Below are 72,089 nucleotides of genomic sequence, written 5' to 3'. Positions count from 1 at the left end.
TGCAGGGAATCGGAACATGCTGCCCGCTCCCCTGCTTAATAACATCTGATCGGATCGGGTCTCAGAAGTGAGACCCGGTGCGATCAATCCCTCAGCCCCTCTACTACCCCCAACATGGAACAGACCCTGTTCCATGCTGGGGGTAGCAGGATTAACTCCGTTTTGAGGAATTTACCGACAGCTCTGAGCTGTCGGCTTTCTGTGAAGCAAAACTCACAGGTTTCCCTGTGAGTTTTCTTCACACTCGGAGTGTTTTTTCTGTTTTTGTGGTGTTCACGCCCCTTTTCAAGTAAAACACGCCCATTTTGTAGGTAAAAAAAAAATCTCGGAGTGTTTAAGAAAATGTAAGTTGTGCGCCTAAATTTAAGTCGCAGATTTGGTCACAAGTGGGATGCGACCAAATTTTAGGCGCAATAACCGAGAAAAAGCGTCAATTATCCTTTAGTAAATGAGGGCCAATATGTCTACTTTATGTTAGCATCATAAAGTTGACATTTTTTTGCTTTTTGAAGACATTAAAGGGTGTCAAAATTTAGCAGCAATTTTCCAGTTTTTCATGAAAATTTCTAAATCAGTATTTTTCAGCAACCAGTTCAGTTTGAAGTGGATTTGAGAGACCTTTCTGTGAGAAATACCCCATAAATTACCACATTATATAAACTACACCCCTCAAAGTATTCTAAATGATATTCAGAAAGTTTGTTAACCCTTTAGGTGTTTCACAGGAATAGCAGCAAAGTGAGGGAGAAAATTCAAAATCTTCAATTTTACACTAACATGTTCTTGTAGACCCATTTTGTTTACATTTTTACAAGGGGTAAAAGGAGAAAAAGCCCCCCCCCCCCCAAAAAAAAAGTGTAACCCAATTTCTCTCGAATAAGGAACTACCTCATATGTGGATGTGAAGTGCTCTGTGGGTGCACTAGAGGACTCAGAAAGGAAGGAGCAACAATGGGATTGTGGAGAGCAAATTTTTATGAAATGGTTTTGGGGGAAGGGGGGGTGTATGTTGCATTTAGGAAGCCCCCATTTTGCCAGAACAGCAAAAAACAAAACAAAAAAAAACACATGGCATACTGTTTAAGAAACTACACCCCTCAAGGAATGTAACAAGGGGTACAGCGAGCCTTAACACCCCACAGGTGTTTGACGACTTTTCGTTAAAGTGGGAGGCTAGTGAAACATTGTATGTGATACATCATGGAATAAACTACTCACGTTAATTCTACCTTTGTGGTGTGCTGCACCTATGTTGAGAATATATATATATATATATATATATATATATATATATATATATATATATATATATATATATAATCACCCCCTTTTTTTCCATTTCTAAAATAAAAAAAACAATTAAATAATCACAAACTATTATAAACTATTAAATTATCACATTCCTGATCCTGCACGGTCAATGGTGTGAACACAAAAATTCCAAATACCAAAACTGCTGGATCCCGTTTTCCATAAAAATTTTAATAAAGTAGTAAAAAAGTCAAAATTTTGCAAAAGTGGTAATAATAAAAACTACAGTTTGCAGGGTCTGTGTATGAATATATATATATATATATATATATATATGGGTCACCTTTCTTAAAGGGGTACTTCGCCCTAGTCATCTTATCCCCTATCCAAAGGATAGGGGATAAGTTGCCTGATCGCAGGGGTCCCGCTGCTAGGGACTCCCGCCATGCCCCCTCCCATAGACTTGCATTGAGGGGGACGGAGCCGTGACATCACAGTACTCCGGCCCCTGTATTGTGAGTCATCACACACGGGCAAAATTAGCTCCATGTAGTGATGACTCGGGGTGCTGCAGGAGAGATTGCGTGGGTCGCCAGCAGCAGAATCCCAATGATCAGACATCTTATTCACAGTTGCAGCACTTCACAGCCTCCCTGTGCGCACAGCGCATGAACCGGACTACAAGACACGCCAACAGGGCCGGATCAACATTGGCGCACCTGCTCCATGCCCCGTGCCCGCAGGGGGCCGGTCACATTCGGGACATCCCTGCGGGCTTCTCAGTAGCGGATCGGGGGTGGGGTGGACTGTTTTAAAGTGGCTGCAGCGCCGGCTGCTTGTTAAAGATCAGTAGCCCGGCCATGGCCTCTTTAAAACAGTGACCAGTGGCGGCTCCTGTGGGCCCGGACTCCCCCTGCTTTTTCTTTTTTTCATATTTCCTTACCTGGCCGCGCTCGGCAGGCTCAGGTAATGCGTCTGGCCTTGAGGGTTGTGACGAGTGACGTCTCCTGCGGCTCCTCTGCTCGGCGTCAGGGCCGTCATTCATCATTTCCTGCAGCCGTGGCCGCTCAGGGCACAGTTTTCTTCATTACACCCCAGCGCTGCAGGAAATGAGGAGTGACGTCCCTGACGCCGCGCAGAGGAGCCGCAGGAGACATCACTCATCACAGCCCACAAGATCAGACTCATTGCCTGAGCCTGCCGAGCGCGGCCAGGTAAGGAAATATGAAAAATAGAAAAAGCAGGAGGAGGGGGGAGCAATGAGAAGGGCAGGATTATGAGTGGGGGGTAATGATGAGCAGTGGGGGTGGAATGATGAGCATGGGGGAATGATGAGCAGAGGGGATAATGAGCAGGGGGGAATGATGAGCAGGGGAAAACACGGGAAAGGAGGTGGGGGGGGGGTAAATATGGCACAGGGGCTGATGAAAGGGGGAGGAAGGATGGGGGGCAAACTGAGGATCAAGGGGAATCAAAGTTGGGGGGATGAGGCATATAATTCAGAGCTTCCAAATCATTTATTTAACATTTATTTTTTTCCTCTCAAATTTTCCTGTGAAAATGAGGGTACGTGTTATATGCCAGTGCATGTTATACGCAGATAAATACTGTCATTCCCCCTCCCCCCCCCCCCCCCCCTCACATTCAGCAGGACAACCCTGTGTCCTGAAAGATCTTTTCTGGACACAAGGATGTCCCGGTTACCTTTCTGTGGCCCCGCGTTAACTTTAAAAACGCAGGGGCCGCCAGGAGGTAGCACATGCAGGGACATCACTGACGTCCCGTGCATGCGTCAGTAGGAGCGGAGCAGCGAGGATGCACACATGGTAAGTTACCTACACGTCATCTTCAGTGCTCCCACCACCGCTACTCCGAACCCGGGACCTACTGCTATGGCCCCTAGGCCATAGCAGTAGATCATGACCCCGGACCAGAGGAGCGGTGGTCGGAGCACTGAAGTGGGGCAGTACACAGACATACAGCCTCCAGCCATAGACAGTGTATGTTTCCAGAGAAGGCAAAAGCACAAGAAAAAAATGCCAAAAAATTACCATAACACAGGAAAAAGCAGTAGCAGTTTTTCTGTGCTTTTGCAGGTAAAAAAAAAAGGGGGAAACCTAGCCTTAGGGGTCTCTGGGAGCAGGAGTCTGGGGGAGGACTTAGGGGTCTGGGGGGCAGAGAGGTTTGGGGGAATTAGGGCTCGTCCACACTATGAACTTCCACCAGGAGAATTTTGCTTGTTTTCAATGGGATGCTGCTGCTCTGTGCACACTACAGAACACAGTGTGTGGTAGTCTTATTTCTAGAGGGCATGATGTTTGGCAGTACAATATTCAGGGTACACAGGGTTTGGCAGTATTATATTTAGGAAGCACAGTCTCCTGAAGGCAGGGGCGGATCCAGAGTCGAGTCTCGGAAGGGGCACTATTAGAGTATTTTGTGTTGGTGGACAGAAGATGTTACTTACGGAACTTACAATATTATTAAATGTATCATACAGTCCTAACCTTGTGTAAGACTCTTAGGTCATGCTCACACGTCATAATAATAATCAAATATACCAATTGCCTCAGAATGGGAAAGTGCTAAAGAAGTTTTTATCATTTAAAACTACAGCTCCCAGTATGACCTAAGCAGTGGTAAGGGGATGCTGGGAGTTGTTGTTTCACTCATCATAACTGTAGAACTTACAAGTGACTACAGCTCTGATGGGACATAGTGAGGAGAATACACAATGATATCAGGGACTACAGGTGACGTCTTCTCTATAGTCTTTCCTTATCTAATTCAGATGGAACATACTGCCAGGACTTGTTCCAGCTAAATGTTCACTCAGCAGAACTTGATGCCCAGACGTCTCCTCACTATGTCAGCGCATTCTGATCCTGTATATGAAAACAATAATTATTATAATACTGCCAAACACTGTATTCTTTGAATATAATAGCACACACCCTCTGAATATAATTCTGACACACTGTACCCTCTGAATATACAACACACTGTACCCTCTGAATATAATACCGCCACACACTGTACCCTCTGAATATACAACACACTGTACCCTCTGAATATACAACACACTGTACCCTCTGAATATAATACTGCCACACACTGTACCCTCTGAATATAATACTATCACACACTGAACTCTCTGAATATAATACTATCACACACTGTACCCTCTAAATTTAATACTACCACACACTGCACTCTCTGAATATAACTTGCTGTGCAGTGCACCCTCTGAATAAAACACCGTAATGTATTGTGGCCCATAAAAAACATACCACCCCAGAAATTCCTCATAATATACACTTCTGAAATAAAAAACACTCTCTGCCTTCACATATAGTAATAATGCCCCATCTTGTGCCCCTACATATAATAATTATGACCAGTCCTGTTCCCCCTACATAATAATAATGCCCCCTGTGCTGTGCCCCTCACATATAATGCCCCCTGTGCTGTGCCTTTCACATATAATGCCCCCGTTCTTTGCTGCTCACATATAATGCCCCCATCATGCGCCCCTCATATATAATGCTCCTGTCATACGCCCCTCAAATATAATGCCCCTTGTACTGTGCCCTTCACATATAATGCCCCCGTTCTTTGTCCCTCACATATAATGCCCCCATCATGCGCCCCTCATATATAATGCTCCTGTCCTACGCCCCTCAAATATAATGCCCCTTGTACTGTGCCCTTCACATATAATGCCCCCGTTCTTTGTCCCTCACATATAATGCCCCCATCATGCGCCCCTCATATATAATGCCCCCATAATGCGCCCCTCACATATAATGCTCCTGTCATGTGCCCCACATATATAATGCCCCCTGTGCTGTGCCCTTCACATATAATTCCCCGTTCTTTGCCCCTCACATATAATGTCCCCATCATGCGCCCCTCACATATAATGCCCCCAGTGCTGTGCCCCTCACATATAATGCCCCCTGTCCTGTCCCCTCAGGGGGCATTATATGTAAGGGGCACAGAACAGGGGGCATTATATGTTTGGGACACATGACAGGAGCATTATATGTGAGGGGCACAGCACAGGGGCAATGAACGGGGGAATTATATGTGAGGGGCGCATGATGGGGGCATTATATATGAGGGGCACATGATGGGGGCATTATATATGAGGGGTGCATGATGGGGCATTATATGTGAGGGGTACAGCACAGGGAGCATTATATGTGAGGGGCAATGAACAGGGGCATGATATGTGAGGGCACCACACAGGGGGCCTTATATGTGTGGGGAACAGCACAGGGGGCATTATATGTGTGGGGCACAGCACAGGGGGCATTATATGATATAATGCCCCCTGTGCTGTGCCCCTCACATATAATGCCCCCTGTGCTGTGCCCCTCACATATAATCCCCCCCCTGTGCTGTGGGGCCCACTGTGCTGTGCCCCTCACATATAATGCCCCCTATGCTGTGCCTCTCACATATAATGTATATGTGTGGGGCACACATATAAATTATATGTGAGGGGCACAGAGGGCATTATATGTAAGGGGCACAGCACAGGGGGGCCCCCCTGTCATGTGCTCTTCACATATAATGCCCACTGTGCTTTGCCCTGCAGCCCCTCACATTAAAAATTCCCCTTTCTCTGCCCCCCAAGTTTTTTAATCCCCCTTCCCCCCTCACGATATAGTGCCCCTAACAGTGGCACATATTCCGTCCCCCTAATCCCCTGCATCCTACTTCTTTACCCAACTGTACATAAGCACATAAAAGACCAGATTCGAGGAAAGTGCTTCCCCCGTTTCATTCACACAATTGTTTTCCAGGATGCAACCTTACACATTAGTACTCATCTGGGACAATAAAGGTTTCAACCTGCTTTTGTGGTTAAAGCTACCTCCCCTTTTGTAGTGCTTTACATAGTTGAATGTGCTGACAACAAAATCACACAAAAACTGATCAATGGAAATCAAATTTATCAACCCATGGAGATCTGGATATGGAGTCACACTCAAAATCAAAATGGAAAACTACACTACAGCCTGATCCAACTTTGATGTAATGTTCTTAAAACAAGTCAAAATGAGGCTTAGTGTGTGTGTGGCCTCCACGTGCCCGTATGACCTCCCTACAATGCCTGGGCATGCTCCTGATGAGGTGGCTGGATGGTCTCCTGAGGGATATCCTCCCAGACCTGAACTAAAGCATCCGCCAACTCCTGGACAGTCTGTGGTGCAATGATGGGAGACATGATGTCCCAGATGTGCTCAATCGGATTCAGGTCTGGGGAACGGGTGGGCCAGTCCATAAGATCAATGCTTTCCTCTTGCAGGAACTGCTGACACACTCCAGCCACATGAGGTCTAGCATTGTCTTGCATTAGGAGGAACCCAGGGCCAACTGCACCAGCATATGGTCTCACAAGGGGTCTGAGGATCTCATCTCGGTACCTAATGGCAGTCAGGCTACCTCTGGCAAGCACATGGAGGGCTGTGCAGCCCCCCAAAGAAATGCCACCCCACACCATTACTGACCCACCGCAAAACTGGTCATGCTGGAGGATGTAACAGCAGCAGAATGTTCTCCACGGTGTCTCCAGACTCCGTCACGTCTGTCACATGTGCTCAGTGTGAACCTTCTTTCATCTGTGAAGAGCACAGGGTGCCAGTGGCGAATTTGCCAATATTGGTGTTCTCTGGCAAATGCCAAATGTCCTGCACGGTGTTGGGCTGTAAGCCCAACCTCCACCTGTGGATGTCGGGCCCCCATACCACCCACATGGAGTCTGTTTCTGACCGTTTGAATGGACGCATGCACATTTGTGGCCTGCTGGAGGTCATTTTGCAGGGCTCTGGCAGTGCTTCTCCTGCTCCTCCTTGCACAAAGGTGAAGGTAGCGGTCCTGCTGCTGGGCTGTTACCCTCCTACGGCCTCCTCCACATCTTCTGATGTACTTGCCTGTCTCCTGGTAGTGCCTCCATGCTCTGGACACTACGCTGACAGACACGGCAAACCTTCTTGCCACAGCCTGCATTGATGTGCCATCCTGGATGAACTACACTACCTGAGGCACTTGTGTGGGTTGTAGTCTCTGATGCCACCACTAGAGTGAAAGCACCGCCAGCATTCAAAAGTGACCAAAACATCAGCTAGGAAGCATAGGAACTGAGAAGTGGTCTGTGGTCACCACCTGCAGAACCACTCCTTTATTGGGGGTGTCTTGCTAATTGCTTATAGTTTCCACCTGTTGTCTCTTCCATTTGCACAACAGCATGTGAAATTGATTGTTAATCAGTGTTGCTTCCTGAGTGGACAGTGTGATTGACTTGGAGTTACATTGTGTTGTTTAAGTGTTCCCTTTATGTTTTTTGAGCAGTGTATTTGCTGGCTGTTGGTAAGTCTGTAGGGTGTAATACATGGGTCATGGCTTGGAGCTGTTCCTCACCACACAGAACAGGTTCTCTGTCTGAGGACTGCTTGTCCCCATCCCCAGAGCCCTGGAGAGAAAGAAAGGTGCCACTGGCACTTTGAGAGGTAGAAACATATCTTGTAATTTTTAGGTCCCAATGCAACATATACCATCTGCCATTTATAATGCAACTGTCTTATTATGTGCCAGAGGTGCCTTGGGGCCCCTTCCTGTACCAGGGCCAAGGTGAAGCTGCTACCTCTGCACCAATATAGTATAGCGACCAATGGACTTTAGCCCAGCCCCCTAGTATATAAGGGGCTGTAGTCTCTCAGTTAAAGGAGTACTCTAGTGCAGAGTATTCCTGCTCCGTCCTGCCCGGGCTGCAAAATAAATGAAAATGAACCATCTCTCACCTCCCTGGGTTCCCGCGGAGCGCCACTACAGCTGATCGGTCCTCCGGTCCATCTCCTTCATACTTCCAGGTGTAACAAAGCGTCACATGGAGCTCAGCCTATTGCCGGCCGAGGCAGAATATCGCGGTGGCCGGCGATAGGCTGAGCGCCATGTGAAGCTTTGTTACACCCGGAAGTATGAAGGAGATCGACCGGAGGACCGATCAGCTGTAGTGGCGCTCTGCGGGAACCCAGGGAGGTGAGTGATGGTTCATTTTCATTTATTTTGCTGCCCAGGCAGGACGGAGCAAGAATACTCTGCACTAGAGTACTCCTTTAACTCTCTTAGTTCCTGCTCTTGTTCCAGCACTCTCTTAGTTCCTGCTTCTCATCCTGTACACTAAAGCAGCATAAATTCCTGCACAATTGCATCTAGGACAAAGCCTAAGGAACAGCAGCCACTTCTAAAACGTGAGTGTGGTGTCCCGGTACCGTATCCTATCCGATACCTTCGTGTGTGGGTCCCCTTAGCCAGAGTCCCTAGGACGTCGGGGTCCCCATTGTCTAGTTCTCCCATGGTCACCTCTCATCTAGATAGTTATTGAGCTAATGGTTTATTTAGGATGCATGTAAATATGATTGTATAAATGTCTATAAATTGTTAATTACCTGTATACGGCGTAGCAGGACCTGCGGGTCACGTGATCAGGAAAACTCTATGGTTTTTGCTTTAGGACCTTTGGAGGTCCCTGTGACGTATTCTACCAATGACTCCTTGTAACGGTGAGTGACTGTTACTGGGACCAATCCAAAACAGCCCTGCCCATATAAGGGAGTGGCGGCCATTGCTCTCTCTCTTTGCTCCCATGCTCCTGACGAGGAAGGACCTGTACAGCTATCTCCCGCAGTGAGTTAGGCCCGAGCCTTGCGGCAACGGCTGATCGATTCTAAATTGAGAGTGTATCAATCCCTAAACACTCTGCATGATCACCGGACCTTATCTATCCCCTAAATCCGGACGGATCTGCAAATATTACCCTAAATTCAGAGACTGTATCTAAAAGTCAAGGTCCGCAACAACTGTTAGTCATTGCACTACATAGAGACTGTATTCCTGAGACTATTATTGTGCATTGGATGTACCGCAAGCCTTTCAGTAAAGTTTGTTCAAGTTCAAGTACCGTATATACTCGAGTATAAGCCGACCCGAGTATAAGCCGAGACCCCTAATTTCAACCCAAAATCCCAGGAAAAGTTATTGACTCGAGTATAAGCCTAGGGTGGGAAATACCTCATCCCCCCCTGTCATCATCCAGACCCGTCATTAACATCCTCATCATCATCCCCTTGTCATCATCCCACACATCCCCCCTTCATCATCCCCTTATCATCCCACACATCCCCCTTCATCATCCCCTTATCATCCCACACATCCCCCCTTCATCATCCCCTTATCATCCCACACATCCCCCCTTCATCATCCCCTTGTCATCCCACACATCCCCCCTTCATCATCCCCTTGTCATCCCACACATCCCCCCTTCATCATCCCCTTATCATCCCACACATCCCCCCTTCATCATCCCACACATCCCCCCTTCATCATCCCCTTATCATCCCACACATCCCCCCTTCATCATCCCCTTATCATCCCACACATCCCCCCTTCATCATCCCCTTATCATCCCACACATCCCCCCTTCATCATCCCCTTATCATCCCGCACATCCCCCCCTTCATCATCCCCTTATCATCCCGCACATCCCCCCTTCATCATCCCCTTATCATCCCGCACATCCCCCCTTCATCATCCCCTTATCATCCCACACCCCCCCCTTCATCATCCCCACCCCCCTTCATCATCCCCACACCCCCCCCTTCATCATCCTCTTCTCATCAGGTCTTCAACCTGCGGACCTCCAGAGGTTTCAAAACCACAACTCCCAGCAAGCCCGGGCAGCCATCGGCTGTCCGGGCTTGCTGGGAGTTGTAGTTTTGAAATCTCCGGAGGTCCGCAGGTTGAAGACCACTGCGGCCTTCAACATCATCCAGCCCCCCTCTCACCCCCTTTAGTTCTGAGTACTCACCTCCGCTCGGCGCTGGTCCGGTCCTGCAGGGCTGTCCGGAGAGGAGGTGGTCCGGTGGGGAGGTGGTCCGGGCTGCTATCTTCACCGGGGGCGCCTCTTCTCCGCGCTTCCGGCCCGGAATAGAGGCGTTGCCTTAACAATGACGCAGAAGTACGTTGGCAATGAACGCACCTCTGCGTCGTTGTCACGGCAACGTGACTATTCTGAGGCCGGGCCCGAAGCGCTTAGAAGAGGCCTCCCCGGTGAAGATAGCAGCCCGGAACCAGTATCCCACCGGACCACCTCCTCACCGGACAGTCCTGCAGGACCGGACCAGCGCCGAGCGGAGGTGAGTACTCAGAACTAAAGGGGGTGAGAGGGGGCTGGATGATGTTGAAGGCCGCAGTGGTCTTCAACCTGCGGACCTCCGGAGGTTTCAAAACTACAACTCCCAGCAAGCCCGGACAGCCGATGGCTGCCCGGGCTTGCTGGGAGTTGTAGTTTTGAAACCTCTGGAGGTCCGCAGGTTGAAGACCACTGCGGGTGGGGGAGTTCACTCGAGTATAAGCCGAGGGGGGGGTGTTTTCAGCACGAAAAATCGTGCTGAAAAACTCGGCCTATACTCGAGTATATACGGTACCTTCAGTCATTTTGTATATGCACCTATCGTTACTGGGAAGGGCGGCGATAGGCTGGAGAATTACCTCAGCATACTAGCCCTCAGCCTGGCATCACGAACTATAGGGTTAACATTAACCCCTCATTTACCGAAACAACACCCCAACTACCATACACCCCCCAAGGGCTACCACATGAGTTATAAATTTTCTCTGCAAATCCATTGACTACTACTCAGCTAAAGAATATATTAGTAGCACAGTGGCCTGCTTCAATATCTTCATAACTACAAGTCCCAGCAAGCCTGCGAGGTATCCTGTGTCCCAGTTGCCCTGAATGGATTGTCAATCTAAATCGTATCCAATGGCCAATTTGATCAGGCATCTTATCCTATCCTTTGGATAGGGGATAAGATGTCTTAGCGCCAGAGTACCCCTTTAAGCATGCATGGGATAAGCATAAGGGTTTCCTTTATATACAATAGGACCAGGGACTATTCATATTATTTAGAATATTGGGCAGACTAGATGGGCGGAATTGTTCTTATCTGCCGACACATTCTATGTTTCCATCTTTGTACTGATAAGGAAGCATACATTAGACACATCAGTGCTGCACTACATGCTGCATGAATGTCTTTAAAATGTATTTTAGTCAGTGGGCACAAATGTCCAAGAGGCAGGACTGAACCCCTCAAGTGCCACAGCATTGTTCTACTCCTATGAGCTGACAGACTCCTGTTAACCATTAGTGTTGAGCGGCATAGGCCATATTCGAATTCGCGAATATTCGCGAATATATGGACGAATATTCGTCATATATTCGCGAATATTCGCATATCCGTTATATCCTCGTTTTATTTTCGCATACGTGAAAATTCGCGTATACGAAAATTAACACATGCGAAAATTCGCATATACAAAATCAACATACGTGAAAATTCGCATATGCGAATATTAGCATATGCTAATTTTCGCATATGCGATTTTTCGCACGCCAGTCTCACACAGTAGTATTACAGCCTTCTTTACACCACACAAGCTGGAAGCAGAGAGGGGTGATCACTGTCATGTGTACTGTGAAGAAAAAAAAAAAGAATATTCGTAATTACGAATATATAGCGCTATATTCGCGAAATTCGCGAATTCGCGAATATGCGATATTCGCGAATAATATTCGAATTGCGAATATTCGCGAGCAACACTATTAACCATGAAGCATGTGCAGATAAACAGTTGCACATTGTATTAAATACAAGTATACGCGTGGCTCCTTTAAGCAGTTTCATAGAAGTCTAGTCATAAACACCATTGCTATGTCACACTTTATCCCATATACAAGATGTATTTATTGCTGAGCAGCTTTGCTGTTTTTCCCCTGTAACACCATCAAGATGCTGCAAATTGATTTTATCCACTGGGGAATCTATCATAGAAGCAACGAGTAAACACAATGTGCCAGGGTGAATGGTGTTATTTAGAGACCGCTGCTTAAACTTGCAGTAAAAAGCTAATTATGCCTTGCGAGGAGGCAGACAGGGAGTTCAGCCTGCACAAACTGTTGGCATCCTATAGGTCAATGATTACATAGGGATGACGCACACAACTGAACTGAAGCTACAGAGCTCACAGCTAGTCTGCTTTAATCAGAATGGCATTGCCTGTCCAGCAACCAAGGGGCACTGGGATCTAAAGCCTGCCCCCCAGTCCTCGCTTATACCTATTTTATTACTGCAGACTAAGGGAAATATGTGCAAATGAACAAAAAGAAGTACACAAGAGTAAATTAAGTCAGTTTAGAAAGCCTCTGGCTTACTTGTCATTTTTTTTCTTTTCTGGCATGATCCTTTTAATAATACATCCATCACTCCATGCCATAGCTGTCTTAACCTTCCCCAGCAGCTATGCTTCTCTTCTCAAAGTTTCATCTAAATTTATCCAGTAAGTCTTCTCTTAAATCTCTGATCAAGCCTCGCTCTTCACATATAAATTCTCCTTATTTTCAACATCAGCTATGACTAACGCACTGAAGCATGCCTGTAACCCACCATTATCTTGATAGATGCTAGTATATTTGTATCCAAAGGGTACATCTTCCAATCTCCAACCTTGTCATTTATCTGGATGTCTAAGACGGTTTGTGGGTTAAATTCCTACTATATTTCGAATAATCTGCTAACAAATTAGAGGCATCTGAACGTAATTACATGTATGGACCAAGCCACATTTCTGATTTTATTCTTAAAATAGTAGATAATAAAAGCAATAAATAACAGCAATAAATGGTGTTAGTAGGTGGCGATAGATGACATGAAGTAGTAAATGCTCTGAAGACCATCAATGTTCTGTATGGCTACAATTATATAAATACAGATGATGTACTTAGGGTTTTAATATAGGTATAAAAACAAGAACAAAACATCCACTTGCTCACACTGAAGGGTTTTATTACAATTACAAACTCAACGTCAATATATAATAAGGATCAGTCTTGAGTGTTATGTATTGTTACAATACATTCCTGGGGACCAGGGTGTTAATAATGCAGAGTGTTTATTAAAGCTGTGGAAAACACAAAGAAGTTCTAAGCGTTTAGTAGTCTTAGGGTCATTTTACATATTGCATTTTTCTGGAAAAATTACCAAAAAAAAAAAAAGCTATAGAGAAGGCAACGCTAATTTGTTTACTGAAAAATTGCTGAGCACAAATGCTAGCTGGGAGTCAACAAGGAAATATAAACCACTTTGCCTAAAAGCCTCTAAAGTGCTGAGGGCTGGAACACCTCCTCACTCCCCCTCCCATCCCTGTCCCTGCTGGATTGACAGTCAGCTGAAAGCCAAGCCCTGTTTTAGCACACGATTGTACATAAAAATAATTTTCTATGTTATAGAAGCATATACAGATGTAGATATCTAACAGTATCAGCAGTTTGGAACATGAATTATAGCTGATAGACTCACTTTTATCCACTGACTACTTTTAACCACTTATTTCCACCTCTCCTTCTTACTTTAGTGCTGCTCCCTGGTCACTCACACTTCCTAGTTCCCTTCCTCCTGCTGGTGGGTGGGCTTCTCCTGTTTGATTGATGTTTTAGGCCAGCAGCGCTCTAGATACTTCACAGCTGCTGGTCCGTGCATGTGTGCCCCTCTTGGTGCAATGGTAACTTCTCATAGCAGCATCAGGATATTTAGAATCTAGCAGCCTATACATATTGGGGGAGATTTATCAAAACCTATCCAGAGGACAAGTTGCTGAGTTGCCCATAGCAACCAATTAGATAGCTTCTTTCATTTTTCACAGGCCTCTTTAAAAATTAAAGTATTCTGATTGGTTGCTATGGGAAACTCAGCAACTTTTACTCTGGACAGGTTTTTATAAATATCCTTCATAGTACTTATTACTGAAATGATATCTCTATTCAAAGATGTTGCGGTATTGGTCTCCCAGCAATAACACTACTTCAAAATGAACCTTTCCCTGAAAGGTCCCAAAAGGTTCATTTAGAAGTAGTATACATATAGTACTGTATGCCCTGGAGCCTAGCTGATGCACGCTCTCGCAATCCCAGCCAGCCGGCCCTATGCTTCACACAGGGAGCGACATCAGTGATCCGGTCACTACTCCTAAAGAGGATCGGTGGTAGGAAACCTTGGAAACAAACCAACATGAGGGAAAATATATCAGTGATGCCCAGGAGATAGATGTCATCTTCCCTGTAATGTTTTTTTTATTGCATTCATTTTATTATTATTTTTGCATCACTTTTTTTTTATAATACTTTGGTATACTGAATATACCAAAGTATTATTATTGCCTATATAATGCAATGTACCATTTTGGGCAATGCCTCTGGGAAAGCCTAACAATACACATTATAGCAATTGCAGTCCTGGGAGTGTTTTTCAAGCTAACAATTGCAATTGCTGCATGCCAATGGTGACAGAGTAAGCTCCCCCCATTAGCCCTCTCAAACTTTTCTGTGCCAGCAGCAAGAGACAGAAACGTTGCCTGCACTGACAGCCCTTACATTCTCTGTTCAATGGCTTAGTCTTTTCAACTGGGACTGCGTCTTTATAACCCGTTTCCCCGATCCTTGCGTGGGCCCCCTTACTATTTTTGCTGCTGTCTGCTAAACCACAGTTATGCCCTAGCACACAGCTTGGAGCCACACACCAATGGTGCGTGAGCTATATACAGTTTGAAGAAGGTTCGGGGTCTCCATTTTAAGGTATTTAGTTGTTTAATCAAATAATATTCACATCGCAGTAGCAGTTTCTTCACTTCTTCTTTCCTGTAGACCAGAGAGGTCTACAGCAACATTGATGATGCCTTTGGACACAACTGATCATAACAAATGTGAAAATACCTAACAGAGTAAGAAAAACATGTGGTTAATGGTGATTTTCTTGTTTACTATACAAATTTTGGTTTGTTACCCCTAGGGAAATTGTGTAAAATAGGGTGTGTTTATAAATAATTTTAAGTTTTAAGTAATAGTGACTTAAGATTTATACCGATGCAAATTGCAATATAGGGCCACTTGTGTCCAGTATTTCACATTAATATTTGTAAGCCAAAACTAAAAGTGAAACAGACATAGAAACAGACTATGTAGAAAAGGTAATGCCCAGCACAGCGTCTCGTTTTGAACGTAGTCACTTTATTATAAAATCACACGACACATAGGTCTTTGGTAAATGTAGAGACAAACTACGTTGAAAGGTTAAATACATTTTTTTATATTTTGGACCCCTTGCTAGTTTGGGCTTACAAATGCTGACACAATTTCATATGTTAAATATATTAAAATCTTCAAATTCACCAATATCAATACCCACATACTGTAGTATTATATGGCTCATTAAAAACATTTCCGTATATGTATTAGGTACTACACAGTCCACTTTGGGTATTATATCTCATTCCATCTCTGACTTTTTTTTGCAACTTTCTACATATAACTCTCCAATGGCTGTGTCACAATATGGTTTTTAGGTAACTAAAACATGGAGAATTGCTGTTATCTTGGCACACTGTGATAATGACAATATAAAGAGTCATTTCCATTGTTTCACTTTGTGATCATGTGCTTATCTCATCATGTGCAATGGAAACATAAGATTCCCAAAATTATCATAAAAAGAAAAGAAGTCCCCATGTGTTGCGAATTACATGGACTTTAAGCTAAATACGTCAGTGTCATTGTCCACCCAACAGCATTGCAGCATTCACACTGGAATACATTTATAAGTGGAAAGGGGGCGGAATCGCTACTTATGCATCATCAGCTGTGAAAATATCTTTTTTCTTTTTTTTTACTAATTGTTACTAAAGGGGTGAAATGTGTTTTTACTTATTTTAAATAGCAGATGAGTCAGAATTTAATGAAAAGGTAATTGTAGCTTATATTGCTAATTTCACATTTCAGAAACGCTATAAAGGGCTGACATTAATTTATTCCTTATTCTATCCCCAAATGGTTTTGCATAGGTTTATTTAGATGTTTAGTGATGTTTACAACAATATTTGAATATATTCTTTTTATTTTTTATTTTTTCATTTTTTATATTGCCTATAATACCCGTTATATCAACAGGAATAATATTTAGTTCAATTACTTTGTTGTCACAAACTAAATCCAACCCTTTGCCTTGCTGACTGTCAATGCATCCATGTGTAGCATGTATTATACTATTGAATACTTGCAACTAATTTGTCTATCAATTTCTGCTTCCAAAGGAAATATGGTGATCAGAGTGCTCGGGATGCAACATTAATTGCGCATTAGATGATAGTACTCTAAATCACAGGTATCAGATCGGGCCAATATTGGAGGAACAGAGGAAACTCTAAGGTGCAGGGTGCGGAATATGAATAATAGGCTTATATATCTTATACCAAGGTAAATGTTTGGGTTCCATGGTGAGTAAATGGAATACTAGCTTTGTAAACCTTTGAAATATTGTGATAACGCACTAGGCGCCTTGTGTGGTTTTCTTTTTGTCTTCATTCTGCAGTAGATGACTAGAAAAACTGCCCATTCGTGAAACCTAAACTGTGCTCCACTGTGCCCCTCCCCCTCCAGTTTAGCCCCCACAGGGCTCATGTGGCTGTGAGATGTAGGTGCCACATCTCCAGTGCCCTAATCAGCCATCGTTTCCAACACGTGTTGTAGTAGATGAAGCAGTGGAATGATGTTGTTCTTGCCATAATCCTGGCACCTGACTAATAATGTAGCTTCCTCAAAGGGCTTGAGCAAACTGGTGAGAAAAAGGCCCCCATTTTGTGCCACTAGCGAGGGGAGTTCCCTTATCCGCTTGGATCATCCGTTCTGACACTGCAGCTCAAGGAGGGTGTGCTTTACAGTGTACCACTGGTACACTGCAAAGCACACCCTCCTTGAGCTGCAGTGTATGCAGTGTAGCTGAAGTGCATGCAAACTTTCCTTCCCATTGTTAGGATGTCTTGCAAATGGGGGGAACACTTCAGGAACTGCTTGACAACCAGATTGAACACTCGTGCCATGCAGGACGCATGGCTCAGCCTCACTTGTTGCAGCACAGACAAGATATTCTTCTCGCTGTCAGTCACCATGGTTCCCATTTCCAGTTTTAGTGGAGTAAGCCATGCTCCAATTTCTTTATTAATTACTTTTAGCAGTTCCTCCCCTGTGTGACTCTGTTCGACATATGAAGAACAGCATGACACTGCAGTGCCCTGCACACATGGTATGCTGAAAGGGCACTGAGACTTGTCCATGCAGTGGAGGCTGAGGACACGGTGGAGGATGAGGAGGTGGAGTCGCACGCTGACACAGAACCAACAGCCTGAGAGCGTGGAGGAGGAAGCGGCGTGACCTGTCCATGTTGCTGCTGTGGCGGTGCAGGAACCCCATTCACCCAGTGGGCCATAAAGGACATGTATTGTCCCTGACCATAGTTACAGCTCCAGACGTCGGCGCTGCCGTGCACTTTGGTACACACTGACAAGCTCAAGGACTGGCCGACCTTCTATTCCACAAAATTGTGCAGGGCTGTTACTGCCTTGTTTGCAAAAAAATGACGGCTTGGGACTTTCCTCCTCGGCTTGGCACAAGCCATTAGTCCTCTGAAAGGGGAAAGTAGTCCACCACTTGAAAAGGGAGGGACTGCAGCACCAGCAACTTGGACAGGAGCATATTCAGCTTCTGCGCCGTTGGATGAGTGGGCTCATACAGTTGTCTCTTGGACATGGCTTTGCCGATGGATTGCTGGTGGAATGACTGACTCAAAGTAGGAGTAGCAGGAGCATCTGGAGCGACAGAAGATGGGTATGACACACAGCTCCCATCAGCTGAGGTGGTGGAGCCTTGGCTGGCGGAAACAGGGAGTGGCATGCCACTGGGTGATGCAGCAGGCTGGACAATAACATCGGAGCCACGATTCTCCCAGGCCACTTTATGGTGACGCTGCATATGTTGACGCAGGGCCGTGGTGCCAACATTGGGACCCTGGCCACACTTCACCTTCTGCCGACACATCTTGGATGTGGCTATGTTAACCTCCTCCAGATGCTTGATGAAAAACTGCCACACCGCCGAGTAGCTGACTTTCCCACCAACAGTCAGCACTGAATGACTGCTAATGCCGCCGTCTCCAGGAACCCCTGTTCCTCTACCTCCCAGGAAAGTAGGCTGCCACGAAGCAGGTGGTCTCCCCCAGGCACGTTTGGCTCCAGAATTTCCACTTCTGCCACCATGCTGACTGCCAACCATGCTAGCACCTTGCTGGCTCAGCTGCTGCCTCACGGGCAACCTACAACCTTCTTCTCCTGATGATGATGAAGCCCCTTCTGCACCCGGCTCCCAATTGTGATCAGTTTCATCATCATCAACAAGTGTCTGCATGTCACTGATGTCCTCCTCGGGTTCCTCAAAAGTGTCTGCTTCCGGACCCTAAACGCTGGCAAAATCACCTTCCACATCACTCTCCTCATCACTACTTGCCCGCCTAGGAGAAGAAGTGGCGGATGTCTCCTCCACTTCTTGGCTGGGCAGTAGCCGCTGACTGTCCTCTATTAGATCATCCTCACTGAATAGTGGAGCTGAACCCACAGCATAAGATACTTCTGTAGGGGAGGGAACAGCATAGGACAGAGGCAATGGGAGGACAGGGACTGCTCCCGGGCCATGCCAACTGAGGGTTGTGTCTGAGGAACCCACCGACTTTTGACTGAGGGTATCAGATGTCACTTGTGATGAAGTGGATGACCGCGTTAACCAATCGATGACGGCAGATGGTTTGCTGGTCGAGTCATAACCGCTAGCTGATACCAGGAGATCAGGCCTCTCACTGCGACTCCTGCTGCCACTCGCCCCTAGTCTGCTGCAACATCTGCCTGCGCCTGATGAATTTAGGCCTCTGCCACTCCTTTGTGCACATCCTGGCACTTCCCTGCCTGACATACTTAGTGCGTATATGAGGGGAGTACAATACCCTTCTCTACGCTTAAAACAGTATTTGTCTAGAACAGCAGCAGGTGTGTACTTTTGGCTGGCCTTATACAGTAACTAGGCCCTTAAAACTTTATCAGGAACAAAATGGTACAACACTTAGATGTACGTATGTGCTATGCACTTATGAGGGCAGAAAAATGCGCTACAGTATGCTTAACCCCTTAACGACGTAGGACGTATATTTACGCCCTGCACCGACTCCCGCGATAAGAAGCGGGATCACACCGCGATCCCGCATCATATCGCGTCGGTCCCGGCGCTCAGCAACGGCCGGGACCCACGGCTAATACCACACATCGCCAATCGTGGTGATGTGCGGTATTAACCCTTTAGAAGCGGAGGTCAAAGCTGACCGCCGCTTCTAAAGTGAAAGTGACCCGGCTGCTCAGTCGGGCTGTTCGGGACCGCCGCGGTGAAATTGCGGCGTCCCGAACAGCTTACAGGACACCGGGAGGGCCCTTACCTGCCTCCTCGGTGTCCTATCGGAGAATGACTGCTCCGTGCCTGAGATCCAGGCAGGAGCAGTCAAGCGCCGATAACACTGATCACAGGCGTGTTAATACACGCCTGTGATCTGTGTAAAAGATCAGTGTGTGCAGTGTTATAGTTAAAAAAAAGTGTTAATAAAGGTCATTTAACCCCTTCCCTAATAAAAGTTTGAATCACCCCCCTTTTCCCATAAAAAAAATAAAACAGTGTAAAAAAATAAATAAATAAATAAACATATGTGGTATCGTTGCGTGCGTAAATGTCCGAACTATAAAAATATATCATTAATTAAACAGCACGGTCAATGTCGTACGCGCAAAAAAATTCCAAATTCAAAAAAAGCGCATTTATAAAAAATGAATAAAAAGGGATCAAAAAGTCCGATCAAAACAAAAATCATATCGATAAAAACTTCAGATCACGGCGCAAAAAATTTGTCCTCATACCGCCCTGTAAGTGGAAAAATAAAAAAGTTATAGGGGTCAGAAGATGACATTTTTAAACGTAAAAATTTTCCTGCATGCAGTTATGATTTTTTCCAGAAGTGCGACAAAATCAAACCTATATAAGTAGGGTATCATTTTAACCTTATGGACCTACAGAATAATGATAAGGTGTAATTTTTACCGAAATATGCACTGCGTAGAAACGGAAGCCCCCAAAAGTTACACAATGGCGTTTTTTCTTCGATTTTGTCGCACAATGATTTTTTTTCCATTTTGCCGTGCATTTTTGGGTAAAATGACTAATGTCGCTGCAAAGTAGAATTGGCAATGCAAAAAATAAGCCATAATATGGATTTTTAGGTGGAAAATTGAAAGGGTTATGATTTTTAAAAGGTAAGGAGGAAAAAACGAAAGTGCAAAAACTGAAAAACCCTGAGTCCTTAAGGGGTTAAAAAAGTATTTGTGTACAACACCAGCCATTGAGTACTTTTGCCTGGCCTTTCACAGTATCTGTGCCCTAGAGACTTTAACAGGAACAAAATAGTACACCACTTAGATGTATGTATGTGATATGCACTTACAAGGGCAGAAAAATGAGCTCAGTACGCTTAACCCCTTAACGACGCAGGACGTATATTTACTTCCTGCACCGGCTCCCGAGATATGAAGTGGGATCGCGCCGCGATGCCGCATCATATCGCGTCAGTCCAGGTGCTCATCAACGGCCGGGACCCGCGGCTAATACCACACATCGCCGATCGCGGCGATGTGCGGTATTAACCCTTTAGAAGCGGCGGTCAAAGCTGACTGCCGCTTCTAAAGTGAAAGTGAAAGTGACCCGGCTGCTCAGTCGGGCTGTTCGGGACCGCCGCGGTGAAATCGCGGCGTCCCGAACAGCTGACAGGACACCAGGAGGGCCCTTACCTGCCTCCTCGGTGTCTAATCTGCGAATGACTGCTACGTGCCTTAGATCCAGGCTGGAGCAGTCAAGCGCCGATAACACTGATCACAGGCGTGTTAATACACGCCTGTGATCTGTGTAAAAGATCAGTGTGTGCAGTGTTATAGGCCCCTATGGGACCTATAACACTGCAAAAAAAATGTTAAAAAAAAGTGTTAATAAAGGTCATTTAACCCCTTCCCTAATAAAAGTTTAAATCACCCCCCTTTTCCCATAAAAAAAATAAAACAGTGTAAAAAAATTAAATAAATAAACATATGTGGTATCGCCGCGTGCATAAATGTCCGAACTATAAAAATATATCCTTAAGTAAACCGCACGGTCAATGGGGTACGCGCAAAAAAATTCCAAAGTAAAAAAAAGCGCATTTTTGATCACTTTTTTTATACCATTGAAAAATGAATAAAAAGTGATCAAAAAGTCCGATCAAAACAAAAATCATACCGATTAAAACTTCAGATCACGGCGCAAAAAATGAGTCCTCATACCACCCTGTATGTGGAAAAATAAAAAAGTTATAGGGGTCAGAAGATGACATTTTTAAACGTATACATTTTCCTGCATGTAGTTATGATTTTTTCCAGAAGTGCGACAAAATCAAACCTATATAAGTAGGGTATCATTTTAACCGTATGGACCTACAGAATAATGATAAGGTGTAATTTTTACCGAAAAATTTACTGCGTAGAAACGGAAGCCCCCAAAAGTTACAAAATGGCGTTTTTTCTTCGATTTTGTCGCACAATGATTTTTTTTTCCATTTCGCCGTGCATTTTTGGGTAAAATGACTAATGTCACTGCAAAGTAGAATTGGCGACGCAAAAAATAAGCCATAATATGGATTTTTAGGTGGAAAATTGAAAGGGTTATGATTTTTAAAAGGTAAGGATGAAAAAACGAAAGTGCAAAAACGGAAAAACTGAGTCCTTAAGGGGTTAAAAAAGTATTTGTGCACAACACCAGCAGTACACACCAGTGCTGCAGAACACAGTCGCTATGTACTACACCCAAAATTGCACTCTCTCTCAATCTCACTCTCTTCCCTATCGGTGCTTCTAGGCAGGATTTGTTCTTGAGATGAATTGCTGCTGTTCTTCTGTGTAGCACACTGACATCACAGAAGTGACTGGCTGCTGATAGGCTGCATCCTGCATGTGATTCAGGGTCATCCCACCTACCCTTATTCCCGCCTTCCCAGAATTCCCTGCCCCATGTCCTCACATGTGGATCTGCCATTTAAGATGCCCTGCAGCCTGGACCGCACTAAATGGAGTTTAATGAAAGGATACGCACTATAGAATTGTGGCGATATTCGCATTTGTTGCGAATCAAACTTTCACTGAAATTCGTAACAAATTTGGATTTGTCACATTCGATTCGCTCATTCCTAGTCAGTTACAAGAGCTAGCCCGGTAAATCGGACAGATACGTAAGCAGCGATGCATACAATAATATATGTATCATTACTCACCTCATAGCTGTAAGCCCACCAAACTCTAACAAAGCCTGGCCCTGATTACTCGGGTAAAAAAAAATTAACTCCAGCATAATTTCTTTAGAAGAAATTCCTATATTTTTATCTAAAAAAAGTAGATGATAAAAAACATGGCTACTATTACCTGGATGTGAGACACAGAGAGGAAGAACTGTTTGTCCTGAATTTGAGGGAGAATATTGGACCCTGACAAAGACAAAAAGAAAAGATTAAAGAGGATGGCAAAGAAACATAGAGTATTGTATCTGCAGAAAAAACATTGCGGAAAGAGGAGGAAAGGAAAAATGTAATAGTTACTTTGTCTTCTTACATCTTAAAATATTGTGTTGGCTTATGGCCTTAGCTTTGCCCCACCTCATCACTTTGATGCATATACTAGAATATTAGACGTCAAATGTTTTGCAAGACATTTTCAGCATTATGGAGAGGAACGGAATTCTGATAAAAATGTGATGCTTACCAATCAAAGTTTTTGTTCAAGAGAGAATGTTTTTATTCTCTGCAAGGTCATGTGATCTGGAAACTTCAGTCTGTGTAATAAGGGCTTAGTGATGGTTATACAGTTACATTTAGGGAGAGTTATCAAAACCTGTACAGAGGAAAAGTGGCGCAGTAACCAGTCAGATTGCTTCTTTTAATTTTTAGAAAGGCCTCTGAAATACGTTACAGGAGGAGTCTTGTAGCTGTCCTTACCAACAAAGGCTTTTGTGCAGAGTATAAAATAAATATGTGTGTGTTCAATGAGGGACATTTATCAATGTTTGCTTATGTATTCTTCTTTTTAGTAATTTTTTCCTTACTTTTTTTTTTTTGCTTATGTGTGACTTTTTATCAATTGGTTTCAGCCTGTTGATAATTTTCTTTCACGTAAGCAATTTTTCCTTTTTTACTTTGGTAGTAGCTTTTTCTGCTCCATGTTTGAGCTGGAGTAAATTTAGTAAATTTTGAACCCTGTTGCGACTTTTTTGCGCAGTTGCGACTGTCGCAGTTAATAAATACCTGACTACCCGTAGTCCATTTTAAAATTATTACTACGTAGTTAATTTTTGGAAAACTTGCTTTTCTCGCTTTTCAGTCAAAATGTTGCACGAAAAATCGCGTAGTCGCAGTTGCGACAATTTTGCGACAATTATGGTAAAGAAAACCTGACTAAACCCGTTGATAAATGTCCATAAATGATTTTTCGCTGTGCCATTTTACATTATTGCACATTATTTAATTTCTAAGCTTATTTGTTTTAGTTTCTTTGTCTGTATGGATTGCTTGGGTTGTTATCAACATCTTGTGAAAAATTCATGTTAATAGCACTTTTGGGAATATATTTAGTGAAAAAAATTATGACATGTTCAATACTTATTTAACTCACTGTAAGTACTTGATCAGACCAAAACTCGTAGGGGGTCTTGCATTATCTGATATGCATCACTGCTACCGGAGTGGCAAAAGTGATGTATATCCTGCACTGTTTCTACCACAGGGACCAGTCATTAAGTGATGATAAAGAAAAGTTTTCTTGGCTTCCCTCCATTGCATATGCTCTGGCTTTCCCCTTTCTCATTGATCATAGTCATTACCTTCACTATTCATTACATCCATTACATTTTTGTAAGGTAAAATAAAAAAAATAAAAAAGTATCGCTCACCTCTCCTCTGCTCGTGGAAGAAATTATCCTCTCCAACCGTAGATAGCAAAGTCCAAATGCAAGGTCCAGAGCACCAGTCCTTTAAAAGTTTCCTTTATTAATTTCCATTAAAATCAGCATACAAAAGGTAAAGTGAAATGTGCAACAGATATGACCATAGTGAGTCTGTCTTCCTGTGTTCTGACGTCGTAGATACCAGGGGTATCACAGTTAGGGTATACATAGATTGAATGATGACTGCACCTGATTAACAGGTGAAGACATGCATCTTGTGACTAAAAAGTGAAAAAAAAAAATTGTATTTAAAATACTAGTACACTAGTGGGACATGACTAAGTCCAGTCTATGGTTTAATCCTTTGGGATAGGAGGTATTTAACATCAGAATCCAAAAAGATTCTCTGTTTAGTAACTTTGCTTGTCTGTCCCCTCCTCTCATAGGGTTAAAGAATCTTTCCATGTTGGTAAATATAAGACTTTTAGTATCTCCAGCATGGATCTGAGTGAAATATTTAGATACATTGGAGGGATTTTTGGCATCAGGAATGGATGCACCATAGAGATGTTCTCCCATTCTATTTTTAAGATGTCTTGATGTGCATCCAACATAACCTAATTTACACTCCTTACAGGAAACATAATAGATAACCCAAGTAGTATTACAGTATATAAACAATTTTATTTTATAACTAATAGAATCTAGAGTCTATTTATTTATTTTGTTTGATTAATGAACTTGCAACAACCGCATCGGTTTCCTCCGCATCTAAAACACCCCTGTGTACTAAGCCAGGTGGATTTTGATGCTTCTTGTTGTACATGGAACAGGAATAATATGGATAGTAAATTGGGAGCCTATTTAGTGGTAAATCTAATACCTGTATCTATAATGTCTCTGAGGATATTATCTTGCTTTAAGATGGGAATATATTTTAGGACAATATTTTTAATTTGATTCCATTGTTTGCTTAAGGTGCTGACAAATGTGACAGGGGTGGATCTAACAGTATTAGCTGTATCATCATTAGTTCTAGAAATAATACAGGGTTTATCACATATCAGGATATTTCCCCCAAATTTTTTTGGCTCTATTGGCTGCATCTGAAAAATTTTTCCTGGATATTTAAGTTTTTTAAATGGTTAGATAGTTATTTACGCTCTTGTTCATATAGTTTGTTAGTAGAACAATTTCGTTTAGTTCTAACAAATTCACCATATGGCAAGTTAGGAATAATGGCCTCATTTACTATTGCAAACCCCACATGTTTTGCCGGGTTGTGCGCCAGAAATTCTGTCTGCGCCAGATTTTGCGCCAGAATTGAAAAAAACTACTCTCCATTTTGCTAAGAAAACCTGAAAAAGGGGCATGACCGCCGGGAAAAGGTGCCATGGTCTCCTAAAAGGGGCGTGTTCCCGATATTTTCACAAAAACCCAACATATTTGTTACGCCGAGCGCTCCGGGTCCCCGCTCCTCCCCGGAGCGCTCGCTACACTCTCTCCGCTGCAGCGCTCCGGGGCGCTGCGATTCTGCTGCCAGCCGGGATGCGATTCGCGATGCGGGTAGCACCCGCTCGCGATGCGCACCCCGGCTCCCGTACCTGACTCGCTCTCCCTCGGTCCTGTCCCGGCGCGCGCGGCCCCGCTCCCTAGGGCGCGCGCGCGCCGGGTCTTTGCGATTTAAAGGGCCACTGCGCCGCTGATTGGCGCAGTGATTCCAATTAGTGTCTTCACCTGTGCACTTCCCTATATCACCTCACTTCCCCTGCACTTCCCTGCCGGATCTTGTTGCCATTGTGCCAGTGAAAGCGTTCCTTGTATGTTCCTAGCCTGTGTTCCAGACCTCCTGCCGTTGCCCCTGACTACGATCCTTGCTGCCTGCCCCGACCTTCTGCTACGTCCGACCTTGCTTCTGTCTACTCCCTTGTACCGCGCCTATCTTCAGCAGCCAGAGAGGTTGAGCCGTTGCTAGTGGATACGACCTGGTCACTACCGCCGCAGCAAGACCATCCCGCTTTGCGGCGGGCTCTGGTGAAAACCAGTAGTGACTTAGAACCGATCCACTAGCACGGTCCACGCCAATCCCTCTCTGGCACAGAGGATCCACTACCTGCCAGCCGGCATCGTGACAGTAGATCCGGCCATGGATCCCGCTGAAGTTCCTCTGCCAGTTGTCGCTGACCTCACCACGGTGGTCGCCCAGCAGTCACAACAGATAGCGCAACAAGGCCAACAGCTGTCTCAACTGACCGTTATGCTACAACAGTTACTACCACAGCTTCAGCAGTCATCTCCTCCGCCAGCTCCTGCACCTCCTCCGCAGCGAGTGGCCGCTCCTGGGCTACGCCTATCCTTGCCGGATAAATTTGATGGGGACTCTAAGTTTTGCCGTGGCTTTCTTTCCCAATGTTTCCTGCATCTGGAGATGATGTCGGACCTGTTTCCCACTGAAAGGTCTAAGGTGGCTTTCGTAGTCAGCCTTCTGTCCGGAAAAGCCCTGTCATGGGCCACACCGCTCTGGGACCGCAATGACCCTGTCACTGCCTCTGTACACTCCTTCTTCTCGGAAGTCCGAAGTGTCTTTGAGGAACCTGCCCGAGCCTCTTCTGCTGAGACTGCCCTGTTGAACCTGGTCCAGGGTAATTCTTCCGTTGGCGAGTATGCCGTACAATTCCGTACTCTTGCTTCAGAATTGTCCTGGAATAATGAGGCCCTCTGCGCGACCTTTAAAAAAGGCCTATCCAGCAACATTAAAGATGTTCTGGCCGCACGAGAAATTCCTGCTAATCTACATGAACTTATTCACCTAGCCACTCGCATTGACATGCGTTTTTCCGAAAGGCGTCAGGAGCTCCGCCAAGATATGGACTCTGTTCGCACGAGGCGTTTCTTCTCCTCGGCTCCTCTCTCCTCTGGTCCCCTGCAATCTGTTCCTGTGCCTCCCGCCGTGGAGGCTATGCAGGTCGACCGGTCTCGCCTGACACCTCAAGAGAGGACACGACGCCGCATGGAGAACCTCTGCCTGTACTGTGCTAGTACCGAACACTTCCTGAGGGATTGTCCTATCCGTCCTCCCCGCCTGGAAAGACGTCCGCTGACTCCACACAAAGGAGAGACAGTCCTTGATGTCTACTCTGCTTCTCCACGTCTTACTGTGCCTGTGCGGATGTCTGCCTCTGCCTTCTCCTTCTCTACCGTGGCCTTCTTGGACTCTGGATCTGCAGGAAATTTTATTTTGGCCTCTCTCGTCAACAGGTTCAACATCCCAGTGACCAGTCTCGCCAGACCCCTTTACATCAATTGTGTAAACAATGAAAGATTGGACTGTACCATACGCTTCCGCACGGAGCCCCTTCTAATGAGCATCGGATCTCATCACGAGTGGATTGAACTTTTGGTCCTCCCCAATTGCACCTCGGAAATTCTCCTTGGACTTCCCTGGCTTCAACTTCATTCCCCAACCCTGGATTGGTCCACTGGGGAGATCAAGAGTTGGGGGCCCTCTTGTTCCAAGGACTGTCTAAGACCGGTTCCCAGTAACCCTTGCCGTGACTCTGTGGTTCCCTCAGTAACCGGTCTCCCTAAGGCCTATATGGACTTCGCGGATGTTTTCTGCAAAAAACAAGCTGAGACTCTACCTCCTCACAGGCCTTATGATTGCCCTATCGACCTCCTCCCGGGTACTACTCCACCCCGGGGCAGAATTTATCCTCTCTCTGCCCCAGAGACTCTTGCCATGTCTGAGTATGTCCAGGAAAATTTAAAAAAGGGCTTTATCCGTAAATCCTCCTCTCCTGCCGGAGCTGGATTTTTCTTTGTGTCCAAAAAAGATGGCTCCCTACGTCCTTGCATTGACTACCGCGGTCTTAATAAAATCACGGTTAAGAACCGCTACCCCCTACCCCTCATCTCTGAACTCTTTGATCGCCTCCAAGGTGCCCACATCTTTACTAAATTGGACTTAAGAGGCGCCTATAACCTCATCCGCATCAGAGAGGGGGATGAGTGGAAAACGGCGTTTAACACCAGAGATGGACACTTTGAGTATCTGGTCATGCCCTTTGGCCTGTGCAACGCCCCTGCTGTCTTCCAAGACTTTGTCAATGAAATTTTTCGTGATCTGTTATACTCCTGTGTTGTTGTATATCTGGACGATATCCTAATTTTTTCTGCCAATCTAGAAGAACACCGCCAGCATGTCCGTATGGTTCTTCAGAGACTTCGTGACAATCAACTCTATGCCAAAATTGAGAAATGTCTGTTTGAATGCCAATCTCTTCCTTTTCTAGGATATTTGGTCTCTGGCCAGGGACTACAAATGGATCCAGACAAACTCTCTGCCGTCTTAGATTGGCCACGCCCCTCCGGACTCCGTGCTATCCAACGCTTTTTGGGGTTCGCCAATTATTACAGGCAATTTATTCCACATTTTTCTACCGTTGTGGCCCCTATCGTGGCTTTAACCAAAAAAAATGCCGATCCCAAGTCGTGGCCTCCTCAAGCGGAAGACGCCTTTAAACGACTCAAGTCTGCCTTTTCTTCGGCTCCCGTGCTCTCCAGACCTGACCCTTCCAAACCCTTCCTATTGGAGGTTGATGCCTCCTCAGTGGGAGCTGGAGCTGTTCTTTTACAAAAAAATTCTTCCGGGCATGCTGTCACTTGTGGTTTTTTTTCTAGGACCTTCTCTCCGGCGGAGAGGAACTACTCCATCGGGGATCGAGAGCTTCTAGCCATTAAATTAGCACTTGAGGAATGGAGGCATCTGCTGGAGGGATCAAGATGTCCAGTTATTATTTACACCGACCACAAGAACCTCTCCTACCTCCAGTCTGCCCAACGGCTGAATCCTCGCCAGGCCCGGTGGTCTCTGTTCTTTGCCCGATTTAATTTTGAGATTCACTTTCGTCCTGCCGATAAGAACATTAGGGCCGATGCTCTCTCTCGTTCCTCGGATGCCTCAGAAGTTGAACTCTCTCCGCAACACATCATTCCACCTGACTGCCTGATCTCCACTTCTCCAGCCTCCATCAGGCAAACTCCTCCAGGAAAGACCTTTGTTTCTCCACGCCAACGCCTCGGAATCCTCAAATGGGGTCACTCCTCCCATCTCGCTGGTCATGGGGGCATCAAGAAATCTGTGCAACTCATCTCCCGCTTCTATTGGTGGCCGACTCTGGAGACGGATGTTGTGGACTTTGTGCGAGCCTGCACTATCTGTGCCCGGGATAAGACTCCTCGCCAGAAGCCCCCTGGTTTTCTTCATCCCCTGCCTGTCCCCGAACAGCCTTGGTCTCTGATTGGTATGGATTTTATTACTGATTTACCCCCTTCCCGTGGCAACACTGTTATTTGGGTGGTCGTTGATCGATTCTCCAAAATGGCACATTTCATCCCTCTTCCTGGTCTTCCTTCAGCGCCTCAGCTGGCTAAACAATTTTTTGTACACATTTTTCGTCTTCACGGGTTGCCTACGCAGATCGTCTCGGATAGAGGCGTCCAATTCGTGTCTAAATTCTGGAGGGCTCTCTGTAAACAACTCAAGATTAAATTAAATTTTTCTTCTGCATATCATCCCCAGTCCAATGGACAAGTAGAAAGAATTAACCAAGTCTTGGGTGATTATTTGCGACATTTTGTTTCCTCCCGCCAGGATGACTGGGCAGATCTCCTTCCATGGGCCGAATTCTCGTATAACTTCAGAGTCTCTGAATCTTCCTCCAAATCCCCATTTTTCGTGGTGTACGGCCGTCACCCTCTTCCCCCCCTCCCTACCCCCTTGCCCTCTGGTCTGCCCGCTGTGGATGAAATTTCTCGTGACCTTTCCATTATATGGAGAGAGACCCAAAATTCTCTCTTACAGGCTTTTTCACGCATGAAGAGGTTCGCGGATAAGAAAAGAAGAGCTCCTCCCGTTTTTTCCCCTGGAGACAAGGTATGGCTCTCCGCTAAATATGTCCGCTTCCGTGTCCCTAGCTACAAGTTGGGACCACGCTATCTTGGTCCTTTCAAAATTTTGTGTCAAATTAATCCTGTCTCTTACAAACTTCTTCTTCCTCCTTCTCTTCGTATCCCTAATGCCTTTCACGTCTCTCTTCTTAAACCACTCATCCTCAACCGTTTTTCTCCCAAATCTGTTCCTCCCACTCCTGTTTCCGGCTCCTCGGACATCTTCTCTGTCAAAGAGATCTTAGCCTCTAAAAAGGTCAGAGGGAAAACTTTTTTTTTAGTGGACTGGGAGGGTTGTGGTCCTGAAGAGAGATCCTGGGAACCTGAGGACAACATCCTAGATAAAAGTCTGCTCCTCAGGTTCTCAGGCCCTAAAAAGAGGGGGAGACCCAAGGGGGGGGGTACTGTTACGCCGAGCGCTCCGGGTCCCCGCTCCTCCCCGGAGCGCTCGCTACACTCTCTCCGCTGCAGCGCTCCGGTCAGATCCACTGACCCGGGGCGCTGCGATTCTGCTGCCAGCCGGGATGCGATTCGCGATGCGGGTAGCACCCGCTCGCGATGCGCACCCCGGCTCCCGTACCTGACTCGCTCTCCCTCGGTCCTGTCCCGGCGCGCGCGGCCCCGCTCCCTAGGGCGCGCGCGCGCCGGGTCTTTGCGATTTAAAGGGCCACTGCGCCGCTGATTGGCGCAGTGATTCCAATTAGTGTCTTCACCTGTGCACTTCCCTATATCACCTCACTTCCCCTGCACTTCCCTGCCGGATCTTGTTGCCATTGTGCCAGTGAAAGCGTTCCTTGTATGTTCCTAGCCTGTGTTCCAGACCTCCTGCCGTTGCCCCTGACTACGATCCTTGCTGCCTGCCCCGACCTTCTGCTACGTCCGACCTTGCTTCTGTCTACTCCCTTGTACCGCGCCTATCTTCAGCAGCCAGAGAGGTTGAGCCGTTGCTAGTGGATACGACCTGGTCACTACCGCCGCAGCAAGACCATCCCGCTTTGCGGCGGGCTCTGGTGAAAACCAGTAGTGACTTAGAACCGATCCACTAGCACGGTCCACGCCAATCCCTCTCTGGCACAGAGGATCCACTACCTGCCAGCCGGCATCGTGACAATATTTACTAAGGTTTCTACATAAAATGTGGTGGATTTGAGCTGAGGAAAACCCGACAGATCAGAGCATGTGTAAAAAAAAAAAGCAAAGTGTAGGGAAAGTGGAAAATGTAGGGAGACCTTGGTAAATACCGTGGAAAATTAATTTTAGGGAATTAAAACGCAAAAAGAAACCTACACTCCACTCTTAGTAAATAAGGGCCAATATTTTTTGGATGACATGAGCCTACATGTAATATAATATTTCCCGCTGATGGTTTTCTGTACGTAGAGGACACTATGTGGATTTGCGGCTGCGGGTCATAGATAATGAAATAGTGTTCTCTACGTACAGAAAACCATCAGCTGGAAATATTATATTACATGCAGGCTCACGTCATCCAAAACATATTATTCCTAAATTGACATATGGTGAATTTGTTAGAACTAAACGGAATTGTTCTACTAACGAACTATATGAACAAGAGAGTAAAGAACTATCTAACCGTTTAAAAAAAATGTAAATATCCAGGAAAAATAATTTCTAATGCAGCCAATAGAGCCAAAAAATGTATTAGAAATATCCTGTCGTGTAATAAACCCTTTATTATTTCTAGCACTAATCACGATACAGATAATACTGTCAGATCCACCCCTGTCACGTTTGTTAGCACCTTAACCTCTTGGGGATGCAGGGCGTATGCAAACGCCCTGCATCCCCGATCCTTCAGGATTCACAGCGTACAGGTATGCCCTGGTCCAGTTTAATGGGTTTAAACCGTTTTCACTGGCAGAGAACGATTTAAACCCAGTGGGTCCTGGTTGCTACGTGCAGCCAGGATCCACGGCTAATTCCGGCCACAGCCGATCACACCACTGCCTCGTATTAACCCTTTAGACAGCGCATTCAAAGTTGATTGCGGTGTCTAAAGCAAAGGTAAAAGAATCCCAGCAGCTCAGCGGAGCTGATCAGGATGACAAAATCGCGTTGTCCCGATCAGCTTACCAGACGACGGGAGGGTTCTCAACTGCCTCTCCGTTGCCTTGCCGTTTATCTGATCCTTTGCTCTGTGACCTGACCTTGCTCCTACTGCCTACTGACCTCCTGCTACATCCTGACTTCGATACTGTGCCGCCTGCCCTGACCTTCTGCTATCCTGACTATGAGCTGCCTTATCTCTCCTGTGCCTCGCCTCTCCACAGCCACCTGTGTGGTCAAGCCGTGCCAGGGGTAGCGACCTGGGTGCCGCCTGCCTGCGGCGGGCTCTGGTGAAAACCAGCAGCACCTTAGACTCTGCTCCCTGGTACGGTCCGAGTCACCTGCCACACAGGTCCAGCAGATCCACATCCACCAGTGTTCCTTTCTTCTGAAACGTTAGTGTTACACATACTAATTTTGGTGCATGTAGTTTATAATTTTTTTAAGTATTAAAATAAAATAAAACCTATATAAATTGGGTACCCTTGTAACCATGTGGACATACGGAATAAAGATGAGGTGTAATTTTTACCAAAAAAAAGTGCACTGCGTAGAAACTAAGGCCCCCAAAAGTTTCAAAATGGCGTTTCTTTTTTTATTTCCCCCCACAAAATTTTTGTTTTCTTTTGCCGCAGGTTATATTATAAAATAAGTAATGTCATTACAAAGTACAATTGGTGAAGCAAAAAGCATGCCCTTAAATGGGTCTGTAGGTGCAAAATTTAAAGTGTTATGGTTTTTAGAAAGGAAGGAGGAAAAAATGAAAATGCAAAAACGAAAATTTGCTGAGGCCCTAAGGGGTTATGTAAACAATGGAATCAAATTAAAAATATTGTCCTAAAATATATTTTCCCATCTTAAAGCAGGATAATATCCTCGGGGACATTATAGATACAGGTATTAGATTTACCAACAAACGGGCTCCCAATTTACAATCCATAGAATCTTGTGTAGGAAAAAAAGAGCAGAGCTTCCTCTAAGGACAGTATGTCTGTATATTGTGCACAGATAAATTAGATGCACACCACGCGGATGTGTACTAACCTGAGGGGGTTGTGTACCAGACACAACCACCATGAAGCATAGTTCAGTAATTATGACGGAGCTGCCTCCCGGGAGTTCGGCTGGGATCACCCCCTGCCGACTTGTGAACGTCTCTGGAGCGGTAGAAAAGGTCCGGGATCTTCGGCGCGTACCGTACAAGGATGACAGGAGCGTATTGCAAAGGTTCCTTTATTGCCTAATACACTAAAACCTATTAGTGAATTTACAATCCATATTATTCTGTCCCATGTACAACAAGACACATAAAAATCCATCTTGCTTAGTACACAGGGATGTTTTAGATACAGAGGAAACTGATGAGGTTGTTGCAAGGTCATTAATCAGACAAAAGAAATAAATAGCCACGTAGATTCTATCAGCTATAAAATAAAATAATTTATAAACTGTAATACTACTTGGGTTATCTATTATGTTTTCTGTAAGGAGTGTAAATTAGGTTATGTTGGATGCACATCAAGACATCTTAAAGATAGAATGGGAGAACATCTCTATGGTGCATCCAACCCTGATGCCAAAAATCCCTCAAATGTATCTAAAGATTTCGATCAAATCCATCCTGGAGATACTAAAAGTCTTATATTTACCAGCATGGAAAGATTCCTTAACCCTATCAGAGGAGGGGAGAGACGAGCAAAGTTACTATACAGAGAATCCTTTTGCATTCGGATGGATGTTAAATACCTCCTATCCCAAAGGATTAAACCATAAACTGGACTTAGTCATGTCCTACTAGTGTACTATTATTTTAAATACAAGTTTTGTTCTTTAACTTTAAGTCACGTGATGCATGTCTTCATTTGTGAATCAGGTGTATTCATCATTCAGTCTATGTATACCCTAACTGTGATACCCCTGATATCTACAACTAATGCCCGGTAAGGCGCAAATGCGTCAGAACACAGGGAGACAGACTCACCGTGGTCATACCTGTTGCACATTTCACTTTACCTTTTGTATGCTGATTTTGAAGGAGTAGTCCAGTGGGGAAAAACGTATCCCCTATCCTAAGGATAGGAGATGAATTTCAGATCGTGGGGGGTCCGACCGCTGGGGCCCTGCGCAATCTCCTGTACAGGGCCCCGACAGCGCGCAGGAAGGGGGCATGTTGACCACCGCACGAAGCGGTGGCTGACACGCCCCCTCATTACAACTCTATGGCAGAGCTGGAGCGCTGCCTTCGGCAATCTCCAGCTCTGCCATAGAATTGTATTGAGGGGGCACGTCAGCCGCCGCTTTGTGCGGTGGTCAACACTCGCTATCTGGCCAGTGAGTCGGGGCCCCGTACAGAGAGATTGCGGGCGGCCCCAGCGGTCGGACCCCCCGCGATCTGAAACTTATCCCCTATCCTTAGGATAGGGGATACGTTTTTCACCACTGGACTACCCCTTTAATGGAAATGAATGAAGGAAACTTTTAACTGACTGGTGCTGTGAACCTTGCATTTGGTATTTAGGTTTTGTGCACAAAAAAGCTGGCAGGCTGTGTCTTTCTGCTTGACCCTTCTTTCCTTTATCTTTCTTTGACAACCAAACTATCTGAATGGTGCTACTGTACCTGACCACTCCTCTGCCAGTCCCAGACCCCATTCAGGTGATGGACGCTCACGCTGCTGTCACTAAGCACACAGATAGTACTGCTCCTGCATATCCACCAGCAGCACTCCCTGATTAAAAATTGCTGACTGCAGAAGTTGTCATATATCTGGACCCTAACATGCAACAGACCGTAGAGGCCTCAGTCAGGGCTACCTTATTACAGCTCCAGGCAAATGTTAGTGATCATGCTTGCAAGCTGGGAGAAGCACCGCATTTCCTACCTGGAAGACACCAAATATTAGCCGAAAAACATTTACACATGATGGAATATAAGCTAATAAATTGAGAGAAAAGCTATAAAATCTAGAAAACTGTTCATGCAGATATAATCTACAGAAAGTGGGCTTGCATGAATCAGGGGGCTTGCATGAGTCAGTCACTTACCTAAGGCCTTCAGCTCCAGTTTCCAGCACACCTTCCTCATCAGCCCTCGCAGAGCATTCCCACCAAGTCATCTCAAAGTTCTTACATTCTAAAACATGAAAATGCTTCTCTTTGAGGACTTTTCCGCTGAAGTGGTGAAAAAATGAAGGGCGTTTATTAAAGTCTGTTCAGCACTCTATAAAGCCCACCATCACTTTGAACTGCAGTATCCGGCTACACTACTCCTATATTATCCTAATGGCTTGAGCTTGATGTACATATATTCTGCATTTGCTGAGCTTGCACTTGCTACTCTACCCTGCACTACCTCAGGAGAACCCCATTGTAGCAAGAGCCATTTCTGCTCATCACTTGAGGATAGAATCCATACCCCCCACTTGCCAGCTTCTTTCTCGTACCATCATGAATCTCCACATAATTGCCGCAAGAGGCGAAGGTGGCCCAGGAATCGGGCCAGACACAACCTCTCTTATTCTCTGGACTGAGCTCTATCAGACTGGTTAGGATACATTCTTCCTAATTTTTATTTTCCCTCACGATGGCCAGTTTATCCATGAGGTGTCTCAACCTCCAGTGGGGTTGCAGAATTTTCTTCTCCCCGTTTCCATTACTGTTTCTTCCTAGAGGGTTCCCTGTTGTTCCACTCAAGTCATTTCCACTTGTGCCTGTTTATGTCAGATGGGGGAGTTGGGGTGAGGGGTCATTTAAAGAAGAAGTATCATGGAAAAAAACGTATCCCCTATCCAAAGGATAGGGGATAAGTTTTAGATCCTGGTGTGCTGGGGCCCCCTGCGATCTCCTGTTTAGAGCCCCAGCTCTCCTTCACAGTGGTGTGTCATGCCCGCCCGAAGCAGGGGCCACCATGCCCCCTTTATATAGCTCCATGGAAGAGCCAAAGATTGCAGAATGGCTCACCCATAGAGCTATATGGAGGGGGTCGTGACGCGCCGCTGTGAAAGAGAGCCAGGGCTCCAAACAGGAGATTACGGGGGATCCCAGTGCTTGGACGACACCCCCCCCCCCCCCCCCCCCCCGCAAACCTTTGGATATGGCATACGTTTAATCCATGATACTTCTCCTTTAATCAGTTTATTAGGTTTCCTCCTAGTGTTCCTCTTTACCTGAATGGCTCACTTTCTTTCCCTGTGGCCTCCGGTGGACCTCATTTATGCGTGTCAGTTGCAGTCATACTTGCTGTTCTGGGGGGAGCCTCCTTTTTGTCTCCTCTTCTGTGTTTTAAAAAAAAGTCCCTACTTTTCGTGAATTTCAGTGTCATTTATGATGCTCTTTTATTTTTTCTGTTTTTTTATGTTCATGTCGCTGCTTTACTCTTTACATCCCCTGCTGTTAGTGTGACTATTATAGTTTTTTTTTCACTGCATGTAGTTGCATGTGCACTGTAGAAGCCGACAGGACTGTACGGCTCCCCGCAACCAAGCGGGTATGCACATGGAGACTATCGTTAGACGCCTAACTGGATTGACCATATCCAAGGCGCTCCAGGGTCTGTTATTTATCTATTTATGACTCTGGATTTTAAGTAATATCAAGAGGCGGTACTGTATCACTGCCTGCTTGTGATGAGGGTTTTGTTCCCTGCTATATGTAGACGTGGCTTAGGACTGTACCACTTATAAGCAGGGCTCATCTGGTATATGAAATAACACCCTACCTGTCCCTGAGGAGGTCATGGATGGTGACCGAAACGCGTCGGACATTAAGGGAAATAAGTGATGATGCTAAAATTACAATACTAAACACTCGTGGTCATTTAACAGTGTGTAATTATTGCGTCTTTATGGTGGGGAGACATTATCAGATCTACCCCACACTGTACATTCACATATAATTTATATATATTTTTTAAGATTACTTGATTAAAAGTTAAGTCTTAGTCACTCCTCTCCCCCCCCCCCCCCCCCCCCTTCTTGATTGCCTAATTGACTGGGAGTATTGTCATTATTCGGTTGGGAGATATCCAAAATTCTCTATACTATTTCCTGTATCTTTCAAAATTTCTCAGTCCCCTTGGTTAATTTTTTACTAGTATTACCACAATGGCTAATGTTGTTACATGAAATGTGTTCAAATTCTTTGTCATCTTAAACCTCTCCTGTCTTACTGCAGTAGACCTATCTAACCTAATCTGATTTTTGTTGCATGCAAAGGCTGTGGGTCAGACTTGTCTTTAGCTCCCCAGCATGATATGGCAAAGTGAGTGTCAGGCCCAAGGCCTGATTATTAAAATCCTATATGTGTATTATAATTATAACTGTGTGATGTATTAGCCAAGCCAGGGGTGAGAGGTCATTCAGACTGTGTTTTGTGTATTGCATTTTATTGGGGGGTCTGGCTGCTTGTTTACTTCTCCTTTGAAGTCAAAGGCTCTTTTGAAGTCATGCACTCTGGTCCCATTATATAATCAAACAGATAAGGGGCCAGGAAGAGAGATGCCCCACCTGGTGGGACCAGAGGGGAGGGAGGAATGCTTGGTTTCCCAAAAAATTAACATTTTTTAAAAGGGTAATAGCAGAAAATACCCCCCAAAATTTGAAGCCCAATTTCTTCCGATTCAGAAAACACCCCATATGGGGGTGAAAAGTGCTCTGCTGGCGCACTACAGGTCTCAGAAGAGAAGGAGTCACATTTGGCATTTTTGAAGGAAATTTTGCTCTGGGGGCATGCCGCATTTAGGAAGCCCCTATGGTGCCAGGACAGCAAAAAAAAAACACATGGCATACCATTTTGGAAACTTTACCCCTTGGGGAACGTAACAAGGGGTAAAGTGAACCTTAATACCCCACAGGGGTTTCACAACTTTTGCATATGTAAAAACAAAAAAAAATTTTACCTAAAATGCTTGGTTTCCCAAAAAATGTAAATTTTTACAAAGGGTTAAAGCAGAAAATACCCCCCATAAATTTGAAGCCCAATTTCTCCCGATTCAGAAAACACCCCATATGGGGGTGAAAAGTGCTCTGCTGGCGCACTACAGGTCTCAGAAGAGAAGGAGTCACATTTGGCTTTTTGAAAGCAAATTTTGCTCTGGGGGCATGCCGCATTTAGGAAGCCCCTACGGTGCCAGAACAGCAAAAAAAAAAAACACATGGCATACTATTTTGGAAACTAGACCCCTCGGGGAATGTAACAAGGGGTTAAGTGAACCTTAATACCCCACAGGTGTTTCACGACTTTTGCATATGTAAAAAAAAAAAAAAAAATTTTACCTAAAATGCTTCTTTTCCCAAAAATTTTACATTTTTAAAAAGGGTAAAAGCAAAAAATACCCCCCAAAATTTGTAACACAATTTCTCCCGAGTACGTCGATACCCCATATGTGACCCTAAACCGTTGCTTTGAAATACGACAGGGCTCCAAAGTGAGAGCGCCATGCGCATTTGAGGCCTAAATTAGGGACTTGCATAGGGGTGGACATAGGGGTATTCTACGCCAGTGATTCCCAAACAGGGTGCCTCCAGCTGTTGTAAAACTCCCAGCATGCCTGGACAGTCAGTGGCTGTCTGGTAATACTGGGAGTAGTTGTTTTGCAACCGCTGGAGGCTCCGTTTTGGAAACAGTGGCGTACCAGACGTTTTTCATTTTTATTGGGGAGGGGGGCTGTGTAGGGGTATGTGTATATGTAGTGTTTTTTACTTTTTATTTTATTGTGTGTTAGTGTAGTGTAGTGTTTTTAGGGTACAGTCACACGGGCGGGGGTTCACAGTAGTTTCTCGCTGGCAGTTTGAGCTGCGGCAGAAAATTTGCCGCAGCTCAAACTTGCAGCCGGATACTTACTGTAAACCTCCGCCCATGTGAGTGTACCCTATACATTCACATTGGGGGTGGGGGGGACATCCAGCTGTTGCAAAACTACAACTCCCAGCATGTACGGTCTATCTGTGCATGCTGGGAGTTGTAGTTTTGCAACAGCTGGAGGCATACTGGTTGTGAAACACCGAGTTTGGTAACAAACTCAGTGATTTGCAACCAGTGTGACTTCAGCTGTTGCAAAAGCTTCAACCCCCAGCATGTACGGACAGCAGAAGGGCATGCTGGGTCTTGTAGTTATGCAACAGCTGTAGACATACTACTTTGGCTGAGGATGCTGGGGATTGTAGTTATGCAACAGATGGAGACACACTGGTTTGCTACTTAACTCAGTGTGCCTTCAGCTGTTGCAAAACTACAATTCTCAGCAGTCACCGACAGCCAACGGGCATGCTGGGAGTTGTAGTTATGCAACCAGCAGATGCACCACTACAACTCCCAGCATGCACTTTAGCTGTTTGTGCAAGCTGGGAGTTGTAGTTATGCAACAGCTGAAGGTACACTTTTCCATAGAAAAAATGTGCCTCCAGCTGTTGCAAAACTATAAGTCCCAGCATGCCCATAAGGGCATGCTGGGAGTTGTGGTGGTCTGCCTCCTGCTGTTGCATAACTACAGCTCCCAGCATGCCCTTTTTGCATGCTGGGAGCTGTTGCTAAGAAACAGCAGGAGGCTGTCACTCACCTCCTGCTGCTGCTCCAGGCAAAGGTCAGTCCCGCCGCTACCGCCGCTGCTCCTGGGGCTCCGATCCCAACATTGACGCCGGGGATCGGGGTCTCCCGGGGTCTTCTTCCCACACCCGCTCACGTCCTCCGGAAGAGGGCCGGAGCGGGTTGTGGGAGTGACACCCGCAGCAGGAGCTCTGATTGGTCGGCCTGGAAACCGGCCGATGAATCAGGGCGATCGTGAGGTGGCACCAGTGCCACCTCACCCCTGCTGGCTATGGCTGTTCGGGGCCATCAGAGACGGCCCTGAACAGCCTGTAATTTCGGGTCACCGGGTCACTGGAGACCCGATTGACCCGGAATCTGCCGCAGATCGCTGGACATCATGACCCCCCTGGGCGATATGCCGCGATGCCTGCTGAACGATTTCAGCAGGCATCGGGCACCGGCACCCCTCCAGCCGGTGATAAGATGTTTGATCACGGGGGTCCTGCCACTGGGAAGCCCCACGATCTCTCCTGCAGCACCCCCTCTCATCTGCTACACGAAGTGAACTTCTCTCCATGACTGATGACGGGCGATACAGGGACCGGAGGATCATGACGTCATGGCCCCACCCCCTCATGACACCACACCATGCCTCCTCAATACAAGTCTTGGGAGTGGGTGTGATGGTCAACATGCCCCCTCCCATAGACTTGCATTAAGGGGGCGGGGTGTGATGTCATGAGGGGGCTGAGCCATGATGTTGCAATACTCCAGCCCCTGACCACCGCTTCTCCCGTCCCAGGACCTACTGCTATGGTCTATAGGCCATAGCAGTAGATCATGACCCCGGTAGTTGGAACACTGAAGTGGGGCAGTACACAGACATACAGCCTCCAGCCATACACTGTATATGGCTGAAGGCTGTATGTCTGTGGGGGAAATGTACTGCACCTAATGTGGGGGAAATGTACTGCACCTAATATGGGGGAACTATACTGCACCTAATGTGGGGGAACTATACTGCACCTAATGTGGGGGAACTATACTGCACCTAATGTGGGGAAATTATATTGCACCTAATGTGGGGGAACTATACTGTACTGCACCTAATGTGGGGGAACTATACTGCACCTAATGTGGGGGAACTATACTGCACCAAATGTGGGGGAACTATACTGCACTTAATGTGGGGGAACTATACTGCACCTAATGTGGAGGAACTATACTGCACCTAATGTGGGGGAACTATACTGCACTTAATGTGGGGGAGCAGTACTGCAGAATCTCCACTTGCAGAATTCCGCGAGCGGAGATACCACGTGGCACTTCGCCGTAACCATTGACGGTTATGCAGTGCTCGCAGACTTCTGCGCAAAAAAATTAACATGTTCTCTCTTTGCGTGGAACAATTTCAGTGGCGGAATTGTCCACCACTGAAATTCCTCAGTGTGAATGGGTCTCGCAGAAGACCCATTCACGCTGATGCTAAAGTTCACACCGATTGCAGAATTCCGATCAATGAATTCTGCAGGAATTACGTAGTGTGAACATACCCTAAGTTATATAATCAGTGTGACTGATTAACCCTAGATGGTTAGACAGGGCAATGATTGAAAAACGCATACGCTGCCATACACTGTTTCACCGGAGCCCGGGCTTTCTAAAGGGTGCAGGCAGTTGTTAGCTGATAACTGATAGCAGCCAGAGCGCTCTTCATAAAACCGAACTGCCACGAGGGTGTACATGTGTGGCCAGTGTCGTTAATGGGTTGAAGGGTTCCCTTACATGCATAACCGTAGCACAACAGATGGGAAATTATCTGCCGTGTGTGCCCCGTGTTTCACCCTTTTGTGTTTCTTCTGTCCTACTGTTGGGAGGTCAGGTAGTATAAACATTTCAAAATTTCGATATTTTGTTTTAGACTCACAGTTTAAATATGCGAGGTTTTCAGTATATCTCCATCATAGGTTGTACTATGCCCCTGTTTTATTGCTGTTTCTAGAGGAATTAGCATGTCGCTAAGTGCCCTTAGATTATGTATAAATACTTGGGGTAGAGTTATCAAAACCTGTGTAGAGGAAGAGTGGTAAAATTGCCCATACCAACCAATCAGATTGCTTATTTTATTTTTAAAAAGGCCTCAGAAAAAATGAAAGAAGCAATCTGATTGGGCAACTGCATCACTCTTCCTCTACACAGGCTTTGATAAATCTCACCCTTTGTGTACACTAATGTTTGGTTGCTTTCTTGCACTTACATGTGTCTTCTTTGGGAAAAAGAAATGTGTGGTTTTATGTTTTTACTTGTCTTTGTCTCTTGCCAAGAAGAAAATTTGGCCCTTGCCCCAGTTTTCCAGTGTGCACCACCTGCGTGTGTATTTTTCTATTACCCATATTTATATTTTATGGGCAGCATTCTGTGCTGTGTATATTTTTACACAAATCGGCTATTAAGACTTGATCCATCTTGTGGCCAAAGTTGTGTACTACACAGTGTTTCTACATATGGCATATATACAGATAGATAGATAGATAGATAGATAGATAGGATAGATTTGCATGCAACAAATGAAGAAAAAGATGAAACACTCTTTAATAAGGCCACACTGCAATTTTGCCCTTTGTGACACGTTTATATTGGCTGTTATGTCACAAGAATGGAGGGTTAACTATGAATGGAGGGTTAACTACAAAATTTCCCCCCACAGTCAGGGATGGTTTTAGGCTTAGCGTGGCCCTAGGCAAAATCAAAAGAGGGGCCCCAAAAGTCGTAATAGTGCACTAACCAGATTTGCACATTTTTGGTCACTTCAGATACCATAAAAAATATCTTAAAAGCAATTGAAAAGTCCCATCAAAACAAAAATGGTACCGATGAAAACTACAAATCAAAGCGCAAAAAATGACCCTCATACATCCCCATATACAGAAAGATAAAAGAGTTATAGGGACCAGAATAGTACAATTTTATATTTTTGTATAGTTCCCCCACATTAGGTTGGCAGTATAATTCCCCCCACATTAGGTTGTAGTTCCCCCACATTAGGTTGGCAGCATAGTTCCCCCACATTAGGTTGGCAGTTCAGTTCCCCCCACATTAGGTTGTAGTTCCCCCACATTAGGTTGGCAGCATAGTTCCCCCACATTAGGTTGGCTGTATAATCCCCCCACATTAGATTGTCGCCGCAGACAATGAATATGTAAATTGAGTCAGTAAAGCCCTGCCCCGTGTGCGCGATTCACTGAATTTAGTAGAGGATCTTCTGGAGGACATATCTCCCAACCTACTGGACATATTTACGAAAGTGATCCTTGTTGGACTCCTGTTTACTCAAACTATAACTGAGTGTATTAGGTTTAGTGTGGGTGAACAGGCTGACAGTTTTTCCTTAATCTTTGCAGCTCTTCTAGCTCCCAAACCATGGGCCTCTTGTTTTGTTTTTATTCATTTTCTCCTTGTCCAGCTTGTTGGTTTGGGCAGACAGCCTTGTCTTGTTTTTATGGTGCTCCAGGAGATGTTCAAAGCTTGGGAAATTTTATATCACATAACCCTACTTTTTACTTCTCCACAACTTTAACCTTGCTCTGTTTGGCGAGCTCCTTAGTCTTCATTCAGCTGTTTGTTCAGTAATGCTCTCTAACAAACTCTGATGCCTTCATAGAACAGTTGTATTTGTACTGAGATTAATTGCAGACCCTATCTACTCATTTTATGACTTTCATGTGTGGCTTGTGGATGCAATTGGCCACACTAGTGGGGAGATTTATCAAAACCTGTCAAGAGGAAAAGTTGCTGAGTTGCCCATACAAACCAATCAGATTTCTTCTTTCATTTTTGAAAAGGCCAGTGAAAAATGAAAGAAGAACTCTGATTGGTTGCTATGGGCAATTCAGCAACTTTTTCTCTGGACAGGTTTTGAGTTTTCCCCCTCAATCTTTGTCAGAGGTTTCACAGTAAAGGGGGGAAATGCATATTTACCTAACACCTATAAAACTTTTATTTGTAAATAATTTTGAAAATCCATGTGATATTTCCCCTGATTAAATATTTTTGGTCTATTACATGAAATTGCAATGAAATAAATTTAAATCTGGGGTTATACCATGACAAAGTTGTCATCTGACCTTAGGCATGAGATTTGGAACTTCTTCTTTGGAGCAATGGATACAAATTAGCATCAGCATCGTTTTCAAGCAAGAAATATAAATCTTTTATTTTTTTTTATTTTTTTTATAGCTTGCTTAGAAATAATGATATTCCAGGTAGGCTGGATGCAAATGAAAGCAAACACATCTAGTATACTGTAACCTTGGAGGCTGAACAGATGTCTGAAGAATTTGTTTTTCAGTACAGGGACTGTTGTATAAGCTATAATATAGGTTTTTGTTCCTTGTTTAACCTGTTAAGGATGAAGGGCATACAGGTACACCCTTGAGTCCTGGTACTTCAGGACCAAGGGCGTACCTGTAGGCCCTGGTCTCAGTATGCCCTTGGTCCCAGTACGCTTCATGCCCTGTGGGACCTGACTACTATCAGCATCCTGGACCCATGGTTAATGCTGGACATCGCTGATCGGGCCGATGCCCAGCATTAACTCTTTAGACAAAGTGATCAATATTCATTGCAGCATCTAAATGCGGGATCTAACATTGCTGGTAGCTCAGTTGAGCTGATGAGACATCCGCAGCAAAATCGGGGGTCCCGATCCACTGAGTGGACAGCAGGAGGGCCCTTATCTGCCTCCTCGCCGTCCAATTGATCCTCTGAAGCTCTGGTCAGCCATGGCAGGCTAGAGCAGCAGAGCACCGATAACACTGATCAGTGCTGAGGCAAAGCTCAGCATTGAACAGTGTATGCAATCGTCAAAAGATTACATGTGATAGCCCCCTATGGGAACTAAATAAAAAAAAAAGTAAAAAGTGTAATTTTTTTATTATAAAAGTGAATTAACCCCTTCCTTAATAAAAGTCCAAAATTGTGCATTTTTGGTCACTTCACATACCATAAAAAAAATCAATAAAAAGTGATAAAAAAGTACCATCAAAACAAAAATGATACAGATGAAAACTACAGATTACAGTGCAAATAAATCAGCCCTCAAATATGCAGAAAATAAAAAAGTTATAGGTTTCAGAAGATGACATTTTTTTTATTACATTTAATTAAATTACATTTTTTAAAGTTGTAAAGTAAAATAAAATCTATATTGTAATCATATGGACCTACAGAATAGAGATAAGGTATAATTTTTACTGAAATGTGCACTGCGTAGTAACAGAAGCTCCCAAAAGTTAACTAAATATATATTTTTTTGTTACGCCACAGATTTTGTTATTAAATAAGTGATGCCATTACAAAGTAACAAAAAGTAACACAGACTCGGCACTGCACGCTGTCTGGACTGTGTCCGGGAAGCCTCTTTTAATGATGCACTGATATGAAGGGATATGGCCAGTGTCTCGGGGGTGCTCTTACTTAGGATAAAAATAGCAAATAGAAGTAGGAGAAGAAGATGTAGTAATGCACTCACCCAGTTGTTGATAAACAAGAAGGCAAGTTTATCTCATCATCTTTAGAAGGGGCACACAGCTGGGGAGGGGAGAAGAAGAACGGAGCTCCAGAGAGCTTGTGGGTGACATCCCGTTTCGTATTTCAACTTGGTCACGCCCACCAGTGATACGCTCGGACCCGGATAAATAGACACGGGTGCCGTAGCGAGTCAGCTGATATGTCAAAATGGTAACTAAGCAACCTGACGCTAACACTGAGCGATCATCCCAGCAATAAGTGCCTTGGGATGTAATACTTTTGTATTTGCTCATGAGGGGAATCCCAGATAGTGTTAGCCTGTAAGAAAAAAACGAAAGGTGGGGGAAGATAGAAGAGGAGAAGAACAAAAGAAGGGAATAGACACAAAAAAAAATTACATAAAGTTCGGACAAATATGAAAAATCAACAGAAAGAGTTAAACTCATTCCGTTCATTGAACCCAAGTGGTCCGATCATCTCTAGATGGGAAATCCAATGCGCTTCTTTGCGCAATAGGTAAGCATGCTTGTCTAAACCGGAAGGTGTATGAGACCCTCATTCCAATCCAAAGATGGTCAGTAGATCTGCACGGCCATTGTGTTTAGTGTGCAAGTATTCTGCAAGTCTAGGGATGCCTTGGCCCAAACGTGAGAGTCTTAAGTATTCACAGAATCTTACAAACATCTGATGAATGTTGGAGCCCACATAAAAACGATTGCAAGGGCATTTTAGGCAGTAAATGATGAACTGTGTCCTTAAAGTGATAAAGTCAGTGACATGTACCTTTTCACCTCCACATGGAAGTCTTTTCCTTGTTGAAGCTGGTGACAAAAGGAACATCTGCCGCATTTATGATTACCAGTAAGATGTGTTTGGTGCAACCAAGTTCTTCCTGGAATCGGTTTACTTTTGAAAGTACTCCTGACTAACTCATTCTGCAAAGTCTTTGTCCATATTTTATTGGGTCCGAGCGCATCACTGGTGGGCATGACCAAGCTCTCGGGAGCTCCGTTCTTCTCCTCCCCTCCACTGCTGTGTGCCCCTACCGAGGAGGATGGAATAAAGATACCTTCTAATTTATCAACAACTGGGTGAGTGCATTATTATGTCTTCTTCTCCTACTTCCATTACAAAGTAAAATTGGTCACTCAAAAAACAAGCCCTTATTTGGGTTTGTAGGCGCAAAATTATGGTTTTTAGAAGGGGAGGGGGTAAAACTAAACTGCAAAAACTAAAAATGAGGTGGTGGCCGGCTCTCTTCCTCCATGTATCTGTTATGTTATGCACTCTGGCCGCACATGCTGGCCATGAGCGCATGGTCCCGTTACCTGCTGCTGCTGGCGGGGCTGGGATTTGCATTGCAGGACGTGCCCGCATGCGAATCCAAGTCATTTACTCACCGGGTTCTTCTCCATTGATAAATTCCTCCTCCTCCCACACTTCCCTGCCGAATCTTTGTTGTCTTGTGCCTGAGAGAAAGCATTCCTTAGAGTTGCCTTGCCGTGTATCTGATCCTTTGCTCTGTGACCTGATCTTGCTCCTCTGCCGCCTGCCTACTGATCTCCTGCTACGTCCTGACCACGCTACTGTGCCGCCTGCCCTGACCTTCAGCTATCCTGACTATGAGCTGCCTTATCCCTCCTGCTCCTCGCATCTTCTCAGCCACCTGTGTGGTCGAGCCTTGCCAGGGGTAGCGACCTGGGTGCCACCTGCTGCAGCAAGTCCATCCCGCTTTGTGGCGGGCTCTGGTGAAAACCAGCAGCACCTTAGACTCCGCTCCCTGGTACGGTCTGAGTCATCTGCCACGCATGTCCAGCGGATCCACATCCACCGGTATTCCTGTCTTGAAACTTGAGTGCTACAGTATCTTTATGGGAGACCTGTTTGGCTATCTCCAGCTCTTCCACAGAGATACATGGAGGGGAATTGTTGGCTGGTGCTTTGTGCAGGGGTCAACACGCTCCGTTCCCAGGGAGAGCCAGGGTTCCGTGCAGAAGATCGCAGGGGGTCAGACCGTTGGGACCTAAACCTTCTAAAACTTATGCCAATCCTTTGGATAGGGGATACTTTTTTCGGCATGATTTATCTCCTTTAAAGGAAATCTGTCACCATTGTAACTTGCACTAAACTGTTGGTACCGACAGATAATGCAGGTGACACTGATGACAACGGTACTAACCCTGTCCCGTTCCGTGCCGGGGATCTCCGGTAATCTTCTCTGTTAAGCTTCAGCTCTGGGCCTGGCTTGGAACATGGGTGGAGCTTACTGACGTCACCGCTGCTGTTCTCTAGCAGCGGAACCCAGCAGAGAGCAGCAGCGGTGAAGTCACTAAGCTCCGCCCATGCCCAAGCCGCTGCTGCTCTCTGCTGGATCCCATGGCAGAGGTGACGTCACTAAGCTCCACCCATGCCCCAAGCAGGCCAACAGCTGAAACTTAACGGAGGAGATTACCGGAGATCCCCTGCATGGAACGGGACAAGGTAAGTATTGTTGTCATCATTGTCACCTGCACTACCTGTGGATAGCGACAGGTTAGTGCAGGTGACACTAGTGACAGATTTCCTTACTAGTGACAGATTAATTGTGTCATTTTTATTCTACTGGTCATTACAATTGACAAAAATCAAGGGGGAACAAAGTAACATAAATAAAATATACCTCCTGCAACCTTCCATTTCTGCATTTATTGCTCTGGCCAGTCCACTTTTCTGTTGCTCCTGAATCTCCACCATGCTTTTCTGTTATGGTAAGCTTTATCCAATCCAGCAATCTCTTGCACATCCACTTCGTTGCTTTTTCCAGCCCTATAATCTGTATCCACTCTACTGTTGCTCCAAATCCTCTGTCCCACCAATCTTCTCAGCTTCCACTTTTCTTTACCTTCCAATCCAACAACCTATTTCCTTTGCACTGCATAGCCTATTTAACCTTATTGGTTCAATCCCTCTGGTTTCAGAGTTGCTTTGGGGGACAACATTCAGTTTCATTGGGAGACTACATTCAGTTTCAGTCATGATTTTTCATGACTAAAACCTACAGGTCCTCCTGACCACTGCTTGTCTGACTCTGCCTTCTCAACATCTTCTGTAATGTGCCTAGAATACACAGTTGTTGCTGTTTTGGAGACTATTCCGTGGGTAATGCCCTGTGAGACCCCTGCTGCAAAGTCCAGACAATAAAGGGTAAAAACACATTTGACTCCGCTCCTCAGATTGCAAACTTCTACTACAACAAGGTAGGCTTCATGACATTATCCAATCTATAAACTGCTCAGAAGTCATAACAGTTTCTATTACATTATTACTACAAAATGGCATTTCTGACAACATTTAAAAAATAAACTGAAAAGTTCTCAGCATGAAGCACAATTTTGTTTAAAAGAAAAGTGAATTAAAATGTAATCCTAGCAAATAATGGTGAGCACTGAGGCACAGCACCCTACTTCAAAAGGCTAAAAGTTTAGTACTTCCCTAGCTATTTAATTCACAATGCTCTGTTTTTCTTACATACAGCTTTGGTTCTGAGCACCATTGCACTGGCTGGCAGCTAAAGAGATAATGGAAAAAAGGAACATCCTAACTAAGAGTCTAATTATTTGCTTTATAATGAGACAATTAGTTAATTAGTCTTTCAGGTGAAGTGATCATTTTTTTCTCATTTTAATTGGAGTTATTACTGAAAATGTGACTCAACTTAGATTGAGGATCACAATAGTTAGTGCTGGAGTCATAATAAGCGCCAAAAATATGTTCTCTACAGTCACTTACCTTCCCCCATGAATAAGCAAATGAATTACTATGCAGGTAAGTCATTTGGGAGAGTGTAATAAAACTGATTCTAAGACTTTATATGCACCAAACTTGCTTATAGCTTATGTATAGACTGTCTAGTCTAAGTTTGCCCTGCCAAGTTAGCTTTACACCACCTATTAGATGGCTTACCTCGGGCAAAGGTAATGTGCCAAAATTGTGGTGCTGAATTTTAGGCCATGCCCATTTTTGACCCATGACATCCCTTTTAATAACAGACCATCCTCACTTGTCGAGCAAGGTGCATTTGCCTGGGTTTTTTTTTTTGGGCGCACACAGCATAATAAATGTGTCTCAAGTGCTGTGCGCCCCGATTTTAAGACAAATTAATGGCATATAACACATAATATATGTGGGCTACTGAGTACAGGGGCAGCATATGCCTGCAATCTCCCAAAGTGTTATCTATCCTGAAAGATGATGGGCTTAAGTTCAGAAGGTAACTCAATTATAAATATTTGTAGGGGCATCGCTCATAATATAAGGGAGTGTAGTTTTTTATTTCTGCATGTGCAATTTTACAGTTACTTTACATAGATGTATTCTCAAAATAGCAACTTTCACATTCCCAAATACTACTATAACAAGCATTTAAATTCTCTGCTTTTGATAATGAAAATGAATCATATTAGATTTTACTAATGAACAATTGCTAATATTCTATACTTAACCTCCCATGACCGCTGATGCACCTTTTTATGGCAGCTTGGTGGTTATTGAATATACAGGGGGCTCTATGTCTTACATCTGACACCTGCCTGCAACTATCCAGTAGTTTAATCCTCTACATTCTGAGATCAATAGCAAGAGCCTGCTCAAAGTAGAGTGTAGGCGACGGCAGGGTCTCACGTCCTAGCAAAGTGAGCGTGAACACATTTGCATATTCATTACAGGGGCGGGCAGAGTGGGAAATATTAAGGAGTCAGGGGAATACGGTCAACCGTCTCCCCGTCTCCCTTGTGCACAGCTGCACAATAGAAATAGAAGAATTTTTGACCAATTAACATAAATGACCACACATTTTAATGCTGTTCACCTGCACCATAACTCAGTATATTGGGTTTAGTGTGGGTAAACAGCCTGTCAGTTCCCCTTTTAACCCCTTCTCACAAACGGACGTATATATTTATGCCCACTGCGGGCTTCTGATGTATGGTGTTATTAACAACCAGGACCCACCACTAATGCCGGACATCACCAATCGGGCCAATGTCTTTCATTAACCCTTTAGGCGCAAGAATCAAATTTGACTGCAGAGTCTAAATGCAGTAAATCCAGTTCCCGGCTAGCTCAGCGGTCTGCTCAGGAAACCGCGGCATCTCGATCAGCCAAGAGGACTGTAGGAGGTCTCTTACCTTCCTATTCGCACTATTATTGGTGGTCTAAAGCTCCTGTCAGTCTTGGCAGGCCTAGAGCAATAGAGCACCAACAACACTGATCAATGCTCTCCTATGGAGGAGCCTTGATCAGTTTATTCAATCTAAAGATTGCATGTTATAGTCCTCTATGGGGACTAAAATAAAGTGTAAAAAAATATAAATTAACCTATTCCCTAATAAAAGTTTAAATCACCCCTCCCTTTAACCATTTTTCAAATATTTTTTTTTTAAAGAAAATAAAAAAAAACGTGTGATATCGCGTTTGCGTAGATGTCCGAACTATCAAAATATAATGCTATTTAAACCACACGGTCAAAGGCGCAAGCGTAAAAAAAATTCCAAAGTCCAAAAATTTGTATTTTTGGTCACTTCATATACTAGAATCACTTCTTATACTAGAATCAAAAGGTGCCATCAAAAGAAAAATGGTCCTGATAAAAACTACAGATCACTGTGCAAAAAATGAGTCCTCATACATCCCTGTATGCGGAAAAATAAAAAAAAGTTATAGTAGTCAGATTTGGACGATTTTTAGCGTAGTAATTTTTGTACAAACAGTTTGCATTTTTTAAAAGTAGTAAAATAATACAAAACCTAAATAAATCATCATTTTAATTGTATGGACCTACAGAATAAAGATAATTATTTACTAAGCTGAAACCAACTGTTTTTGTCGGGTTATTTTGGTGCAGAGTGTCTGCGGCATGTCTGTGGCATGTCTGCGCCAGTCTGCGCGAGAGTGCAACAGTGTGCGCCAGAAAGAACCGACAAACCCCGCATTGCAACATGAAAAGCCAAAAAAGGTCTGTCGTAAAGGGGGGGATGACTGGCCCAAAAAGGGGTGTGGTTTCACAACCCGACCTATTTACTATTGAATTCATAGAAAATCCTATGGATAAATGGCTGGAAATTTCCACCTAGAAAAAGCTGGTCAGAAAATGTTCCCGACTTTTACCCATAGTAAATAGAGAGGAATCCTGCAAGTCTGAAACTACATTTCTCACTAGTAAAAACCTGACACTGAAATGAGGCCCAATGTGCCATTTTTACCGAAAAGTGCACTGGGTAGAATCAGAAGCCCCCAAAAGTTGCAAAATGGTGGTCTTGTTTTTTTTTTTGCAGATTTGCCCTACAAATCATTTTTTGTTTTTTTCACTGTTCATTTGGAGGTACAGGAAGTCAGTGATGTCATTACAAAGTAAAATTGGTGTCGCAAAAAACAAACCCTCATACTGGTCTTTAGATGGAAAAATAAAAGAGTCATGCCTATTAGAAGGCGAGGAGGAGAAAACAAAACCTCAACAAAACAAAAAAAGGCCCAGCCCTGAAAGGATTAAATGGTTTGGCTTTAACTCCCAAGAGTTTCCCCCTTTAACTCTTTCCTATGAGGATCTGGTCTCTGGCTGCAGGGGGCTACCTGGTTGTTACTTCTGGGAGTTGTTTGATTATATGTGGTGGCTGGTCCAGTGGGCCAAGAGACAATGGTGCAAGGCTCCGAGAGGACAGGCACAGACGTGTCTAGGTAATGGCTGAGGTCTTAGGCTGGTCAGGTACAGGTAAACAGGTCAGGTCTTCAGCACAGGTTTGTACTCAATCAAGTCAAGGTCATACACAGAAGGTTGTAAATGGGTCAAGGATTATGGCAGGAACAAAGTCAGGAAACAAGCTAAGGTCATACATTGTAAGTCTGCATGCAAATACCACCGTAGCTGTTGAATCCTATTGCTCAGGCAGCTTGTTGAAATTTACTTATTATCCCAAGGTTATTGGTGGGAACTCATATAGTCTCTTAAACATATCATACAGTACTTCCAATGCCCATTCCTTAACATTGACATTTCTGATTCACTTGTTTGGCTTTTAGAAAGATTGGTCTGATTCTGCATGTCACGTCTTACCTTTCTTCGGTTGTCTTTAGTGTCTTTAACCACTTCAGCTGTCAAGTTCTGACAGTAATCACTGGAAAGTGCCTTTTTGTATTGTGTGGACTGTATTATCATTTGCTTGTAGATGGAAATTTTGACAAACTAGAGTAGAAACAGGGAAGCACATGTACCATTGGAGTGATCAATGGTGTTTAGCTTGTGTTATGTCTTGCATGACATGAACGTTCACCTGGTCACTTACAATTAGAGGTCAGGAAATTGGATCTTAAATCGATATATGATGTTCACTAAGCGTGATGTCTCTGTACAGTGTTAATTATATGACATAGAGTGTAGCCTTTCATACGTTTTATTTGTCACATAGTTAAGCAAGTTATACTACTAATGTCTAGGTCTGGAAATAAGACCTTTGATCACCACCTACACACGTTCTTACGTATCAAGCCTTCCCATGAAAATGAAGGATTTCTAGGAAATATAGCCAGATTAATAAAGTGGGCAGAGCTATGTGCAGGTGACTTATAATTATGGGCTATCTGTATGCCTGATACGATGCCATTGCATGCCACCGTTACTGTCTCCAGATACAATATTATGGCTCCATACAACAGAGATATAATATGCTTGCATGCAGCCAAAGCTATAAGTCTTATATTTTAGTGGTCAAATTAGCCACCAGTGACCTCATTGATATATTAATGGGCCCTTTATTACTCTAGGGATCTCAATCATCACCTAATAATAACTACAGGTCTATTAGGATTGTAAACCTGGTAAAGACATGAGTCATGTGCCAGACTTCTTCTATTGTTAGGAAGAACATCATTCATTTTAATTCTTATCTTTCAATGGGACATTGGCAATGGTTTATTTGTTGGTATCATTTTACAATGGGATTATTAGAATTCCATAAACGTATACCAGGAAGGCTGTGGAGCTACGTTTGTATTGGTTAGAAATAAATAAAATGTCCCCAGGCACAACAATAATTTAGAATGAAGTGTAACCTTTACAAAGAATGATTAAGTGTGACAAGGGCAGTAGGTGATAGCCGCATCCTTTTACATGCAATTGATAAGGAACAAACATATCCCCTAATGAGACAGAGGTTTGGGATCACTTTGTTCAAGAGTTATTTTGGTACCTCTTTTTTCTATCAATGTCTATTACGCACATATATAGTGCTGCATAGTTATTACTGTTACTGAAATTACCAGTGGTACTGCCGTTACACTTGTTGTTAAATGAATAAAAGCCTTATATAGAGATAATGATACAATTATGAATAATGATACAATTACAATGATACAATAAAAAATAATAAACTGAGTACAATAAAGTGGAAACAATATTTAACATGAATTAATTCCTTAAGGACCCAGACCATTTTTACCTTAAGGACCCGGCCATTTTTTGCACATCTGACCACTGTCACTTTAAGCATTAATAACACTGGGATGCTTTTACTTTTCATTCTGATTCTGAGACTGTTTTTTCCTATTCTACTTTATTCTACTTTATGTGAGTGGTAAAATTTCAACGATACTTGCATCATTTCTTGGTAAAAAATTCCAAAATTTCATGAAAAAATAGAAAATATTGCATGTTTTTACTTTGAAGCTCTCTGCTTATAAAGGAAAATGGATATTCCAAATTATATATTGATTCACATATACAATATGTCTAATTTATGTTGGCATCATAAAGTTGCCATGTTTTTACTTTTGGAAGACATCAGAGGGCTTCAAAGTTCAGCAGCAATTTTCCAATTTTTCACAACATTTTCAAAATCGAAATTTTTCAGGGACCAGTTCAGTTTTGATGTGGATTTGAAGGGCCTTCATATTAGAAATACCCCATAAATGACCAGATTATAAAAACTGCACCCCTCAAAGTATTCAAAATGAGATTCAAAAAGTTTGTTAACCCTTTAGGTGTTTCACAGGAATAGCAGCAATTTGAAGGAGAAAATTCAAAATCTTAATTTGTAGACCCAGTTTTTGAATTTTTACATGGGGTAAAAGGAGAGAAATCTTCCTAAAATTTGTAACCCAATTTCTCTCAAGTAAGGTAATACCTCATATGTGTATGTCAAGTGCTCTGTGGGTGCACTACAAGGCTCAGAAGGGAAGGAGCAACAGTGGGATTTTGAAGAGTGAGTTTTTCTGAAATGGTTTTTGAGGGGCATATCTCATTTAAGAAGCCCCTATCGTGACAGAATAGCAAAAAATAAAAAATAAAAAAGACACATGGCATACCATTTTACAAATTACACCTCTCAAGGAATGTAACAAAGGGGTACAGTGAGCCTTAATACCCCACCGGTGTTTGGTAAATGTTTATTAACCCCTTAAGGACTCAGCCCATTTTGGCCTTAAGGACTCAGACAATTTAATTTTTACGTTTTCATTTTTTCCTCCTCGCCTTCAAAAAATCATAACTCTTTTATATTTTCATCCACAGACTAGTGTGAGGGCTTGTTTTTTGCGCGACCAGTTGTCCTTTGTAATGACATCACTCATTTTATCATAAAATGTATGGCGCAACCAAAAAACACTATTTTTATGGGGAAATTAAAACGAAAAACGAAATTTTGCTAATTTTGGAAGGTTTTGTTTTCACGCCGTACAATTTCTGGTAAAAATGACATGTGTTCTTTATTCTGAGGGTCAATACGATTAAAATGATACCCATTATTATATACTTTTATATTATTGTTGCGCTTTAAAAAAATCACAAACTTTTTAACCAAATTAGTACGTGTTACGCCTAGCGCTCCGGGTCCCCGCTCCTCCCCGGAGCGCTCACGGCGTCTTTCTCCCTGCAGCGCCCCGGCCAGTCCCGCTGACCGGGAGCGCTGCACTGTCATGGCCGTTGGGGATGCGATTCGCACAGCGGGACGCGCCCGCTCGCGAATCGCATCCCAGGTCACTTACCCGTCCCGGTCCCCTGCTGTCATGTGCTGGCGCGCGCGGCTCCGCTCTCTAGGGCGCGCGCGCGCCAGCTCTCTGAGACTTAAAGGGCCAGTGCACCAATGATTGGTGCCTGGCCCAATTAGCTTAATTGGCTTCCACCTGCTCCCTGGCTATATCTGATCTCCTCCCATGCACTCCCTTGCCGGATCTTGTTGCCTTGTGCCAGTGAAAGCGTTTAGTGTGTCCAAAGCCTGTGTACCTGAACTTCTGCTACCCATCCTGACTACGAACCTTGCCGCCTGCCCCCGACCTTCTGCTACGTCTGACCTTGCCTCTGCCTAGTCCTTCTGTCCCACGCCTTCTCAGCAGTCAGCGAGGTAGAGCCGTTGCTAGTGGATACGACCTGGTTGCTACTGCCGCAGCAAGACCATCCCGCTTTGCGGCGGGCTCTGGTGAAAACCAGTAGCCTCTTAGAACCGGTCCACTAGCACGGTCCACGCCAATCCCTCGCTGACACAGAGGATCCACTACCTGGAAGCCGAATCGTGACAGTACGTTTATAATCCCTTTATTTTGATGACCTATAACTTTTTTATTTTTCCGTATAAGCGGCGGTATGGGGGCTCATTTTTTGCGCCATGATCTGTACTTTTTTTTGATACCACATTTGCATATAAAAAACTTTTAATACATTTTTTATAAATTTTTTTTTATAAAATGTATTAAAAAAGTAGGAATTTTGGACTTTTTTTTTTTTTTTCGTTCACGCCGTTCACCGTACGGGATCATTAACATTTTATTTTAATAGTTAGGACATTTACGCATGCGGCGATACCAAATATGTCTATAAAAAATGTTTTTTACGCTTTTTGGGGGTAAAATAGGAAAAAACGGACGTTTTACTTTTTTATTGGGGGAGGGGATTTTTCACTTTTTTTTTACTTTTACTTTTACATTTTTTTACATTTTTTTTTTACACTTGAATAGTCCCCATAGGGGACTATTCATAGCAATACCATGATTGCTAATACTGATCTGTTCTATGTATAGGACATAGAACAGATCAGTGTTTTCGGTCATCTTCTGCTCTGGTCTGCTCGATCACAGACCAGAGCAGGAGACGCCGGGAGCCGCATGGAGGAAGGTGAGGGGACCTCCGTGCGGCGTTATGAATGATCGGATCCCCGCAGCAGCGCTGCGGGCGATCCGATCGTTCATTTTAATCGCGAACTGCCGCAGATGCCGGGATCTGTATTGATCCCGGCACCTGAGGGGTTAATGGCGGACGCCCGCGAGATCGCGGGCGTCGGCCATTGCCGGCGGGTCCCTGGCTGCGATCAGCAGCCGGGATCAGCCACGCATGACACGGGCATCGCTCCGATGCCCGCGGTTATGCTCAGGATGTAAATGTACGTCCTGGTGCGTTAAGTACCACCTCACCAGGACGTACATTTACGTCCTGCGTCCTTAAGGGGTTAAAGTGGGATGTGAAAAGGAAAAAATTTGATTTTTTACACTAAAATGCTGGGGTTACCCCAAATTTTTTATTTTCACAAGTGGTAACAGGAGAAAATGTCACCGTAAATTTATAAATACATTTCTTTGGAGTAAGGACATACCTCATATCTGGACGCAAACAGCTCTGCGGGTTCACACCGGTTTTGGAAGAGCGGGAGCGCAGGCAGGGGCCTGGAGCTTCTACATAGCTGCCTATGGAGCCAGAACAGCGGGACCCCCCCCCCCTCAAGGAGCGTTACATGGGGTAAATTACTAAAAAGGGGGTACAGTGAGACGTAAAATCATGAAACAGGTTATGTTCCCAGAATGATGACCAAGAGCATAGCAAAAAAAAAAAAATATGCCCACCCCAAACCCTATGCTCTGAATCATCATTCTGGGAATGTGATGTGTCTGGCCCTCCCTAACCTGTTGCCTCAAATGCGCACACTGCTCAGGTGGAAAGAGAGCGCTGCACATTTGAGGCATCATAAAAAAGTTCCCGATAATAGTGACTCAGTGACCCATGGCTCCGAGAAAAAATACCCCCAGAGGTCTTATCAGGTTTTTTTTTATGAAAGAGTTTTTTGGGCAATTTAGTGGTTTTATGGGTGTTACGCCGAGCGCTCCGGGTCCCCGCTCCTCCCCGGAGCGCTCGCTACACTCTCTCCGCTGCAGCGCTCCGGTCAGATCCACTGACCCGGGGCGCTGCGATTCTGCTGCCAGCCGGGATGCGATTCGCGATGCGGGTAGCGCCCGCTCGCGATGCGCACCCCGGCTCCCGTACCTGACTCGCTCTCCCTCGGTCCTGTCCCGGCGCGCGCGGCCCCGCTCCCTAGGGCGCGCGCGCGCCGGGTCTTTGCGATTTAAAGGGCCACTGCGCCGCTGATTGGCGCAGTGATTCCAATTAGTGTCTTCACCTGTGCACTTCCCTATATCACCTCACTTCCCCTGCACTTCCCTGCCGGATCTTGTTGCCATTGTGCCAGTGAAAGCGTTCCTTGTATGTTCCTAGCCTGTGTTCCAGACCTCCTGCCGTTGCCCCTGACTACGATCCTTGCTGCCTGCCCCGACCTTCTGCTACGTCCGACCTTGCTTCTGTCTACTCCCTTGTACCGCGCCTATCTTCAGCAGCCAGAGAGGTTGAGCCGTTGCTAGTGGATACGACCTGGTCACTACCGCCGCAGCAAGACCATCCCGCTTTGCGGCGGGCTCTGGTGAAAACCAGTAGTGACTTAGAACCGATCCACTAGCACGGTCCACGCCAATCCCTCTCTGGCACAGAGGATCCACTACCTGCCAGCCGGCATCGTGACAGTAGATCCGGCCATGGATCCCGCTGAAGTTCCTCTGCCAGTTGTCGCTGACCTCACCACGGTGGTCGCCCAGCAGTCACAACAGATAGCGCAACAAGGCCAACAGCTGTCTCAACTAACCGTTATGCTACAACAGTTACTACCACAGCTTCAGCAGTCATCTCCTCCGCCAGCTCCTGCACCTCCTCCGCAGCGAGTGGCCGCTCCTGGGCTACGCCTATCCTTGCCGGATAAATTTGATGGGGACTCTAAGTTTTGCCGTGGCTTTCTTTCCCAATGTTCCCTGCATCTGGAGATGATGTCGGACCTGTTTCCCACTGAAAGGTCTAAGGTGGCTTTCGTAGTCAGCCTTCTGTCCGGAAAAGCCCTGTCATGGGCCACACCGCTCTGGGACCGCAATGATCCTGTCACTGCCTCTGTACACTCCTTCTTCTCGGAAGTCCGAAGTGTCTTTGAGGAACCTGCCCGAGCCTCTTCTGCTGAGACTGCCCTGTTGAACCTGGTCCAGGGTAATTCTTCCGTTGGCGAGTATGCCGTACAATTCCGTACTCTTGCTTCAGAATTGTCCTGGAATAATGAGGCCCTCTGCGCGACCTTTAAAAAAGGCCTATCCAGCAACATTAAAGATGTTCTGGCCGCACGAGAAATTCCTGCTAATCTACATGAACTTATTCACCTAGCCACTCGCATTGACATGCGTTTTTCCGAAAGGCGTCAGGAGCTCCGCCAAGATATGGACTCTGTTCGCACGAGGCGTTTCTTCTCCTCGGCTCCTCTCTCCTCTGGTCCCCTGCAATCTGTTCCTGTGCCTCCCGCCGTGGAGGCTATGCAGGTCGACCGGTCTCGCCTGACACCTCAAGAGAGGACACGACGCCGCATGGAGAACCTCTGCCTGTACTGTGCTAGTACCGAACACTTCCTGAGGGATTGTCCTATCCGTCCTCCCCGCCTGGAAAGACGTCCGCTGACTCCGCACAAAGGAGAGACAGTCCTTGATGTCTACTCTGCTTCTCCACGTCTTACTGTGCCTGTGCGGATGTCTGCCTCTGCCTTCTCCTTCTCTACCGTGGCCTTCTTGGACTCTGGATCTGCAGGAAATTTTATTTTGGCCTCTCTCGTCAACAGGTTCAACATCCCAGTGACCAGTCTCGCCAGACCCCTTTACATCAATTGTGTAAACAATGAAAGATTGGACTGTACCATACGCTTCCGCACGGAGCCCCTTCTAATGAGCATCGGATCTCATCACGAGAGGATTGAACTTTTGGTCCTCCCCAATTGCACCTCGGAAATTCTCCTTGGACTTCCCTGGCTTCAACTTCATTCCCCAACCCTGGATTGGTCCACTGGGGAGATCAAGAGTTGGGGGCCCTCTTGTTCCAAGGACTGTCTAAGACCGGTTCCCAGTAACCCTTGCCGTGACTCTGTGGTTCCCTCAGTAACCGGTCTCCCTAAGGCCTATATGGACTTCGCGGATGTTTTCTGCAAAAAACAAGCTGAGACTCTACCTCCTCACAGGCCTTATGATTGCCCTATCGACCTCCTCCCGGGTACTACTCCACCCCGGGGCAGAATTTATCCTCTCTCTGCCCCAGAGACTCTTGCCATGTCTGAGTATGTCCAGGAAAATTTAAAAAAGGGCTTTATCCGTAAATCCTCCTCTCCTGCCGGAGCTGGATTTTTCTTTGTGTCCAAAAAAGATGGCTCCCTACGTCCTTGCATTGACTACCGCGGTCTTAATAAAATCACGGTTAAGAACCGCTACCCCCTACCCCTCATCTCTGAACTCTTTGATCGCCTCCAAGGTGCCCACATCTTTACTAAATTGGACTTAAGAGGCGCCTATAACCTCATCCGCATCAGAGAGGGGGATGAGTGGAAAACGGCGTTTAACACCAGAGATGGACACTTTGAGTATCTGGTCATGCCCTTTGGCCTGTGCAACGCCCCTGCTGTCTTCCAAGACTTTGTCAATGAAATTTTTCGTGATCTGTTATACTCCTGTGTTGTTGTATATCTGGACGATATCCTAATTTTTTCTGCCAATCTAGAAGAACACCGCCAGCATGTCCGTATGGTTCTTCAGAGACTTCGTGACAATCAACTCTATGCCAAAATTGAGAAATGTCTGTTTGAATGCCAATCTCTTCCTTTTCTAGGATATTTGGTCTCTGGCCAGGGACTACAAATGGATCCAGACAAACTCTCTGCCGTCTTAGATTGGCCACGCCCCTCCGGACTCCGTGCTATCCAACGCTTTTTGGGGTTCGCCAATTATTACAGGCAATTTATTCCACATTTTTCTACCGTTGTGGCTCCTATCGTGGCTTTAACCAAAAAAAATGCCGATCCCAAGTCGTGGCCTCCTCAAGCGGAAGACGCCTTTAAACGACTCAAGTCTGCCTTTTCTTCGGCTCCCGTGCTCTCCAGACCTGACCCTTCCAAACCCTTCCTATTGGAGGTTGATGCCTCCTCAGTGGGAGCTGGAGCTGTTCTTTTACAAAAAAATTCTTCCGGGCATGCTGTCACTTGTGGTTTTTTTTCTAGGACCTTCTCTCCGGCGGAGAGGAACTACTCCATCGGGGATCGAGAGCTTCTAGCCATTAAATTAGCACTTGAGGAATGGAGGCATCTGCTGGAGGGATCAAGATTTCCAGTTATTATTTACACCGACCACAAGAACCTCTCCTACCTCCAGTCTGCCCAACGGCTGAATCCTCGCCAGGCCCGGTGGTCTCTGTTCTTTGCCCGATTTAATTTTGAGATTCACTTTCGTCCTGCCGATGAGAACATTAGGGCCGATGCTCTCTCTCGTTCCTCGGATGCCTCAGAAGTTGAACTCTCTCCGCAACACATCATTCCACCTGACTGCCTGATCTCCACTTCTCCAGCCTCCATCAGGCAAACTCCTCCAGGAAAGACCTTTGTTTCTCCACGCCAACGCCTCGGAATCCTCAAATGGGGTCACTCCTCCCATCTCGCTGGTCATGGGGGCATCAAGAAATCTGTGCAACTCATCTCCCGCTTCTATTGGTGGCCGACTCTGGAGACGGATGTTGTGGACTTTGTGCGAGCCTGCACTATCTGTGCCCGGGATAAGACTCCTCGCCAGAAGCCCGCTGGTTTTCTTCATCCCCTGCCTGTCCCCGAACAGCCTTGGTCTCTGATTGGTATGGATTTTATTACTGATTTACCCCCTTCCCGTGGCAACACTGTTATTTGGGTGGTCGTTGATCGATTCTCCAAAATGGCACATTTCATCCCTCTTCCTGGTCTTCCTTCAGCGCCTCAGTTGGCTAAACAATTTTTTGTACACATTTTTCGTCTTCACGGGTTGCCTACGCAGATCGTCTCGGATAGAGGCGTCCAATTCGTGTCTAAATTCTGGAGGGCTCTCTGTAAACAACTCAAGATTAAATTAAATTTTTCTTCTGCATATCATCCCCAGTCCAATGGACAAGTAGAAAGAATTAACCAAGTCTTGGGTGATTATTTGCGACATTTTGTTTCCTCCCGCCAGGATGACTGGGCAGATCTCCTTCCATGGGCCGAATTCTCGTATAACTTCAGAGTCTCTGAATCTTCCTCCAAATCCCCATTTTTCGTGGTGTACGGCCGTCACCCTCTTCCCCCCCCTCCCTACCCCCTTGCCCTCTGGTCTGCCCGCTGTGGATGAAATTTCTCGTGACCTTTCCATTATATGGAGAGAGACCCAAAATTCTCTCTTACAGGCTTCTTCACGCATGAAGAGGTTCGCGGATAAGAAAAGAAGAGCTCCTCCCGTTTTTTCCCCTGGAGACAAGGTATGGCTCTCCGCTAAATATGTCCGCTTCCGTGTCCCTAGCTACAAGTTGGGACCACGCTATCTTGGTCCTTTCAAAATTTTGTGTCAAATTAATCCTGTCTCTTACAAACTTCTTCTTCCTCCTTCTCTTCGTATCCCTAATGCCTTTCACGTCTCTCTTCTTAAACCACTCATCCTCAACCGTTTTTCTCCCAAATCTGTTCCTCCCACTCCTGTTTCCGGCTCCTCGGACATCTTCTCTGTCAAAGAGATCTTAGCCTCTAAAAAGGTCAGAGGGAAAACTTTTTTTTTAGTGGACTGGGAGGGTTGTGGTCCTGAAGAGAGATCCTGGGAACCTGAGGACAACATCCTAGATAAAAGTCTGCTCCTCAGGTTCTCAGGCCCTAAAAAGAGGGGGAGACCCAAGGGGGGGGGTACTGTTACGCCGAGCGCTCCGGGTCCCCGCTCCTCCCCGGAGCGCTCGCTACACTCTCTCCGCTGCAGCGCTCCGGTCAGATCCACTGACCCGGGGCGCTGCGATTCTGCTGCCAGCCGGGATGCGATTCGCGATGCGGGTAGCGCCCGCTCGCGATGCGCACCCCGGCTCCCGTACCTGACTCGCTCTCCCTCGGTCCTGTCCCGGCGCGCGCGGCCCCGCTCCCTAGGGCGCGCGCGCGCCGGGTCTTTGCGATTTAAAGGGCCACTGCGCCGCTGATTGGCGCAGTGATTCCAATTAGTGTCTTCACCTGTGCACTTCCCTATATCACCTCACTTCCCCTGCACTTCCCTGCCGGATCTTGTTGCCATTGTGCCAGTGAAAGCGTTCCTTGTATGTTCCTAGCCTGTGTTCCAGACCTCCTGCCGTTGCCCCTGACTACGATCCTTGCTGCCTGCCCCGACCTTCTGCTACGTCCGACCTTGCTTCTGTCTACTCCCTTGTACCGCGCCTATCTTCAGCAGCCAGAGAGGTTGAGCCGTTGCTAGTGGATACGACCTGGTCACTACCGCCGCAGCAAGACCATCCCGCTTTGCGGCGGGCTCTGGTGAAAACCAGTAGTGACTTAGAACCGATCCACTAGCACGGTCCACGCCAATCCCTCTCTGGCACAGAGGATCCACTACCTGCCAGCCGGCATCGTGACAATGGGGTTAAAACTTGGAATGTACTCTGGACTTGGTACATTGGGGTCAAATTATGGAAAATTAAAATGAAAAGGGAAAATCATGGAAGTGTGATACTCCCTGAAGCAGTTTTTAATGCAGAGTGCAAGTGTCACATTGAGTGGTGGTGTCCTTGCACATCCCCCACTTGTTACACACTCACCTGGAAAGTATTGGGCCTGGGACGATCCTGGCACCTATATTTCCAGTTTCTTGGGAAGTCTGGCCTGCTCTTTCCCAGTTGCCAAAGATCAGGGCCCTTAGGACTTCTTCTTGGAACTGGAGGAATGTCCCTGTGTTGCCAGCGTTCTGGGACAGTACAAAAGAGTTGTACATGGCAACCTGTACCAAGTAGACCGAAACTATTTTGTACCAAACCCGTGTTTTGGGCATAGCTTGAGGACTTGATCAGAGAGATCAACTCTCCCCATATGCTGATTGTAGCACAGAATACGATCAGGCTTGATGACCGTTGTTGTGGTACCTCGCACAGGGACAGGTGAGCTGCCGATACCATGAATTGTGGTCAGCATAAGGACATCCCTCTTATCCTTATACCTAACCAGCAACAGGTTTTCATGGGTAAGGACACGGGACTCACCCTTGGGCATAGGTTTCTACAGAAAATTTAGAGGGAGGCTGGATCTGGTGGCAAGGGATGTGAACAGAGAGATGCTGGTATAAAAGTTGTCCACATAAAAGGTGGTAACCCTTATCCAGCAATGGGTGCACAAGGTCCCAAACTATTTTCCCGCTAACACCTAGAGTGGGGGGACATTCTGGGGGTTCAATACGGGAATCTTGTCCCTCATATACTCTAAACTTGTAAGTGTACCCTGAGGTACTCTCACAAAGTTTGTAGAGTTTCACGCCATACCGCGCCCACTTCGAGGGAATATTCTGGCAGAAGATTAGTCTCCCCTTAAAACTGATGAGACTCATCTACCAAGAGCTCCCTGAGCAGTACGTAGGCCTCCAAAAATTTGGCCCCAAAGTGATCTATGACCGGCCTCATTTTGTAAAGCCCGTCATAGGTGTGATCACCTCGGGGGGGGCCATGCCGCATTATCAGTGTAATGGAGGCATTTCCAAATGGTCTCAAACCACTTCCGTGTCATGGCCATACTGTAAAGCTGGGTCTGGTAGAGGATGTCCCTTTTCCAGTACTGTCTGACCATGGGTTTTTTGACAAGGCCCATATACAGCACGAGGCCCCAAAATGTCCTCATTTCTGCTGCACTGACGGCATACTATTCATTGGACCTAGCCAAAAACGAATCAGGGTGGTGGCCGATGAACTGTTGGGTGTACAGATTTGTCTGCTCCACCATTAGATTGACAAAGCTGTTACTAAAAAAATACCTAAAATATTTTATTTCAGTGTATCCGGCCGTGTCTATCCGGATTCCTGAGTCACCACAAACTCAGGAGTCCGTGGCTGATAACCCTCTGGGGGGCTCCAGACAGGTTCACCAGAAGGGAGCTCCGATTAAAATTGTCTGGGGGGTTGGACTCCTGCTACGAGCGGCATGGATGCTCGTACTAGTTGTCACGATGCCGGCTGGCAGGTAGTGGACCCTCTGTGCCAGAGAGGGATTGGCGTGGACCGTGCTAGTGGACCGGTTCTAAGCCACTACTGGTTTTCACCAGAGCCCGCCGCAAAGCGGGATGGTCTTGCTGCGGCGGTAGTGACCAGGTCGTATCCACTAGCAACGGCTCACCTCTCTGGCTGCTGAAGATAGGCGCGGTACAAGGGAGTAGGCAGAAGCAAGGTCGGACGTAGCAGAAGGTCGGGGCAGGCAGCAAGGATCGTAGTCAGGGGCAACGGCAGAAGGTCTGGAAACACTGGCAAGGGACACACAAGGAACGCTTTCACTGGCACTAAGGCAACAAGATCCGGCAAGGGAGTGCAAGGGAAGTGAGGTAATATAGGGAGTGCACAGGTGATAACTCTAATTGGAACCACTGCGCCAATCAGCGGCGCAGTGGCCCTTTAAATCGCAGAGACCCGGCGCGCGCGCGCCCTAGGGAGCGGGGCCGCGCGCGCCGGGACAGAACAGACGGGGAGCGAGTCAGGTAGGAGAGCCGGGGTGCGCATCGCGAGCGGGCGCTACCCGCATCGCGAATCGCATCCCGGCTAGCAGCAGGATCGCAGCGCCCCGGGTCAGAGGACGTGACCGGGGCGCTGCAGCGGAGGAGGTGAAGCGAGCGCTCCGGGGAGGAGCGGGAACCCGGAGCGCTCGGCGTAACAGTACCCCCCCCCTTGGGTCTCCCCCTCTTCTTGGAGCCTGAGAACCTGAGGAGCAGACTTTTGTCAAGGATGTTGTCCTCAGGTTCCCAGGATCTCTCTTCAGGACCACAACCCTCCCAGTCTACTAAAAAAAAATTTTTTCCTCTGACCTTTTTGGCAGCCAAAATCTCCTTGACCGAGAAGACGTCCGAGGAGCCGGAAACAGGAGTGGGAGGAACAGATTTGGGAGAAAAACGGTTGAGGATGAGTGGTTTGAGAAGAGAGACGTGAAAGGCATTAGGGATACGAAGAGAAGGAGGAAGAAGAAGTTTATAAGAGACAGGATTAATTTGACACAGAATTTTGAAAGGACCAAGATAGCGTGGTCCCAACTTGTAGCTAGGGACACGGAAGCGGACATATTTAGCGGAGAGCCATACCTTGTCTCCAGGGGAAAAAACGGGGGGAGCTCTTCTTTTCTTATCCGCGAACCTCTTCATGCGTGAAGAAGCCTGTAAGAGAGAATTTTGGGTCTCTCTCCATATAATGGAAAGGTCACGAGAAATTTCATCCACAGCGGGCAGACCAGAGGGCAAGGGGGTAGGGAGGGAGATTCAGAGACCCTGAAGTTATACGAGAATTCGGCCCATGGAAGGAGATCTGCCCAGTCATCCTGGCGGGAGGAAACAAAATGTCGCAAATAATCACCCAGGATCTGGTTAATTCTTTCTACTTGTCCATTGGACTGGGGATGATATGCAGAGGAAAAATTTAATTTAATCTTGAGTTGTTTACAGAGAGCTCTCCAGAATTTAGACACGAATTGGACCCCTCTATCCGAGACAATCTGCGTAGGCAACCCGTGAAGACGAAAAATGTGTACAAAAAATTGTTTAGCCAACTGAGGCGCAGAAGGAAGACCAGGAAGAGGAATGAAATGTGCCATTTTGGAGAATCGATCAACGACCACCCAAATAACGGTGTTGCCACGGGAAGGGGGTAAATCAGTAATAAAATCCATACCAATCAGAGACCAAGGCTGTTCGGGGACAGGCAGAGGATGAAGAAAACCAGCGGGCTTCTGGCGAGGAGTCTTATCCCGGGCACAGATAGTGCAGGCTCGCACAAAGTCCCCAACATCCGTCTCCAGAGTTGGCCACCAATAGAAGCGGGAGATGAGTTGCACAGATTTCTTGATGCCCGCATGACCTGCGAGATGGGAGGAGTGACCCCATTTGAGGATTCCGAGGCGTTGGCGTGGAGAAACAAAGGTCTTTCCTGGAGGAGTCTGTCTGATGGAGGCAGGAGAAGTGGAGATCAGGCAGTCAGGTGGAATGATGTGTTGCGGAGGGAGATCAACTTCCGAGGCATCCGAGGAACGAGAGAGAGCATCGGCTCTAATGTTCTTATCGGCAGGACGAAAGTGGATCTCAAAATTAAATCGGGCAAAGAACAGAGACCACCGGGCCTGGCGAGGATTCAGCCGTTGGGCCGACTGGAGGTAGGAGAGGTTCTTGTGGTCGGTGTAGATAATAACAGGAAATCTTGATCCCTCCAGCAGATGCCTCCATTCCTCAAGTGCTAATTTAATGGCTAGAAGTTCTCGATCCCCGATGGAGTAGTTCCTCTCCGCTGGAGAGAAGGTCCTAGAGAAAAAACCACAAGTGACAGCATGCCCGGAAGGATTTTTTTGTAGAAGAACAGCTCCAGCTCCTACTGAGGAGGCATCAACCTCCAATAGGAAGGGTTTGGAAGGGTCAGGTCTGGAGAGCACGGGAGCCGAAGAAAAGGCAGACTTGAGTTGTTTAAAGGAGTCTTCTGCTTGAGGAGGCCAGGACTTGGGATCAGCATTTTTCTTGGTTAAAGCCACGATAGGAGCCACAATGGTAGAAAAATGTGGAATAAATTGCCTGTAATAATTGGCGAACCCCAAAAAGCGTTGGATAGCACGGAGTCCGGAGGGGCGTGGCCAATTTAAGACGGCAGAGAGTTTGTCTGGATCCATCTGTAGTCCCTGGCCAGAGACCAAATATCCTAGAAAAGGAAGAGATTGGCATTCAAACAGACATTTCTCAATTTTGGCATAGAGTTGGTTGTCACGAAGTCTCTGAAGAACCATACGGACATGCCGGCGGTGTTCCTCTAGATTGGCAGAAAAAATTAGGATATCGTCCAGATATACCACAACACAGGAGTATAATAGATCACGAAAAATTTCATTGACAAAGTCTTGGAAGACGGCAGGGGCATTGCACAGTCCAAAGGGCATGACCAGATACTCAAAGTGTCCATCTCTGGTGTTAAATGCCGTTTTCCACTCGTCCCCCTCTCTGATGCGGATGAGGTTATAGGCGCCTCTTAAGTCCAATTTAGTGAAGATGTGGGCACCTTGGAGGCGATCAAAGAGTTCAGAGATGAGGGGTAAGGGGTAGCGGTTCTTAACCGTGATTTTATTAAGACCGCGGTAGTCAATGCAAGGACGTAGGGAGCCATCCTTTTTGGAGACAAAGAAAAATCCGGCTCCGGCAGGAGAGGAGGATTTACGGATAAAGCCCCTTTTTAGATTCTCCTGGACGTATTCGGACATGGCAAGAGTCTCTGGGGCAGAGAGAGGATAAATTCTGCCCCGGGGTGGAGTAGTACCCGGGAGGAGGTCGATAGGGCAATCATAAGGCCTGTGAGGAGGTAGAGTCTCAGCTTGTTTTTTGCAGAAAACATCCGCGAAGTCCATATAGGGCTTGGGGAGACCGGTTACTGGAGGAACCACAGAGTTACGGCAAGGGTTACTGGGAACCGGTTTTAGACAGTTCTTGGAACAAGAGGACCCCCAACTCTTGATCTCCCCAGTGGACCAATCCAGGGTTGGGGAATGAAGTTGAAGCCAGGGAAGTCCAAGGAGAATCTCCGAGGTGCAATTGGGGAGGACCAAAAGTTCAATCCTCTCATGATGAGATCCGATGCTCATACGAAGGGGCTCCGTGCGGAAACGTATGGTACAGTCCAATCTTTCATTATTTACACAATTGATGTAGAGGGGTCTGGCGAGACTGGTCACTGGGATGTTGAACCTGTTGACGAGAGAGGCCAAAATAAAATTTCCTGCAGAACCAGAGTCCAAGAAGGCCACTGTAGAGAAGGAGAAGGCAGAAGCAGACATCCGCACAGGCACAGTAAGACGTGGAGAAGCAGAGTAGACATCAAGGACTGTCTCCCCTTTGTGCGGAGTCAGCGTACGTCTTTCCAGGCGGGGAGGACGGATAGGACAATCCCTCAGGAAGTGTTCGGTACTAGCACAGTACAGGCAGAGGTTCTCCATACGGCGTCGTGTCCTCTCTTGAGGTGTCAGGCGAGACCGGTCGACCTGCATAGCCTCCACGGCGGGAGGCACAGGAACAGATTGCAGGGGACCAGAGGAGAGAGGAGCCGAGGAGACGAAACGCCTCGTGCGAACAGAGTCCATATCTTGGCGGAGTTCCTGACGCCTTTCAGAAAAACGCATGTCAATGCGAGTGGCTAGGTGAATAAGTTCATGTAGATTAGCAGGAATTTCTCGTGCGGCCAGAACATCTTTAATGTTGCTGGATAGGCCCTTTTTGAAGGTCGCGCAGAGGGCCTCATTATTCCAGGACAATTCTGAAGCAAGTGTACGGAATTGTACGGCATACTCGCCAACGGAAGAATTACCCTGGACCAGGTTCAACAGGGCAGTCTCAGCAGAAGAGGCTCGGGCAGGTTCCTCAAAGACACTTCGGATTTCCGAGAAGAAGGAGTGTACTGAGGCAGTGACGGGGTCATTGCGGTCCCAGAGCGGTGTGGCCCATGACAGGGCTTTTCCGGACAGAAGACTGACTACGAACGCCACCTTAGACCTTTCAGTGGGAAACAGGTCCGACATCATCTCCAGATGCAGGGAACATTGGGAAAGGAAGCCACGGCAAAACTTAGAGTCCCCATCAAACTTATCCGGCAAGGATAAGCGTATCCCAGGAGCGGCCACTCGCTGCGGAGGAGGTGCAGGAGCTGGCGGAGGAGATGACTGCTGAAGCTGTGGTAGCAACTGTTGTAGCATAACGGTCAGTTGAGACAGCTGTTGGCCTTGTTGCGCAATCTGTTGTGACTGCTGGGCGACCACCGTGGTGAGGTCAGCGACAACTGGCAGAGGAACTTCAGCGGGATCCATGGCCGGATCTACTGTCACGATGCCGGCTGGCAGGTAGTGGACCCTCTGTGCCAGAGAGGGATTGGCGTGGACCGTGCTAGTGGACCGGTTCTAAGCCACTACTGGTTTTCACCAGAGCCCGCCGCAAAGCGGGATGGTCTTGCTGCGGCGGTAGTGACCAGGTCGTATCCACTAGCAACGGCTCACCTCTCTGGCTGCTGAAGATAGGCGCGGTACAAGGGAGTAGGCAGAAGCAAGGTCGGACGTAGCAGAAGGTCGGGGCAGGCAGCAAGGATCGTAGTCAGGGGCAACGGCAGAAGGTCTGGAAACACTGGCAAGGGACACACAAGGAACGCTTTCACTGGCACTAAGGCAACAAGATCCGGCAAGGGAGTGCAAGGGAAGTGAGGTAATATAGGGAGTGCACAGGTGATAACTCTAATTGGAACCACTGCGCCAATCAGCGGCGCAGTGGCCCTTTAAATCGCAGAGACCCGGCGCGCGCGCGCCCTAGGGAGCGGGGCCGCGCGCGCCGGGACAGAACAGACGGGGAGCGAGTCAGGTAGGAGAGCCGGGGTGCGCATCGCGAGCGGGCGCTACCCGCATCGCGAATCGCATCCCGGCTAGCAGCAGGATCGCAGCGCCCCGGGTCAGAGGACGTGACCGGGGCGCTGCAGCGGAGGAGGTGAAGCGAGCGCTCCGGGGAGGAGCGGGAACCCGGAGCGCTCGGCGTAACACTAGTGCTGGCCACTGGGTCACTTTCATGGGGGGTACGTGGCCTCACTTGATGGTGTCTCCATCGCAGTACAGGGGACTCATCATCAGTGCTAGATGATGAGGAGGACGAGGAAGAACACAGAAAAGTAGGATCTTTCACATCCTCACTGGCAGATTTGGAGTCGGAGGCAAGTAAAGCGGAGCCGGAGGCTAGTAAAGGGGACAGTGGCGGTGGGGAGGGGGTGTGTGTGGGGGGGCGGGGAAGTATGTAGTGTGTGTGTGTTTGGTGTAAACTATATATAACGGTGTATGATTATAACTCACACACCGTTATATGGGAGCCAGGGCATACCCATAGGCCCTGGGTCCTTAAGGTTTGAATATCATCATAAGATATACACTCATGCATCCAGATAGAAATGTTGGATTTCTGCAAAACTCAGCATGCAGTTATGTCTCAGGCAAATGTGTAGGTGTGGTAGGATTAGACCCTGCGTTTTTCCACAAGAGAGTTTAATAATGCTTTACTGGCTGCCCTATAAAAAAGCTCTTAGAGGCTACTTTTGGGTAGTGTATCTCTTGGTGAGAGATTGCTGACTGTGAGACATGCCTCTGTGATGCACTCTCACTTTGAGAAATCACATCAATGGACTGAGAGAAGCAGGATAGTTGTTTAACCCCTTAAGGACAATTTTTTTTATCTTTGCACTTTCAATGTTTCCTCCTCCCCTTCTAAAAATCATAACGCTTTCAATTTTTCACCTACAGACCCATATCAAGCTTGTTTTGTATGCCACCAATTGTACTTTGTAATGCCATGACTAATTTCACCACAAAATCTACGGTGAAACAAAAAAAAACATTATATGTGGGGCAAAAGGGCTTCCGTTTCTACACAGTGCACTTTTAAAAATGGCACATTAACTAATGTTATGTTTTGTATCCATATGATTACAATATTACCCAATTTGTATAGTTTTTGTTTTATTTTACTCCTTTTAAAAAAAATATCACTTTTTGTATGAAAATGAGTATGCCTAAAATTGTCCTCTTCTGACTCCTTTAACTTTTTAAATTTTCCATATACAGCTCCTGAGCGCGCTTCATACAGCGGGAGCTGTCAATGGACGTAAATATATGTCCATTGGCCTTAAGGGGTTAAACAAATTGCCTGACTTAGCTGTTAGGAGGTATTAGGAGCAGTTATGTGAGGAAGACACAGAACAGACTCTGAACACCCCAGGCAGACCACCAGTAGAGAGGTTTGTTTGATCCGCAGATAAGTACAAGCAGTTCCCACAGTTTCTTTGTCCACCATTCAGACACAGGTAGCATCTTTATTACAAAACATGTCTCTGCCAAGACCATTTTCAGGTGCTTAGCCAAAGGAAATTTGATATGAAGATGCCCACTATGTGTCCTGCCTTTGACAGCCATCCACCTTCGCCTTTGTTTGCAATGAGAAACCTGGACTGCTACGGACTGGAACCATATTGTCGTTGGCCATTAATCCAGGTTCTGATATGGATTTGATGATGGTAGAGACCTTTTGTGCATAAAACTGAGAATCTGTATAAAAGGATTGTCCAGGTCCAGAAAAAAAATTACTATTAGTGACATAAAGATAAAAATAGGTCATACTCACTTCTCTCGGTTCCCTACAATTCCAATGATGCAGCAAATATAATAATATTTTTTTTTATACTGTACAGCAGTGTTTCCTAGCAAATGACCTAATAAAGACCACAGCCCACAGCCTTTTTTGCATATGGGAGTCCGCTTACTTTTTGCTGTGACCTATACCATATGTATATATATATACAGGGGCGGACATATCACCTGCTCAGCCAGTTCGGCTGCATAGGGGCCCATCGTGTTAGGGGGCCCACCTAGTGGCCCAGGTCACAGCCTGGGCCTCAC

At 45.9% G+C, this 72,089-nt stretch overlaps 1 long non-coding RNA gene across 1 annotated transcript; it reads right to left on the bottom strand.

Annotated features, from left to right (window-relative positions):
* Positions 1-14,784: 14,784 nt before the first annotated feature.
* On the bottom strand, positions 14,785-52,532 carry LOC130366901 (uncharacterized). Its single transcript, XR_008891986.1, has 3 exons — positions 52,403-52,532; positions 22,735-22,796; positions 14,785-15,091 (listed from the first exon to the last, which is right to left on the bottom strand). It is a non-coding gene; the product is annotated as an uncharacterized LOC130366901 (long non-coding RNA).
* Between the last annotated feature and the right edge of the window lie 19,557 nt (positions 52,533-72,089).

The sequence above is a fragment of the Hyla sarda genome, chromosome 4 (genome assembly GCF_029499605.1).
Source record: "Hyla sarda isolate aHylSar1 chromosome 4, aHylSar1.hap1, whole genome shotgun sequence".
Taxonomy (NCBI): Eukaryota; Metazoa; Chordata; class Amphibia; order Anura; family Hylidae; genus Hyla; species Hyla sarda.
This window is presented reverse-complemented; position numbering and strand designations above follow the sequence as displayed.